Genomic DNA, 70,099 nt, shown 5'->3' with positions numbered 1-70,099 from the left:
ATTCTAGAAATTGAATTTGCCGTGGGACCTTGGAAACCTTGGATTCTAGAAATTGAATTTGCCGTTGGACCTTGGAAACCTTGGATTCTAAAAATTGAATTTGCCGTGGGACCTTGAGGATCCTGGATCTTGATTTTTGGTCCCGGCACAAGTCTGGTGGCAGCTTGCCCCCCCCCCCCCCCAACTCTGGGGCCGTGCGGGCGGTGCCCCCACAACTTTCAGACAGAATACCGCTCCTTTTTGCAAATGTTTTCTTTTTTTTGTTGAAAAAGCCAAGGGATGAAAAATAAGTGGCCTAAAACCGGCGAGAAAACTATATTTGGGGGATCCTAGGTTGATCTCTATCATGGTGTGACCTCCCCCCCCCCGTCTAAAAGTAGTTCCCGCGCCCCTGGGTTTCTCTACGCTATTGAATCACGCTGCTGATTCTAGTATCTACTACACAACCTTCTCACATTAATTTTTCTTCGAGCGTTCTGGGGGGCCAAAAGATATGTTGGCCCCCTCTTTCAGGCTTTTTGGGCCCATGGCCCCGGTGGCCCCCTTGAATCCGCCAGTGCCCCCACAACTTTCAAACGGAATACCGTCCTTTTTTGCAACTGTTTCTTTTTTTGTTGAAAAAGCCAAGGGATGAAAAATAAGTGGCCTAAAACCGGTGAGAAAACTAGATTTGGGGGGACCCTAGGTTGATCTCTATTATGGTGTGCTCCCCCAGTCTGAAAGTAGTTCCCGCGCCCCTGACTTTCTCTACGCTATTGAATCACGCTGCTGATTCTAGTAGGTATCTACTACGCAACCTTCTCACATTAATTTTTCTCCAAGCGTTTTGGGGGGGGGCCAAAAGATATGTTGGCCCCCCTTTCAGGCTTTTGGGGGGGCCATGGCCCCGGTGGCCCCCCCCCTGGATCCGCCAGTGTATATTCGTTCAGTACGTTAGAATGCGTAATGCCTGGATCCAATGAAGTAAAGTCTTAAGGATTTTGCTCATTTTCCATACTCGGTTAGACAAAAGAGCATGGTCACTGACCATTGGTCAGTTTTTTTACAGATAATAAATATGCCATTGACCTATCAGCGCTAAGAAATGGTATTGTTACGAGCGAGCGAGCGCAGCGAGCGAAGTGAGTCTTTTCAATATAACGGAAAAATCTCAGTATGAGCGGCCCGGCCCGGCCCGGCCTCTAACGCTTTTGAGAGGCTTATATCTCAGCAACCGCTGGACCGATTGGCCTGCGGTCTTTTTTGTTGGGTAGCCCCATTCCTTCTACCCCGTAATTGACTACTTTTGATACATCTCAGTGACCGTCGTGGCACGTGCCACGTGAAAAGTCAAGGGTGTTCAAGCCTGTTTGCAAAAGTAGTGATTTTGAGAGGCTCATATCTCAGCAGCCGCTTGGGCGATTGACTTGCGGTAATTTTTATAGGGTAGCAGCATCCCTTCTATCTAAAATAGGATACTCTCGATGCATGTGGGTCACCCCCAGTGCACGTGCAAAATACAACAATAAGAGGTGCCAAATTTGTTCCCATTTCAGTAACTCGGTAATTACAGGGGCGATTTCGCTGAAACTTGGCATACAGGTAGGCATCCACCAGGCAATGCATTCCCATGTGTTGCGGTTAGGGTGCTACTGCACGTGCGCACGTGCAGGGGGCGTTTCCAGATCTCGAGAACGGCTGGGCCGATTGCGCTCAAATTTGGTACACGGTTTGGGACCAGCAAGTAGGGTGCCGTGCACAAGTCATTTTGGACCCCGTTTGCACGTGCGCACGTGCAGAGGCGCTTCCAGATCTCAGGAACGGCTGGGCCGATTGCGTTCAAATTTGGCACACCGCTAGCGACCAGTTAGAAGGGTGATTTGCGCAAGCCCGTTGGAAGCACCCTCTCGCCCTTCCGCACGTGCAGGGCTCACTATCTCGCTCGCTCGTTCTTCGCCCAAAAGGCGTTTTACTGGTTTTAGGAAATACAGACGGTTAAAAGCAATATGTGGCTACAGCGAATCAACGCAGGTGCAATCAACGGATGCTGAGGAACTGGACAATTAATTTGCTCCACCGATACCTCACAGGTATTTACTGTACACCATTTTCATTGTTAAATATTCTCGATTCGAATAATATCCTGTCGATCTTTGCACATGGATACGGTTTTCCATTCGCAACAAATACATTTTAAAGAATGCCAGGATATCTGCCCTGAAAAAAAAATGCCGACACTGGAAACATCAGTGCATGCTAATTATTAGCTTAAACATCACCAATGTAAAATAGTTAAAGTATATCCGTGGGAATCACCTTCTTTTGAACAATTTGCCATACACCTTCAATTTGATCGGCTATTTCAAAATAATAGGCTAGAGGATGTTCTATTCTGCTGCAGGCTTCCATAATCCATACGTCATGCGCAGGTTATCGGAGTCATAAGCTTTGCATGCAAGGTAAGCTTATATAACTCCTGCAATACGTTGTCAGCTGCACCAACAGGCGAATTATGTAACTGTGAGTAATCTGTCATTGTCGTCTTCGCCGTCAGCCGTCTAGGTAGCGCGGGAACGGGCCTGGCACTGTTCAGCGGGCGACGTGCGAACTTACAGTAAACAACCATAGTGCCGCTCGGTTGATCGACATCCGGCTGCACCTCATCATCGCGTATTTACACGTGTCAGACGCATCGTTACGAATCACTTAGCTGTGGTGCAGATGACAAAGTCATAATTAACTGACGCTGGAGAGTCCCAAACCAATAAATGAACATCTTGTGAAAGTTACTTATGTAACGTAATGACGTCGCTCGGTTGCATTATAAGGGCGCAGAAAATCTAGAAATACGGGATGCGGAATGCAATTATTTATGTTCATCTCATGTCAATTAATGTTTATCATGTTAGCTGTTGGTGATCCCCGTGACCGGCCGCAAATACACAGTCTGGAACGGAGCCTCTGCGTTACAACGATGTTAATGTTTATAGTTATTGAGAATCTATTTTAGTTCAATAGTTTTTTATTGAGTGTTTAGGCTTTGCAATGTCAGGGGCTCACAGCCGAGCCGCTCCCTATGAACATGCACGAGGCCAGTTCTCCGGTCAGCCACTCTTCAATGTACACAACAGGCGTAGAATCAGCTCTGTGAGCTTGTTCATTTTCATAGGGCGGGCTCATTGTTCATCAACCCACCAAACATTTTCCCTGATGAGTGATCTATCTGTAACACATACGCCACTGAGAGATGTTTTTCCCACGAATGGCATTGCTCAGCACACAGCTGGCAATTGGCATATGGGGTTTCTGGCTGATGAACGGCATCTGCTATACTCGTAGTTCGGGAGTTCTGGGAACTGCCCAGTGCTCTCATGCCAGATCACCTGTAGAACAGCTGCCTGCGGCGAGCTCCTACGAGACGGATGCTACGGTTCGTCTCCTATCCAGCGATGAAGATCTTCAATGGTGCTGGAGGCCTTGATGTTACAACGCACAGGCACTTGCCAGCGCCATGCAGCGATAATACTTGTCTGTCTGACCTATGATTGACCATTGACATTAGCAACGAGTTCAGCCGCTGCTGAATGCTGAAACTTCGCTCTTTCGGATCTTCCGTGACGGTGCTGCGGGCAGCATGAGCAGCGGTCTCGAGGCTGTCACCTGAGATGACAGCATCTGCGAGTCTTCTGACATGATCTGGAATTCACCTGGTCCCCGAGAGGCAGCTTTGCAATGGATTATAAACGTATAAGCCTAATCTGTTTGTTTTTTTTTTTCATAAAAGGCTAAGCCACCGTCTAGTGTCTACAATTCATCGCTTTGAAGAGTTACGCTGATGCGCCGTGGTGAACATGGCCTACGTCATGCCCTTCAGCAATGATCACCCGGCCCGTGCTTCACGGGAGGCATGCCCGACTAGCTCTTGATGCGTATGGTTAACAGCTTCGGAAGCCTTACATTGCCGTGTTTACGGCGTATGCACTTTTGTGGGTTCTAACCACTCACTGGGCAATGGGCGAGCACACTGATATCAATTAATAGAATCATTTTTTTTTCAATAGGTAGCATAAGCTAGGGACAGTTCATTTTTGGATGGCTTTGTAGTAATATATTATAGGTATTTACGAGTATACTATACTATATTTACGAGTATACTACGAGTATACTCGTATACTAGGCTACCTCAACCTAAAAAAAGTAGCCCCACTGTCTTCTCATGGATTTCTCTTTCCTATATACGTTGCTGCGTACTGAAAAAAACATTGTTTTCAGAGATGTAAGCTGATTTGGATGCAAGAATGCGATTTTTAGGCACTCACGTTGCGGGCGAGTTTCACCCTGCTATTTTCCCTCATCACTGATGATAATTAATTGCTGACGAGCCGCGGATAAAATTCTGACTGATCATTAACAATCATATATAGAACATACAGTTAAAACAATGTGCGTAAACAGTAAACAGCTTCCTTTTTTGGAACCGTATAAGTCCACCTGTGTGATTCGTGTATTCCGAATCCATTCCACATCTGGTAATGCAGGCATAGTATGGTGCCATTGAATTAGAGGATAGTGATGCACATTTTCTTTCAGCACGAGGTTCGAATTCATGTGCAACAAGGACTGAAAAAGGTTGCAAAAAGTTGTTGGAAGCGGGTTATTGCTATTTGGGAACATCGTGTTTTAACCTGCGCTCCGTAGGGCTATTGCCGGATCCTGCCATCTGAAGGGGGCGGGGGGGGGGGCGTTTCTCCCCTCCTGAGATCTCGGGAAGTTTCCAACAAATTTTAAAACTCAAACGGCGTTCAATAGCCCCACCAGGGAATTACGCTATGACCAAATTTCATTGACCGAGGCGTAACCGATGACGTTATAGGTCAGCTCAAAGGCCGCATTTCAGACCGTTTACAGGCCCTCTAAGAAATATGTTATAACATCGAGTAAAAGGCATTGCAATCGAAAATCTTTGACAGAGTAATGTTTGGCTAGTACATATTTTACAAATGTGGTAGGTACTTAGATACCAGGTCAAGTCACAGCGGTCAGGTCACTAAGGGTCACAGCATGATTCCAACTATATTGGGGCTGTGTGATGCGTGTTTAATGGCCATCTTTTCATTTCAAATCAAATTATTTGGTTAAGGTGACCAATCGGGCCAGTGTAGGTTACGGTCTGGTGAAGGTGAGGTCAAGGTTAGTTCAAAAGAAGGTCAAGTTACAAATTGATATTTTTCATACAAAGGTATCGATTCGATACAGATTGTCACGGGGAATCCAATGGTGGTCTTAATTTTGCGCTACCTAGTCTCGAACAGCTATTAATCGAGCTAAAAGATGTGACGCAATCAATTTTGAATAGCTTTTCCCCCATAAGTTTGATGAAAAAAAATAGAGAAATATGATATGGATCTGAAAGATGGTATGTCGATGGTTGACCCCGCGTCCCGTAGGGGGGGGGGGGGCGAAACGGCCCCCCTGTCCTTTTCCGTCGATCTCCTAAACGGCTAAAAATATCGCCACCAAACTTTCAGGACTCCTCCGGGCATCAATTTTACACATTGTGACCAAAACGATTTCCAGAGGCTATGATAGGTTGGCCACAAATGACGTCAGAGTGCCGTCATGTTCTGCCATTTTCGACCAAAAAAAGACCTTCGTGAGAAGAGCTGTCAGGCCTACAGCTTTGAAGATACAGAAAAATGATCAAGACATAAAAGGTGTAAAATTAACAGGGCTACAAAATGGTTATCTCGGATTTTTGAAATGTTTGAGTTTTGACCCCCAAAAATAAAAAAAGCAATTTTTTTGGATATATTTGCCAAAAAATCCAAAAAGTTTTTGAGTTTCGAAAAAACCGGAATATATGAGTTAGTACCTACCGTCTTCTATCTACATACCAAATTTCAGATCAATAGGTATCTTGTTTTTTGACCAAGTTATAGCGAAAAAACTGTTCAAAAATGATGACGTCAAATTTTCAAACTCCATTTTTGGCAATTCTAGAGCACGTAGAGCAAAAAAAGACCACCATTAGACTCCCCGTGACGAGCTGCATCGAATCGATACCCATTTTATGCAAAAATATCAACTTTGAAATTTGACCTAATTTGACCTTACTTTGTACTGACCTTCACCAAAACGTGACCTAAGCTGGCCCCAAAGGCTGCCTGACCCACATAATCGCATTTGTCATGTGAAATGGACCATAAAGTGAAAGTGTCGTGTATCACACGACACTTTCATATTGTGACCCCCAGGTGACCCTCAGTGACCTGACCTCTGTGACCTGACCTGGTATCAGTGACCTCAGATAGCGAAGTATGTGTTTGACGAACAATGTACCATCGATGGTTTTCAATAACTTACCAATTTACTCGATTTCACAACACATTTCTTGAAATGCCTGTGAACGGTGAAAATCCGACCTTTGACCTGACCTGTGACGTCATCGGTTTGACCTAGGTCAATGAAATTTGGTCACAAGGTAGTTCCCTGGTGGGGCTATCGAACGCCGTTTGAATTTTGAAAATCGGCCGGTAAATTTCCGAGATCTTAGGGGGGGGGGGGGCCGAAACGCCCCCCCCCCCTACGGGTGGTAGGGTCCGCCGATAGCCCTACGGGACGCGGGTTAAGGTTATATAATTTATGCTCCGTATTTAATGTTATGAAAAAACTTGGTATTTTAGAGTATTATATCCAAAACATATTTTGCTTTTGTGGATCAATTTACAAATTCTTTGAAAATCCGAGATGACATTTTTTTGCGGTCCTGTTAATTCTACACCTTTTTGGCTTGATAAATTTTCTGTATCTTCAAAACTGTAGAAACGAATGTTTTTTTTTGTAAACATTTTAAATATCAAAAATCCAGAATATACCGTCATTTGTGGCTAGTCTATTCCGTGTTTATGAACATTTTACTACAAAGTGTAAACTTGATACTTAGAGGGGTCCTGAATGTTTATGGACGATATCTGCAATACTTTGGGAGATATCGACGGAAAGGAGAGGGTCGCCGTTTCGCCCCCCCCCCCCCACCTCCCTATGGGGCGCGGGTTAATATGATTGCACCGAAATAGGAATGCAACCTATCAACAAGTTTAAGGATGAAAAGGAACCTACTTTAAAACGTTTAAATTTAGATATTAAGTACGGACCGTCCATTGTCAATCTCATTTTACCTGAGCCCAGCTACACCAAAACGATCGGCAAAGGCAACATTTAAGACCGCTGACCGTAGGTATATAGTGTCAATGTAGAAATTGCACAACTCATTCACGCAACTCTTATCTGCTATTACGCCTTTTGCTATGCAGAAACCTGATTTATTCAATCAATTCCAGCTGTCAATACTTTCAAACATGAACGAGGACGCCAGCAAAAAGAAGATGGAAGAGGCGACGATAGAGGAAATCGGCGACAGGCGATGGTACCACATCAACCGAAACTTTCTACCTATCAAGCTGGTGTACTTTTGGAATTTCTGCGGTGAGTCTGCAAAGTTTCCTTGTTTCATACATGGTCTCAATTGGGAAATGTTCAAGAAAATGCCGTAGATGCTGTCCGCGCCTTATTCGACACTGCAACTCTTCTTCGGCATTGAGCGCCCCCGAGTCGTTAAATACCTACTGGCGTGTACGAAAAGTCAAAAACTTATCAAGCGCTTTTCCGGAAACTGTTTGGTATATATTCTCGTTTTTGTGTTATAAGCTGCTACCGTTGCACTGACTCCGGCTGTGATACTGATGCTACTGATGTTAAGCTGACTGTTGCACTTGATAGTCGACGGTCACTACTGGGTGCGACACTGCAATGCCCGGCAGCCACGTATAGTCGACTACAGAATGATGTTCCACTCCTCAGAAGCTATCAGTTGACCGGAGCGCTAAGTTGTGCCGTTTATCACGCAATTAAGCGTGTGGATCGTGAGCATTGGGACAAAGTTATAATTTGTGAACTCAGCCCGTGTGATGCGGCACAGCCTACCACTCCAGGCAAATACTTGCCTGTGAAAAGTGGAACATCATTCTGTAGTCGAATATACAGGATGCGGCCGCTGCCGCGCGGTCACTATTGACGCTACGATTGTACCAGCCTTGTATTTACCAACACGATCTTACCGCTGCTATGCTGACTGTCACTTTTGATTGCGGTTGTCGACAGCCTCATACACGATCCTGCCGCTGCTGACCCTGCAGATGACCTCACTTGGCCTGACGTTGGCTGATGTCGCTCAGGTCTACCTCTTCATGCCCATAGCCTCTCTGGTGGCACCCATCGTCATAGGTAAGATTGTGAACAAACCTGTTTGCAATGGGTGCATGATACATGATATATGACATACCATCGAGCTGGGTATGTACTTTGTAGTTTGTACTATGCATTATGCATACTGGTTTGTTTAAGTAGGGCAACAATGCCAATTGCCATGCACCTGGAAGCTGCTTTGTATGTACGTTGTCCCTGTTGATAAGTCAATAAAACATCCATAGTTAAATTACGACGGATGCGGTATACCAATTTATTTAGTCAGGTTTTAAACTCCGTGGAGCCATGGGCCTTTCTCATGCATACGGCTATTCCACCTGCCTAATAAATCTTTTCATCAATAGTTGCCCCAACCGCATGAACATTGAATTCAATTCTATCGAGTCGGCTGACGGTCCGCCCCGGTCGGTGGTCGGCGGCAGGCCTGCTGGCAGACCGCACCGGTAGGATCCGCGAGCTGTACATCGGCTGTCTGGTGGTGCACTGCCTGCTGCACCACATGCTCTTCTACATCCCGGCCAGCCCTCACACCACGCCGGAGGCGCTGGCCGCCTCGAGCAACGGCAGCCGGCTGGAGTGTGCCGACTGGCCGCCGCCGCCCTGCGGCAACCTGACGCGCACGCTGCACTGCACCCTGGTGTGCGACGCAGCCGACACGACGGGCGGCGCCGGCCTGCTGCTCTGCCCGGCCGACGGGCCGTGCCGCGAGGCCACGCCCACGGCCGTGCTGCAGCTGCCGCTGGGCTCGGACGGCTGCCAGCTGCCGGCGTCGCTGGTCGACGGCGACGTGCAGCTGCAGCTGCACCACGGCGAGTTCAGCTGCCCGTCGAGCTGCTGGCTGGACTGCGCGCCGGCCAGCGGGCTGCCAGTCTCGAACCGGACCACGTTCTGGATCTACTTCTGGCTGCGACTGGCGGCCACGTTCTTCCTGAAGCCGACGTTCACGCTGCTGGACGCCACCAACCTGGCGCTGGTCAAGAGGCACAAGGAGCCGGGCCAGAACTTTGGCCGGCAGCGGGTCACCGCCATCCTGGCCACCGTCATCATGCCGCCGCTGGCCGGACTGCTCATCGACGTCTTCAGTGGTGACGGTGAGAGACGATGTCCTGACTCGTGCTGAGAACATGCGTCGCATCCGTGTTTATACGAGGATGCTCTATCATTTGTCACCCTAGAGAATAGCTGCACGACTATACTTGCAGAAAACGTGACACTTTCTTAGGGTTGACGCTTGCTAAGTTACCACCTAAGGCGACATTTTTAGTTTAGATAACAGTACCGTTGAATTAAAATGTGTCTTACCTTGTCCTCCTGTGTATCCTCCTTATATTTCAGGTCCGACCAATTATAGCCCAGCCTTCTTTGTGACGGACGTGTGCGGATTGATTGCTCTGATCACTGTGTTCGCCTCCCGGTTACGCGTCGCACTGCCGGAGAAACCGCATTTCCAACATCTGGCGCAGGTCAGAGTCCGAAATGGGACAGGTCATTCAGGGGGCAAAGGTCAGAGTCTGAGGTGGGAGAGGCCAGAGATTCAGGGGGCACAGGTCGGGGTATTTCTTCTCTTCGACAGAGTGCACATATTAGTGTGCCTGTAAGGGTGAGAATTATAGCTCCCTTGTAAGTCTCATCCGGAGGATGGTAGCAGTCGGCCTGTCGAGACACGACTTTTTCCTATTTCAACCACAGTAAATGATAAATCGGTTAGTGTTCCGGGTCATTTTCATTTTTCTCGATAAAAATACGACAGATCCGATGGCAAGTACCTTCTAGTCTGATCGATAGCAAGCAATTAATAAAAGTAATGTGCTCGCGTGACTGAATGTATGTTTAAAAACTCGGCCTGTAAATTGTGATGAAGTTTTAGTTTCAATTTCAGCGTTTTTTTTTTCTGTTTTCAGATTTTCAAACGCCCTGAAACGGTGGTTTTTCTGTTTGTCGTCTTATTTCTGGGCGTCATGTGGGGATTTTTGGAAAGTTTTCTTTTCATCTTCCTCAAAGAGCTCAACGCACCAACCTATATGCTTGGTAAGCTATTTTCAGTGATATTTTTGTCCGTTCATGCTAGAATTTATGATATATTTTTTTTAACACAAGCACGATTTATTTTATTTTATCACCAGACAACAAACATCTTAATTTTTTTATACGAACATAAATTATATTTCTGTAAGGATATGAGATATATTCCTGTATGATTATATGAGTCAAAACATATGCCTGAACTGTTGTTCCCCTCGAGGGACAGTCGGTGCGATTAGCTGTTCACCTCACCAGTTAACCCTGGCGGGCCCGGGGGGGGGGCGTTTTTCGCCCCCCCCCCCCGGCGAATATTTGCGATAGCTCTCGAACGCTTAGGGATAGGAAAGCGAAACTTTCAATACCTTTTTTTCCCATCAATTTGACATCTTCTGAAGCAAAAAATTTGGACCTAGCCCCATTGATGACGTCACACGGTTGATTTTTCTAGACCCCTGCACGGCAAACTTCGGCGTCGCAGACGCGAACTTCAAATAGCTGCTAAAAATAGTTTCAGAGATAAAGACAAATTACGAGCACAGTTGTGTAGCGTTTGACCTAGAGAAAAATGGAAAAATAGTTTTGGTGTCCTGAGGTCAGAGGTCAGATCAACGACCCCAAGCTGTGGTTTTAGTTTTTCGCAAATAACTTCGACAAAAATGATCCTAGAGCTACGGCAGTGGTAGGGGAGAGTGGGGTAATTTGGCCGCTTTTTTTAGAAAACGATATAACTTAAAATTGACGACACATTTCTGCATTTTCTCAACGCTGGCAGGTGTCCCATTCATTTTACTTTACTGGACAGTGAACTTGAAATGACAGAGTAATTACTTACATTGAAATTGTGACGTATTACAAAGGTCTGCAAGGCGGCCAAATTGCCCCACTAGCAGGGTTATTTGGCCGGGGGTGTGGGGCAATTTGGCCGGTGTTAGTTTGCGGTCGGGATTTTCTTTTATATTGCGAGTCAGCTTCAGATTCAGCAATGATGTGTGTCCTATGACGCATTCGTTAGGCGGCACGGGCGGACATCGATAGCAGCGCCTCTATCGGTCACTAGGGAAAGCTGGGCTGTAGGCGACGAAATACCGGCTGAGTTGTCACACGTTGAATAGGTTTATAGCCATCCGTCTTGTGAAAAAGTTGAACTTTTGCCTTTAATATTTCTACAGGCAATTTTAGAAGTGTCTTCACATGGATTACAAAACCGTTTAGATTATTGTATTCACTTTAAGCATTCCCTATTGTTCTTGATGATGCGGGAACTATTTCTAATTAGTGTTTCTAGCTTAGTTAATTAAAGAACATACTGTGCAAACGATGAAAAAAGCATAAATGGAAGATTTTAAATGCAATTTTCTCTAACAATTAATGGTAAATTCTCTACATATCAAGGAAAAGGTGCATGCTAACTGATAATTTAAAGTTCTTGGGACCAGTTGTTTTCTTCTTTTCTTACTTCGCCCCAATGGCCGCGAATACACTTGTGATAACGCCTATCGTTGCCGCATTTTGGAGGTTGGCTCAGGGGTCACAGGGGTCAAAATAGCCAAATTAGCGGCTCTAGATGCGATCACAGTTTTTTTACGAATAACTTTTGAAGTAATCAAGCTAGGCCAAAACTTCGAGTACCATCGTAATTCTCTCGTCAGTCCGCATCGAAAGATATATGTGTTGACCTTGAGAAGTCAAGGTCAAAGGTTGACCTCAGGTCACGTTGCATCAGGTCGCTTGACCTCAAGGTCACGTGATTTCAAGGTCATCATGCATATCATTCGATGCGCCATGGCGAGCTGAACAGAATGAGACCATTTGTGCGGCTGTACCATTTTTATGTAAGGATTTATTAGCAAAAAAACGTTTGGTAACCTTTGATGACGTCACATGCTCTTACAGTTGGCCAATCGGATGTAAGGCATCAAAGTAGTCAAAGTTGGTCATGAATCATGTCAATTATGGTACAATTGACCATGAAAACTCGGCGCTCCAGCATAGTGACCATGAGCGCACCGGCCAAGTTGCCCCGCTAGTCCCGGCCAAATTACCCCATATTGCCATTCTGAAAATTTTTGTCGATAAAGTCATCACGGCTTTATGGAATTAGATAAAATTGCTCTTGGAACCGCTGAACACCCCCAAGAATGGTGCTATAAGGTCTGAATTCGTTTTTAGCCCAAATGCTACATGTTATACAACTTTGTAAACAGAAGTAAAAGTTACCATTTTCTAATGAAATTAACGTTTTATTAATTTTGAATAAAACTACGAGGGGCAAAGTTTTGACATTTGTCCTCCAGTTATTTCTACCCATGACAAATGAATACAGACTAGAGTTATTTCACTCACTTTTATTAGACATCGTACAGGTGGGGGCGGCCAATTTACACCACCGGCCAAATTACCCCACTCTCCCCTACCATCGCATTCGCCTTGTCAAGCCACGTCGAATGATATATATTTGGCTAGGAAAAGGTCAAGTTTTATGTTGACCTCATGTGACCTCGAATGACCTTTGGTTGACCTTGACACATGAAAGGTCGTTTGTAAAGGATTCGTACCCGCTGATCACGAATCTGGAATCTAATTTCCTCTAAGCCTTCATTTAGAGCCGCCGGATGGCAAAATTGTTTTATTTATTATTACTAACTTAAATCAGTGAAATAGCCTCTAGCAAGGACACTCTTCTGTGACCTTGACCTTAGAGCAGCCTTGTATTGTAAGATAAAACCACAAATAGGGACCTGATAAGCCTCAAAACATTTCAAAACATCTTAGAAGTTAGCACGCAAGATGTACGAAAAAGTGCAAAGTTTGAGGTCAATTTTGAGCATGACCTTGACCTTGACCTTTAATATTGAGCACATTTTTGGAATCCTCAGGTTCTTTTCTTTCGTTTGACACCCAATTTTGCCGGTTCTACGCATCCTGCCGTCCTCTAGAACGCTTATTTTGAGATCACTACACATTTGCCGGTTTTTGCCTTTGACCTTGACCTCTGACCTGAGGTCAAAAATTTTGGGTGCTTTAGAATCGTCTCGTAAGGACCTTTCGGTTCGCATCACTTTTGTTTGCGTAGCTCCCTTATTTACGGAGTTAGACAGGAGGGGGGGGGGGCGAAAAACGCCCCCCCCCCCGGGCTGCGGTGGTTGGGATTACCCCCCGGGCCCGGCCGGGTTAACAGTCGAGTGGCAAAAGCGGTGTGGCGTTGCCCGTCGTTCAGACCCCAGCCTGCCCGCAGGCCTGACGATGACTGTGGCCGGCCTGGCCTCGATGCCGTTCAACTGGTGGTCTGACGCCATCACCAGGAAGATCGGCCACGTCAACGTGCTCATCATGGCCTTCTTCGGCTACGCGGTCCGCTACGTCGGCTACTCGCTCATCAAGTGAGGACGAAGACGTATTTAAGACTGCATGAAGTTCTATAGCCTTGACTGCATTGTAAAAATGTGCACCTATATTATACCAAACATGCTGGATTAGTTAGCCCATATTTACCGCTTTCAAGGAACAATCCATTGTTTAATCACAGACGTCACTTCAAATGCATTCGTGACCTGTGATTTATGATTACCGTAACGATTAACGGTCAACCTGTTCAGACAGTTTGGCCCCTGTAGCCATCGTCATTCGATTCCCTACCGGGTTGTGTCGTTTTTTATACAGGGTGCCCTGGCTGTGTTTTCCGTTCGAGCTGCTGGAGGTGGTCACTGTGCACCTGATGTGGAACAGCGCTGCCACCTACACGGCGCAGCTAGCGCCTCCCGGCCTGCTCGCCACGATGACCGGACTCTCGGGGATGCTACACTACAATGCCGGTGAGAGTCACATATGAGGGCCATGGCTAGTAAAGGAGTGTCGGTAATGGTAACATTCTATCGAAAATGGCGCTAATGCTGTTTTCTGATGCTTAAAAGTTAAAAGGATCCTTTCAGCTCAGCCGTGAGCCACGGTAATTTGTCTAAACGACGGTGGCGATAGGCAGTTCAAAGCACTGCTTACTCTATAAAAACAGCGGCAGCGTTCTTGAGTTGCCATGGAACGTTCTAACCAGGGGTAGCCAGTAAAAGTTGGTAGCAGTAGACCAAATCGGTGCTAAAAAATACTATCTTTCTAGTTGATGTTTATTTGCCATTGGGTCTACAGTGCAGGGATATTTCTATCTCGCACTCCTCTGAGATGCAAGGATAAGAATTTGTTATCTCTGCATCCCTCTGAGATGCGAAGATAAGGTCTCGCGGGTTCAAAGCTAAAAATCAAGAGTTCAAGTGATGATGGGTCAATAACCGAGCCATTTTTAACGGTTGTTTGTGTATGAAACTTATGAAATAAATACAAAATACTCTAAATCTATTTTTACATAGATGAATACATTTGAATTTGATATTTAAATAATTATGAATAAACCTCAACATAGAAAGATATAGGATTCCTCATGGCTCACTCGTGGAAGATCGGATATCTTTTCCTCGCGTGTAACAGAAAAACCTCGCTCCTTCGTCGCTCGGTTTTTCAGTAACCCGCTTGGAAAAGATATCCTTATCTTCCACTCGGAGCCATGAAGAATCCTCTATATCTTTCTAGTTGATGTTTATTTGCCATTGGGTCTACGTCTACAGTGCAGGGATCTTTCTATCTCGCACTCCTCTGAGATGCAAAGATAAGAATTTGTTATCTCTGCATCCCTCTGAGATGCAAAGATAAGGTCTCGAGGGTTCATAGCCAAAAATCAAGAGTTCAAGTGATGATGGGTCAATAACCAAACGACATTTTTAATGGTTGTTTATGGATGAAACTTATGAAATAAGAACAAACTACTCTGAATCTATTTTCACATAGATGAATACAATTAAATACATTTTATGTAATTAATTAAGAATAAACCTCAAGATAGAAAGATATAGGATTCCTCATGGCTCACTCGTGGAAGATCGGATATCTTTTCCTCGCGTGTTACAAAAAACCTCGCTCCTTCGTCGCTCGGTTTTTCAGTAACCCGCTTGGAAAAGATATCCTTATCTTCCACTCGGAGCCATGAAGAATCCTCTATATCCCATTGGATTCCCATGCGAAATTCATTTTTTCGAACGAGCCTCACACGTATTCCATAAGAGAAAATGCTAAGCCGATCATGGGAAAAGGTAGTCTCAAGGTTTCTCTATAACCTCTAGCGTTTTTCGGAGGCTTAAACACTCAGGTCCAAAAAGCTTTGGGCGTTGCCCAATGTTTCAAATCCCCTCCGTGTGAACACAAGATTCAGCGCGGCTACGGGGCATGCAAGATTGTCTAGAAGGCGTTTCTTCATTCTTGTACGCTGGAGGCTTAGTATTTGGTACTGAGACTTCTCATCAAAGTATTCTATCTGTGAGGCGCTTCGATGTTGCCATATGTATACATAGGTTTCCGCTCCCGGAAAGAATTAGCAACGTCGTTGCTTCCATGAGCTAGCTCTGTTTGCATAATTTCTCCACCATTTTGCAACTGTATTTCATTGGCTCGAACTGGCGCGACCTGACACTGGTCACCGGTCTCATCCTGGTCCGGCACGGCGGAACGCCGGTCGCCGGAACAACCTAACACTGCCCCAAGGCCCTTACGGCCCACGTAACATACATCCTATATGGTCATAAGCCGTCTATGTGCTGTGATTTTCAAGTGGTAATTTCAAGTGATTTCAATACTGACAACGTAGCTTTCGAGATATTCTTGGTTTTGTCGAAGAGAGTAGGTATCTATCACTCATTGATGCGTGGTCTGTCCGTGCGGCAGGCCATGGTTTGGGCAGCTTCGTGGGCGGCTATCTGATGGCTTCCTACGGCATGGAGTTCACCTACCGCGTCATCGGGGTTGCCAGCGGCGTTGCCGGCATCCTCTACGCGGTCGTCTACTACTGCTGCCTGCACGGACACATCAAACGCCGCGAGAAGGCCGAGGGTCAGTCGGGAGTCCCAATCGGAACAGTTAATGGGTGCTTTCACTAGCCATGTAAAGCGCCGAATCCACAGTGGGTATTGAATATGCATTTTAGTATTATTCAGTCAGGATTCCAACAAAATGAGTGCAACTTTTCGACGAGCTAACAGTGTTGAAGTAATTTACCTGGGGTGTAATGCCATTGACATTGCTGACAAAGACTTTAATTATTGTTTTACTTGTCTGATTATTTCTCATTCGTTTACTATTTAGCCGTATGTATATTGTACTTACATGTGTATTTTTTATCTGCCGATTTGAGATTATTCCTTCGACAGGAGCAGCGGTAGAGGAGACGCTTCCCACGGGCACTAGCACTGCCACACTCACTACAATCGTTCAAAGTGAGGACGGAGCCCGTGTCGAATCCACCAAACTCTAGGTGGATCTGGGTGGATCTGTGAATTGCGTGTGGGGGCGATGAACCGCGCTGAGAATGGTTCAGTTGATGTTAAGATATCAATGGAATTACTAACCGAAGGGGCTCTATTTATCAATAGGTAGTTGATTTAGATGTTCAATTTATTGTTTTGGGCAGTGTTATGTATATGTTTGAGTTTTATCCTTAGATGTCTCGAATAGAAATGCTGACCATTATGTAGAATTGTATAGGTACTGTATTAGCCCGCGCACCGACGGGGGTCTGCGCCAACTTAGTACCGACGGGGGGGGGGGGGCGGATGACCGCCCCCCCCTGAGATCTCGAGAACGAAGCAAGATAGCGACAAGCGGTAAACGGCATCGGATACGCACGGTCAAGATCTACAATTTTTACTAAGGTCATTTTCAGGTCAGGTCAAAGATGACGTCACAGGGGTCGAAAAAGTCAAAATGGCGGCGCTAAATATGGAGAGAGTTTTTCTCGAATAACTTTCGAATTAGTCAAGATAGGAACAAACTAAGGGCATCATCGTGATCCTCTTGTCAATCCGCATCGAATGATATATATGTTGACCTCGAAAGGTCAAGGTCAAAGGTTGACCTCAGGTCACGTGACCTCGAGGTCATCATGTATATCATTCGATGCGTCTTGACGAGCTGAACACAATGAGACCATCCACGCGTCTGTATCTTGTTCCTGTACGGAGTTATTGGCCAAAAACCTTTGGTGACCTTTGATGACGTCACATGACCTCACAGCTGCCCAACAGCAAAACAGACCTCAAGGTAGTGAAGGTTGATCGTGTATGAAGTCATGTATGGTATATGGGGCCATTCCGACCCGTTTTAGTGGTAAAAACAGGGAGTTGATTTTTCCCCCATTGACTTATAATGGGGAGGTCGCGAAATTGACCTGACCTTAGGTCACCGATATCAAAATTCCGAGATATACAAATTGTAGCTACTAACGACCTAATAACATCCTGCGACTTTCAAAGGCCTCCGACATCTACTGTAGCTCTGGCACGGTGACAAAGTTGCAAAAAAGTGACTTGAGGTTGGGTCATTCAAAGTGACCTGGTGACCTGACCTTGAAAGGTAGGAGGTTCAAACTTGCACACCATGTGTAAAATTGATAAGGGAATAGTCATACCAAATTTCGCGGCGCTACGCGCCGCGGTTTTCCCGCTATTCGCGAAAAACCTCAGGGGGGGCGGATATCCGCCCCCCCCCCGTCGGTGCGCGGGTTAGTGATGACCTATTACAAAAATGAGGATACCAATACCAAACCAAATATTAAAACCAAAACCACGGGAATACCTATACCGAAACCGAACCAACTTGGGAATACCAAGGAAATACCAACTTTTTACAAAATTTATAGCCTCTTATACGTTAGCGAAGCTTCATGATATCTACCAACAAAATATTAAAAACAGAAGTACCAATTACCAAGTTGGTATCGGATTGATTGGCATGCATCGGTATACCGAAAAGTTGGTATCCAATTGACCTCTTTGTACTGTATGCTGTATAAGGAAATTTATGAATAGTTTATCATGAATAAGCGGGACCAATATGGGCGTCAATAACGAATGTCGTCTTCACGACGTGAAATATAGAATTGAATAACCTAGTAGGATAATGTTCGTCACTTTTTCAAGTTTTTTTTGTCTCATGGCAGCATCAAAATGCAGACGTTTTACTTGAATTGTGTTCGAATTATTTAATGGCTCACATGGCCCAGAATGATGTTCACTGTTTTTGCCTCCGCAATGGAACGGCCTACCAGTTTACGGTTTTTATGTGATTATTTTGATGCGATATGTGTACCTACTTCCCAAACGCGGGACCTTGCCTAGTGAACATTCAACGGCTTAGCTTGTACACGGCAGAAATCGTGAACAAGTGGGGTGACTAGTTGTAGATGATGGTATACAAAATGCGTATGTTTTATGAACGGCACCATGTTTATCTAATTAGTGGTGTTACTAGTGAAGCTTCATTATAAATGCGTGGATGAAATGTGAATAAGTTCAATGACATTGTATGAATGCCACTCATGCCATGGGCTGCTCTTGAGATTAACGTGTCTCGATGAATATCTGCGAAAGTCATAAATGCAATTATCGTCACTGGGTATTTGGAGACTTGTTTGATGAGAGCTGTGCAGTGTGCACTGTTTAGTAATTGATACGTACATACCTGTGAACACTGCTCCCGGTGATCATGGCGCTACATTAGTGCCTTTGGCCATCTGCTTAGTTTTTTAACCATTTGTTAAGATGGGTTATAAAAACTATTGAACTTCCTGTTGATGTTCTATTCATCCATCCAAGACTCAAGAGCGTGACTACAACAAAAAACAAGCATGGTATAGTTCGAGTTATAGCTCGTTTCATTTTGAAAGAAAATGTTTGATTTTTCAAATTATATAAAAATAACACGATTTGTGCTAGATGGCCGTAGTTCCAAATTTAATTTATAGCGTGCCCGTAATCCGTATACCCGTGCTGTACGCTGCTTCATGCTGTACCTATGCCCTCAGTAATCGCAACAAATAGCAGCTTCTGTAGAGGATAGAAAACGAGCCAGGAAATGGAAGTCGCAAGGGGTCACTTAGAATCTAATCTCTGGTGTTACTGGGATATGATCAGCGTTACCGCTGGCGTCTCGCCGGTTTCCCCAGATTCTCACGAAAATTTCCCTATTTTAAAAATCATTTCCCTAGATACGGTTATTTTCATGGAATTTGACGTACTGTACTTGATCCTCATTCTAACCATTCGTGTTATAGTCGCTGCTTCCCAAAACAGCAATTTACTACATTCTGTGACGTTAACGTAAGAGATTCTAATGAAATTGCTGGCATACGAGGTGTGACCAAAAAGAAACGAGACTGTGTCCGCTGAGGACACGGTTCAGCACACACCGATTACCTATACCATAGTGATGCGGAGCATTTCAGCACCATATGAGCGAAGTTTCAATTTTTCTGGCCCATTGTCCTTCTTTCCACGGTCGTTTCTCTAAACCCCTGCAATACCCCATGTCACAATATGGGTTCTGAACAGACGGGACAAACATCAAGTTCTCAGTGAAACTGGGGAAAACTGCTACAGAAACACTTCCGATGTCAAATTATGTGTATGGAGACGAAGCAATGTCTCCTGCACGAGTGTTCGAGTGGCACAAAAGGTTTGAGAGTGAACGAGATGATGTGGAGGATGACCCGGGTCCCGGAGCCATGACGCCCCACAACATCCAGAAATGAAGAAAACATCCACGAGCCTGACGCACAGCGATCGCAGATGGACAGTAAGGATGCTGGCTGAGGGGCTATGAATGGGAACAGAGTCGGTGAGTACCATCCTGACGGTGGATTTGGGCACGAGGAAGGATTCGCGTGAAGGGGGTGCCCAGTGTTCTCCAATGATCAAAAGGCTCGCTGTGTGGAAGTGACACGGTAGTCTTTGAGCAGCCGGAGGGCAGCCCACAGTGGAACCCAGAGTGAAACATCACCCGTCCTCGCCAGATTGAACACTATGTGACTTCTGGCTATCCCCGAACACCAAGGGCGTCCTCAAGGGATCACTTTTTGAAGAGATTGAGGACATGCAAGAGCACATGACACGGGGCACTGCAGGAGTTTAGAGAAACGACCGTGGAAGGAAGGACAATGGGCCAGAAAAATTGAAACTTCGCTCATATGGTGCTGAAATGCTCCGCATCACTATGGTATAGGTAATCGGTGTGTAGATATTGAACCGTGTCCCTAGCGGACACAGACTCGTTTCTTTTTGGTCACACGCAAATTATTGTACGTGGTATAATATAATTGAGTGGTATATCGCAAATTGTGGTGTGTTGCGACTCGATACGCGGGAAAGGAAGTGATATGCGCTAGACATTGTAAAAATCACGCCAAAACAAAAACTTTGATGTAAAAAATTAGCCGCACCCGAAATGGTACAAAGCAGCAGTTCGTTTTGAAATAATAGCAAGAATTATATATAACTACATGCATGCATATGTAATTCACTTTATATCTTTAAAACTAGAGCATCAAACGTTAATTTTGTGAAAAATGTTCTCATATTTTTTTATATGGCATGCGGAAGAATAATTTATGACAATAATGATTTCGATTGTTGAAAAAACAACAATTTTTCGGGTTTGTGGCATTTCCCTAGATTTCGTGTGAAATCCATATATCCCTAGATCTTCGCTGACTTCCATAGAAAAGGGAAATTTCCCTTGCAGCGGTAACCCTGGATATGATGTAGTCGGAGCCGGAGTGCAGACATGGCCTGCAGTCTTCCAGCGCTTTGACGAGTATAATTGCGTGTCTTGAAAGCCTGGACAAATTCGATAAAGCTATTGAACTATTGACTAGCTAATAGTACCTACAATGTGAAGTGATACCATGCGATGGAAGTCTAAAAATACGTTAACTGTTGCCAAAATAAAACGCATATTTTGTACGGTAAAAGCAGCGCTGTATTGTCAGAAAGAACTATACTAGTTAGCAAGCGACGAGATTGCGACAAAGATGTTTATGTACCTAAGCAGCAACATAATGGAAAGTTCAGCAAACAAACTGCATTTAACAACAAAGTGTCGTAGCTCGACGCCACATAGCATCACACGAATAGACGGACACGGTAAGACACTTACAAATCCATGAAGAGATAAGGCACAAGTCCGTGTTTCCCAACTTCTACAAAATGACCGTCACGATGGACCAAGTCGATTATCTTTGCATGTATTTTGGTCTACATAATCATTCATTTGAGCCACACATGCCAATCTTTTCATTCACAGTCAGCTATCTCTTCTAGCTCCAGTTCGTTAGTAACTTCCGTTTCTTTTTATCCCTGCCAGTTGTCACTCTGGTCTTCATCTCCCTGTTCAGTTGTTAAATACTGAGTGTCCCTAACACTGTGGGTCCAAGTACAGTCACGGCACACCAGTCGTCACAAGCCGTCTGTCACCGCTCCTCGCCTCACCACTGGTGCCCCTGTTCACCATCTGTGGCTGTGGCCGCGCCCGGCCTCAATCCTCCTCCTCCAGTTTGGCCATCACGCCCTCGGGCACCCTGTACCTGGTGACCGGGTTACGGTAGAGCTCATTTTCCATGCCCGAGTCAGCCTCGTTCATCGCCTTGACCTCGAGCTCGAACTTGGCGTACTCGCGCCGGTCGGCCAGGTAGGTGTAGAGCCGCCACAGCAGCAGTGTGATGACGCCGATGGTTACCACCGATCCGACCGTGCTGAGCACGATGGCCAGCACATCCACCTCGTAGCACTCCTGGGGAGGAGGGTCGGAAAGTTATACGGGCAGAACATGGAGTGGACCGGGTTGGCCGAGTTACGGCCCACTGGACACATGGAGCGAACCAGCCACAGGCACCGAGCCACTCATCCGGATTACAGGCTGAATTAGAGAGGCTATGGAGCGTCCTAAGCGCAAAAATCTTACGGAAGTATGGATGGTTATGATGTTTTGTTGCTAAACCCTTTCTAGTTTCTAATTTTATTCTCTGTTAAATCATGTAAAATATCAGCTTCAATTCGTACTTACAGTCATTGCAATAATAAATGAGGTGCATTTGAGAAATTGAGATCGCACCCAACTGTTATTGACTACACTGAAAACAGTTTAACCCAGGGCCGGCGAGTAAACCGGTGTTTCGCGGGTACCCCTATCCGCAACCATTTTTAACCACCCTCCCAGGAGTACAGTAAGGTCCCATTGCAGTGTAGCCGTATCTGCCTCAGCGGTTATATCCGCTCAGAGCAGGTATGACTAAAAGGGGTTACCCTCCACGCCTACCCTTCGCCGACCAAGTCACGGTGCCAAAAAAACTCCCACGCTTGACCAAATTTGAGGGAAATTATCTATACTATGACAATCTCACACCTAGAAAACATCGGTGAGAAAGTTTCACGTCGGTGGGAACGGTCAAATCGAATTCCCATGGAATATTCGACATGAGCCAGTCACCTGTAGTCGTACAGACCGCCCGAGATCAAGAACATGTGTCGCAACTGCTTTAGTGACCTATATAAGAATTAAAATGGTCTCACGTGGTAGTTTCGGAAGAAAAGGCGTTGCCAATCGTCCCGTGATGAATATTGCAGAGATTTTAAAGATGCACCCTAACAATTGTACTTTCTCCCCCACTTGAAACCGCCAAACAATGTGCCAATATATCATTGGTGCAAAAAAAAAGTTAGAAAATTGCTGTAATTCAAAACTGTATGAGACAACGCCATCTAGTTGTGCCAGTAGTTCCAACTCCTTCAGGGCAGGTTATGTAAAGGTTCGCCATCCACGGATACGCGTTTACGATATCTCGAGTAGTTCCAACTCTTTCAGTGAGGGCTATGCCAATGACTCGACACCCGCGGGGACAATATCCGGTGCTGAGTAGCTACCTTACTGCAGACTGTGGGTACGGTGCATATTTACGAGTAATAAGGCAGGCAAGTCTGCTTACCCTTTAGCAAGAATCTGGACATGGCGAGTTAATACACAATACACATATACCACCCGCAGAGCAACGCTTAATTCGCCAGCTTCGGGTAAAATTGTTTTCAGTGTAACGCCTGTTCTAAAGGCGGTTGCATAAAAAATAATCATGTTTGTATGTACCTTTGATTTAATAACGTTGATAACGGTGATACCACGTTCGTCCGAGTAGTATTGGAACTGGTAGAAGCATCCGTCCAGCGCATCTTGGAATCGGCACATGGTGCCATCTTCGGGCGAAGCTGAAAGAAGATAAACATGACGTCACCTGATCAAATTTAGTACATATCTGGTAGAATAGCCATAAAGTCCCCGTTCCCGTTTATTGAACTGAATTCGCCCTCAAAATTCGCCATCGTTCCCCTTCGATCGCTTCTAAAAAAAAAAACAAAAAAAAAAACAAATAGCGTTGTCACCTTCAGTCGGTGAGCCTAAGCATCTCTCTGCAGGTGAAAGAGGCGTAAAATTTACTTACCCGCAGGCCCTTATGCCTATCTTAGGCTGGCGAACGCAGCTTTAAAATCAATGTGTGGTAACCAATCTCTTTAGTGCCCTGCGTCTGACCTATGGTGCCCAGGCCAGAGATAAGTGGCGAAAAGTTGAAGCCACTTTGCAACTTGGATAATGCGGTACGATTGCACTTCCATGAACCGGCGAGAGGCTTTTGCCGCTCCCGCTGTCGAGCTGAGGCGATGCGTCGGTGATCGATCCACGACGGGGCAAGCGTGGGTTCGACGGGGCAGGCGTGGATTCGACGGGGTACGTGCCCGGTGTGCCACAGCGCTACTATGGGGCGGCTTTGATTGAGCTAGCGCGTCACACACGCGCTCATGGACGACCACGAGCGGATGACATATGGAGGCGATTATGTTATAGTGGTTTGAGATCCGCAATAGCTAGCACAAAACGAGGGATGTGTCGCCAAATGTTCCAGATCCAGCGTCTTGCCTGTGCTCGACGGACCACGTATTGAGTCGTTGACAGAACTGCAGCCCGCCCTTAGACAGGTATTGGACAAGCAAAAGTTAATTTTCAGTTATTGTGCTCGGCAGAGGCTTGATGGAAGCTAATATCATCATGTAGTTTTATTACCAAAGTTTCTAAAAGCACTTATGACGGCCAATAACGTCCAATCACGATTCTCCTCAAAAGATTGAAAAATAGATTACATCCACCACCGTCCACGAAGGAGGTAACTGATAGGAGGAGAGAGAGAGAGAGAGAGAGAGAGAGAGAGAGAGAGAGAGAGAGAGAGAGAGAGAGAGAGAGAGAAGAGAGAGAGAGAGAGAGAGAAACAGAGAGGAGAGAGAGTCAGACAGACAAACAGACATACAGACAGACAGACAGGCAGGACAGAGAAAAGAAAAAAACAGTAAGTTTGAAAAGAAGAAGTTTGTCTTGTTTTTTTTAACTATGTTTGCATAACATTTGTATAAGTTTTATGTTTGTGACTACATCCATTATTGGTTGCCCATGCCCGGGGATATTTTTTCAATAAATAAATAAAAATAAATAAACATACAGCCAACTCCTTACAGATCAGCTTCGGCCTGGTTCTCTTACCCAGCCGGTCTGTCAGGGTGATCTCGTGCGTATCGGTCTCGGGGCAGCTGGAGCAGTTGTGGCCAGTACCGGCCTTGGTACGCAGCCGACATTCGACACACGGCTGGTAGGTGCGGCACAAACCGCGGCACGTCGGGCAGTCCTCGCAGAACAGGCCGGCGTACCTGAGCGGTGAGGACAGGGCCGGACGCTGAGAGAACACTGATACGATTGTGAGGGAGTGGGACGCTGCACACAGAAAAATATTGACACCGTTAGCGGTGTAATTGCACAGTACATATCTGAGCACTTGAGGAAAGTTAATTTAGTCCCTTCCCCGCTTAAATTACTCGCGCTTCTAAATGAACACCAGGAAGAAGGTAATAGAACACTGTTAGGAGGGTTGGGTGTTTTACTACATGTAGCAAAACACCCAACCCTCCTAACAGTGTTCTATTACCTTCTTCCTGGTGTTCATTTAGAAGCGCGAGTAATTTAAGCGGGGAAGGGACTAAATTAACTTTCCTCAAGTGCTCAGATATGTACTGTGCAATTACACCGCTAACGGTGTTAATATTTTTCTGTGTGTGGACGGATCTACAGAACGATCCGAAACGCAACAGTTGGCCGTGTCCGGTCTGAATACGAAGGGCTAGATAGACCGATCTGACGGCAGCATACTGCAGCTGATGGCGCTGCTTTGGAACATGTGACCAACATACGCTGTTCAGAACCCACCCTCGTCTCTCGTTGCCTGTCCCCATCCCCCGTTGCCTGCCCTCGTCCCCCGTTACCTGCCCTCGTCGGTGCTGACACAGTGACAGCGGCCGCACACGCAGTCGCCCTTGCCGTTGCACACGAGGTCGGTGCTGGAGCCGGGCGGTATGCAGTTGCGCGTGTCGTTGCTGCAGTAGCAGTCGGCTCCCGTCCAGCCGGGGCGGCAGACGCACTGGTTGCACTCACATCGACCGTGCTGCTCGCCGCCGCAGATCAGGCCGTTCGGAGCCCTGAGGTCAAAGATCAGATTGACCGGGTTTATAGGACTTCGCAATCACATTACCTTAACGCTCCCATATTCGGACGCGTTATTTTTTTTCTCGTAAACTCGGCTAGACGAGAGCATAAGTATCTGTTGACTTTGAAATTTGAGAGGCTGATTCAGTTATTTGTTGCAATTTATAAAAACGAAGTAAGGCGGGCCCCTGAACTAACTAGTTATCTGTCTTCCGGCACTGACCCTCTGATACCAACCTGTCGCATAGTCTGCTGTCGCACTGGCAGAACTGGCCCGTGATGTTGAACGTGCTGCCCGCGTGGCACTCGCACTTGCCGCAGACGCACTCGCCGCGTCCGGAACACTCGGGCCCACTGGTCGAGTTGTCCGGCAGGCACGACTGTCCGCCCAGAGTCTCAGAGCACTCGCAGCTCCAGCCGGCTCTGCGGGGTCGCAGACATTCAGGGCGTATTGAGAGACCCCACACTGGTCGTCAGCGGCGACCCACAGCCAGTAACCGAACCTTACGGCCTAGCTGAAGGGCCACGAACCAATCAACAACTTGTTTTGAGAGACTTTTTTTTTAGACTTTTGGGCAACGGACAACACACAAGTAGGCAGTTTGAAATTTAGAGTTAAGTGTATTTTTTAAAGGGACCCTCCCACCTTCAAAAAAGTTAATGAATTGGCATGAAAGTGATGTCGCTCGGTGCAGAAAGAGCGAAATCGAATATCTACCAAATTTCATAGAAAAATATTCACCGGTTTTCAAGATATTAGACTTTTACTTTTGTTTACTTTTTGGGATCTCCGCTGTTCCTAGCGACTTTTTTTTGAAAGTGCGGCATTTGTTGCACGCAAAGCAGCATATACCACCGCGTGCTACCAAACGTTTTAGTAAAAGAATTAAAAATTGTTAGATCTCCGCTGACGTCACAAATTCTAAGGGGGCATTCTAATGCATTAGCCCCTTAGAATCCGAAAACTGCAAGTTTGAAATTCCATATCTCCGAATTTAAGCATTTTTCAATGTTGTGAGTGCCCAAACCGGTATTTTCAGGACATGGCCACCAATTTGGCTATCTCAACTCAAAACTAATGTTAAGGTGGGATGGTCACTTTAAGTACAAGAAGCTCGAGTTGGAGCAGCAGGAATGAACTGCCCCCGACAGAACGTCGCATTGCCCATCACCTCACCTTCCATCGGGGCAGTCGCAGACGCCGCACTGCAGTGCGCCCACGCCGCTGCACTTGGGGCTGTTGGTCTGCACGAGCTCGGGTCGCTCGCAGTCGCACTCGCAGACGATCTCTACGTCCAGTCGTACCGTTTCGGAGGTCAGTACGTCCTTCAGGTGGATAGTGTGGTTCTGAGGACAGCAGAGGCGATCGGGACAGGCGTGAATCACAGGCTGATTATAATACGAAATCGTTCAACACTGCAGAAGACAGGGGCGAATGGTGTAAGTCACCTAACCCCGCGGGGCACTTTTTACTGTTGACGTTGCAAATTTACAGTGCGTGAGTGCTATTGCGCTTATCATTACACATGTGTACTACTATGCTTTTCAGACCCCATGAGACCCTAATTCTCGGCGATAATTTATTTACTATTTGTCCAATTTGCTTCAAATTTTCACAATGCACATTTCAGCTCAAGCGCCAATTTTCGCCAATATGGTCTCTTAACAAAATATCAAATTTTAGGGTACTTGTCGTTGCCTCGTAATGTTAAAATCGGCTCCGTAAATCCGTCAGTGGAGTAGAGGCTATCCGTGCGTAGGTGTGACGTCACAAACACGTGACCATTAAGCTCCGCCCTCCCGGCGGACGGGATAGTGACCTTGGCCGGTCAGTCGGCTGCGTGGAGCGGGCGGGGCAGTAGCTGTCGCACCAGGGCGGCTCGCATGGACCGTAGCTGCCGTGCAGTTGTCGTTGCAGCAGTAATTTCATCGAATGAGCTAAATAGCGCGCATAAGTAACGCACCAGCTGAAGCCCTCGACTAATTGTATCTATCACAAATGTACGTACACCTTGTTCAGTCACAAAAAAATATATATTTCTACACAAGATTTGGGGCTTGTGAAAAAACGCGCATAAAAGACGCTGTTGATTTCAAATGATTGCGTAAGATTATGTATCGCGTCAGACTACGTCAAAATTGCAAAACAGAATCACCATAAACATGATACAATTTATGTGTTTGATATATGAAATTTGATTAGGAATGTATGCCGGCGTGATCTACTTATATCATCCCGGTGCAACTAAGCATTGAACACCTTCAGGACTAATCCATTTGATCATCGACTTAGGTTGAGGAGGTCGCCAGACTAACTTTGCCCCCAGAGCTTGTGTGTTGAAATGCAAACATGAAAAGTAAAAGCCTAGAGATAGTTTCCTCGCCATTGAGGACATACCTACTGTTACTTAAGTTTTACAAAAAAGATACGAGTTTATTGATGATCGTTCTCGTGTAGTGCCCAACGTCCGCCTGCCACATTGCTATTTCTTTTTGTGCACGTCTTAATAATATAGCACACACATGACACCGCGATAAAGGCCATTTCTACCATACGACACATTACGCTTCTGCCCCACCCGGCGCCCCGCACCGCTCCACGAATCACGAATACGGTCGTTTCGCTGGAGCGATGCCCCAGGCAATCGGCCGTGCCCGAGACTCTTCATCCTACTTTGTTGCTTTCTGCGCCTTCCTCAGAAACATTTATTGGCACTGCCAAATATATCAATATTTTTGGGTCAAGCAGAGCCTTACACATGATCTTATAGGTAATCGGGTAGTGACCTGACCGAACCTGACGATGAGATAGGTGCAACTCCGGCTTAACCCGCGCCCCACTGGGGGGGGGGGCTATTTATAGCCCCCCTCCCGTTTTTCTGCAATAACTTCCAAACCGCTTGACGTATCGACGCCAAACTTTCAGTACCTTCGGCTGCATCAATTTGACACCTTGTGTCATAATTTGAACTTCGTACCTACCATAGGTCGGCCGGAAATGACGTCAGAGTGACGTCATGTTCGGCCGATTTCGACGCAAAACATTGAACCACGGCAATCGCTCCCAAGAGCTCAGTTTTTAAGCTAGATCCAATTTGTTTGTATGAGAAGACTCAGAATAGACTGCGCTATCAAACTGCCATCTCGGATTTTCGAAATTGTGAAAATTTCGAAAAATTTTTATAATAAAATCTAAAATTTATATTTTTACATTTTTTTCCCTTTTTTTGAGTTTTCGAAAAAAACGGAATATATGTGATGGAACGCATTATTATGACTAACTCTAGCAAGGTTTAGCTAAATATCTTAGAAAATGGCCAAGTTATACGCATTATTGCAAAAAATTAACAATTATTAATTTTTCAAATCAATTTTTTCAGCACGAATTTGACATCGTACGCCAATATGAATAGCACCATCGTGTTCCTGAGCTCAAACTGCATCCAATAGACACCTTTTTTGTTGAAAAATTTTAACTTCAAAATTTGACCTTTTTTGACCTGAAAGTGACCTGACCTAAGCTAAGTTTGACTCAAAATGACCTCGAATGACACAGAAGACATCAAATTCGAAATGTTTGGCCTAAATGGATCATAAAACATGTGTCACGTGACCGACGGATGATATAATATTTTCGTGACCTGTGATGACCTGACCTTGACCTGAAAATCAAAGTACAAGTTTGGTACCCTCAGAGTATCTAGAACATCTGTTCACGAGTGTGGTGTGTGAACCAAAAATTAACCTGATCTGACTTGTAAGACGGCGGCCAGAGCCCAAAACGTGAAGAAGCCAAAATGCTAATAGTTTTTACTTTGACCTGACCTGTGACGTCATCGGTGACCTCGAGGTCACTGAAATTAGGTTTCGCTCGACAGTTCTTCCGGGGCTATCAGACGCCGTTTGAATTTTGACGATCGGCCCAGTACTTTCGGAGTTAGGAGGGGGGCTATGAATAGCCCCCCCCCCCCCCCAGTAGGGCGTGTTATACGCAGACCCCAGTGGGGCGCGGGTTAAATAAATGTTCAGAGTCCAAGAGTCTATCCATCTTTCCTTCTACGGCCGGTTCCGTTCCAATAGATCCTACCTTGATTCTGATCATTCTGAATATTCTGATTTGTTTTGTTTTGTTGGGTTAGGCCCTTTCGGTCTGACAAGACCATTGCAGAGCCGGAAGGATGATGGGAATTAGGGGGAGACATTGGTCTGGGCAGGCACCCTAGTGAGTCGCCGGGGCTGAGCCCGTCCAGAGGACAGGCCACCCAGCCCCAAGGCACTCACTGCACCCGGCTACGGGGTGCGCTCCCTCGGGAGCAGCGGTGCCGCTCCAAGGGAGCAGCCCGCATGAGATAAAGTTGCCTGCCCAGCCCGGAAGGGGGTTGTGGCGTGGAGGAGAAGGATTTCAGTATCCTGAGGATAGAAGCACGGACAGGTGAATATTCTGAGCTGGCTCGACGTTTAAATACCAAAATAAGGTGAAGAGGATACCAAATGCCCTCAAACGGATAATTTTTTGGCTTTCGTCCCGAAACAACTTTGCCAGCTTCACTTGTCTCCAGTATGTGGTCCCGCTCCGACCTCTCCGCGGTGCTGACACCGACTGAAGCGGCACAGACCCATCGCGGTCACGGCCAGTGGGCGGAGTTTAGTTGGGCCCGGCGCAACGTGATTGGCCAGCGCTCCTATCCAATCCGGTGCGGTAGCGAGCGAGCCTCTATCCGGGTGCAAAAACTGATTAACATTACGAGCCAACAAGTGCTCTAAATTTGGATATTTTGTTAAGAGACCATATTGCCAAAAATTGGCGCTTGAGCTGAAATATCGTCTGCCAAAATTTCAAGCTAATTGGACAAAAATTGAAGAAATTATCGCCGAAAAGCAGGGTCTCATGGGGTCTGAAATGCATAGTAAATACTACTGAAGTGCGTTGAGGTTCAATCAATGGGCAGCCTAAAACTTGCCTTTTGTTTTGGACATCCGAGGACCTCCACCTCGATGGAGAAGGTGACCAGGTCGCCGGTCTTGATGCCGGTGCAGTTGTTGCGCAGCTTGAGCTCATTGTCCAGACAGCTGGAGCGATAGCGGATGGCTATCTCCTCGCCGGAGTCGTCCACCAGTTCGATCCTGGACGTGATGCTCTGAGGACGTTGTGGTGAGAGAGTGAAACTGCCACTGAAGTAATGCTCGACATCAGGGCGAGCCTGTGATGCAACGAGTGCACGTTATCCATTTGCACCCCCTTCCCCGACCGATGTAGGAGACCAATAGGTCCCGCGAGGTTTATTGTTCATCTTGGAGGACATCCAAACTTTCCCCTTGCACTAACTTCAGTGCTGTAGGAATAAATTCATTTATAAAATACAGAGAAGCTGGGCTCCAGTCCTCACATGCATGCCTATTCAGATGCATACCCTTGAAGAGGCGTACTGGCTAGAGATGAAGGTGGATTACCAAATTGTATCGGTCTCATTACCTCGTACTGGCGTTTTATCACCGACAGGATGTTGGAGGAGTCATCCAAGAGCGACTCCACCTGCACGCTCGCCTTCATCAACTCCGTCAGCTTGTCGTACTCCTTCCTAACGTCACTGAACACGGCGAACACAACGTTCATCTGAAAAGGAATGGTGATGAAAGTGTCGTTTAGACTAGAAGAAATTAAGAATCGAAGTCGAGGCTAAGGCTGCGTCTTTCCCACATAGCCTTACATGATCGTACCCAACCACTGACTTCAAGTGGCCGTGGCTGATTCCACTAACCGCAAACGAACACACCATCCTTTTCAGGAGTCTCGTTTCGTGAATCAAGCACCGAAGCGACTCTAACCCGAAGACTGTCGCCTCTCGCCACAGGAAATCAGACGCTCTACCAAATAAGCTATAAGACGGGGGGACATATAACTCATTCATATGGATAATGTTTATACGTCCGATGAAGTGTGATGAACTGACAATTACGTAAGATAAACGGCTTGCCTTGTCGCCAGTCGTCGCCTGGCCGTGCAGGTACTCACGTTTTCCCTGCGGAGCACCCGGTCCAGCTCGGCCACAGACGGATAGTCGTGTGTTCTGGTCCGCTCGTAGTAACCGTCGTTGGACAGCTTGCAGGTGAGCTCGTTCCTCATGGCAGCTCCGCCCAGCTGAAAAAAACAAGACGTCGCAGTGTGAACAAAGGGAAGTGAACGTTCTTAGCTGGCACACTTCAGGCAGTTCAGACGCCAGGAGATTGTGATTCTGTTTGTACAGATACTAGTCTCGCAATATTACGGCAATGAAAACAAGTGGAACCGTAGCAACGTGAGCCATGCCGTCGTAATACGGGAACATGATCTTAAAAGATATGTAGAAGATGTGCAACGTACCAATCCTTCCCCTGCCAGATGGAATAAGCCGTCACTGGTGTAGATGATGAGTTTGCGGGACTTCTTGTTCCAGCCGATGACGTCAGAGCACGTGGCGACCTGGACCAGAGCATCCAGGCCGCCCTCCAGGTCGTCCAGGTTTGCTGAGACCTCTGCCTGCCGCACCTGTCATTACGCTGTGTGTCAGAGAACAGGGAGATCGACTGGGAGAGCAGGGGAACCTCAGACCACGTCGCTTTACTTAGAAATCGACGCATGCTACGGTAGACAAGTTTGACTTTGGACGGTTACGATTATATCAAAGATCATGTAAAATTAGTATTAAGGGAAAGTAATGAGTTTCGAAGCCTTACCGAGTGAATTACAAATCAGCAAGAGCTACAGCACGCTCAATTTACACCTAACCGAAAGATGGTCAATCAAAACGTCTGCTTTCATTCTGAAATAAGGCTTTCATCCATACAAGAACGCGCCCTTCGCACGTGACGCGTAGGTCACGCTCCTCTGGGATGACAAAGCCAGCGTCTGCCGCAGTCACGTCAAAGGCGACGCGGCAGTGACGTATTCGACGCAAAGGCTAACGCTTATATGGCTGCTTGAGAGAGGGACAGGAGACCTAAGGATGCCCAGTCAGACATTACGAATGGCTAATGCAGAGTCAGGAATAGACAAAAACCGAAGCACCAATCCGAAACAGGCAATGAAAGAGCGTCATTGCGGTATGGTACTGTCGATTTTTATACGATTTCGAGGGATGAAAATCAAGCTAATCGAGAATTCTAGCATCGTGATTTAGTTATTTGTTCACGATTCGAAGACTGATGCAAGTTGGAACTCGATTTAGCTACAATACGATAACAACAACAAAAACAATACTTCCTCTTCCTGTCTTAAATTCGTTTTGCTCTTAGTTGATAAGGCTCCTCTTTCAAAAAGAATACTCGCATCAGAGCTCTGATTAAAAAGCACAATGCCACGTAAGCATAACATTCGTTGTATTCCCTTGGTCAGCATACATCCTGCAAATATTGCAAATAACAACACATACCTACTTTCTGAGCTACGCGCACTAGGGGAAGTTGGGGCAATGCCGGAGTTGGGGCAAAGCCGAAATTCGAGATATTTCGAAAACCGTAAGACATGGATGCCACCTGTCAGTGATGCTCTGAAGCTTAAGTGACTACAATTATCGCATGTTTGTTACGAGTCGTCATTCGGAATAGTTCGACTGTGAGGGCGCCAAGAGCGTTTTCAAGGTACGTTTCCCTTGTACTACATGCGCCTTTGAAGCTGCATTTCTTACTCATTATGCTACCGTTTGTCTGGCCAATTCGGTCAAGTAATCTTTAGCATGTCTTTGCATAAGTGTGCTGCCTATTTGAAATCTATACAGCACGTTGAAAAGTTATGGGCCTGCAAATGAAAGTATGGCAGGCTGGGGTAATGCCGAAAACGTGCGATTACGCACGTGTTAAAAGCACGCTACGTGGACTTTACTGCTGTAGAATAGAAACGCGTATTTTTAGTCACACAAATTACACTTTCAACCGACACAACGGCCTGTTACCTATAAGGAATGATTTACCTGGCATGTTCTTATTATATCACACAATTATAACTTCCAGTGTGCACCGCGTCCTCAAGCTCTTAAAACGCGTGCCAGCTTTGATCAATTCTGGATAAAGTTTGAGATAAAATGGCTAAACATCAATGTCGGCATTCCCCGTAGATCATTTCTCCCATTCAGGGGCGGCGCCACGGGTTTTCGATAGGGGGGGACGGGGACCGAAAATCGAAAATCCCAAAAGTAGATACTGATCGTGTATGCAAAAAAAAAAAAAACGCGGCACGTAACGCCGCGAAACTTGGCAAGGCCCAAAACACATCGAATGGTGCATCCCGTTTCCAAACTTATCCTAGGACACCTAATATCGATCACCTTTTCAAGCATCCTTGCCTCTAAATCAAAATTTGCAGTCTTGCCAACTCAAAGCTGGTTTCCTTCAAGCTGCGAATTGCTTAGGTATGAGTAGCAGTGCCAGCTATTCTTACGTTTCGTACTTTCAAATTTTCGATCTTATGTCTGGTCAGCTTCAGGGCTTCACCATCATATAGTCATGGAGGAAAAGTTGGAATGTCTTCTGCTCTGACAAGTGCGCCAAAACTGCAATATAATTTCAGAATCATGACATCACCACCTGATCCATATGCAACGGGCAGGGTGCAGCTAATGGCTAGCCGTCAGTGGTCATGTCATCGGTGGTCACTCAAAAGGCCATGCTAGGTCATGGAAGGTCACCAGCCGTTATTTGATCACACTTTCTGATGGATTTTACTTGCCAAGAGCTTCGCGGGAAAAACGAGCGCATGCACCGTTGAAAAAATTGAGTGAAAGGGTCTCAGGTCCGGCGACCTCTGCGGTGAAATGCCCCAGGGTAGGATTCCGGTCCTTGTTGATTAACTTCGTCAAAAATGGCAGTAGAGCTGTGATGTCGGCACCATTGTGTTCGTCATGATCGAGCTGGCACGACCTGCATCGTTCTCATATTCACCCTCCAATCGTAACAACTACAGCAGGGATTGGCAAATGGCGGGGCACCCCCTTTGGGAGGTAATGGTCTCTGGAAACCTCATCCCACATCTCTTTAGCATTAGTGGCTCTCCTTATGGAACAGGTTTCTTGACTGGTCTGTTTCACCCCAGAATTCAAAGACTAGTCAAGGTAAAACCGAGCGCACCACAGTGAGCACAATTTGATAAGCTGGTGTACCTATCTCAATTTTCATGTAGAACCTTTCACGTATCACGGACCTTAAACCCTTTCGTGCACTCATGCAAAAGCAACTGCCATGTTTCAACAGCTGGTAATGGCATTTTCACAGCCGCTGACGTAAGAAGGGGAGGGATGGGGGCTCGATTAGACCCCCAGCCGTTCGGCCGCCGACCGAACTTAGTTTTGCAGAAAAAAAAACGAGTGCTATCGAACCCCTTGACGAGAGGGAGCCGATGCTATATCCAATTATAAGGTCTTGGGCTACTGCGTGCTTTTTTGGTCCTGCCTGTGATCTATCCGAACACTTCTCCCCACAAGTGCTGGGGTTAAATGGCATATATTTCAAATGGTTCCTGTGGTAGAACTGCCATGCTTGAATTTGACTAATTAGGAATGGAAAATTTTCATATAGTAACGGAAATCTATGGAATTTCAGTGAACTTGGTTTTATCGGCAATGGGGTCTGGCAGTGGGGTGGGGAGGTAATAAGTAATAACCCTGCCTGGCGCCCCAAAAAGGGGGCACGATCCCCGAGGCCCTGCCGATCACCTTATAACTACAGGCATCACAGCTCCACACCTTTTGCAGATGGCCAGGACCCCCTGCGATGCATCCCAACAGCAATCTTTATTCAGAACCTGCCTTGATTAACCAACGATGCATTAAATGCCCCGGATAGCTCTATAATGCATTATTATCAACTATTGAACGGGCCTCGCCGATAGGGGGGTACTGTACCCCCCTAACTTTCGATAGCGGGGGACCTGTCCCCCCCGTCCCCCCCGGTGGCGCCGCCCATGCTCCCATTTTCGGCTTTCCCCGCAGTCCGGGGCAACGCCGAAAAAGTCACTTCTTTGATATTTTTAGTTTGTGCGCTTAACGGTATGCGAATTCATCAAATGCGCCTGGTATGTTTGAAAGGCAAAAGACTGGCCTCTCGAATGACGCCAACAAGAATAGCTTATGTTGTCTACCTTGCGTGCTACGGGCGTCAGAAAAAAGTCTTCGGCGTTCCCCCAACTTCCCCTACACCTTTTTAGCCGCGATTTAAAACAGTTGAACTCCATTTTAAAAAAGCTGATCTGTGATTTAAAACTGTTGAACTTGGGTTTAAAACACATGACTTCCGTTTTAAAAGAACTGAATACGATTTTAAAACAACTGACGACGATTTTAAAACAGTTGAATTTATTTTTAAAAGAACTGAACTGCATTTTAAAGTGTGCTAAATGTAGCATTATCTCATTCATTATTATTGCATTTTGTTGTCATGCAACCTTATCTATGTAATACCTTGCCTTTTCTGTTGAAAGTGTAACTAATTTTTGTTTGCCGATGTGTTATGATTATTGCTTTTTGCAATGTTTTTAAAGAAAAAATCCCACTGCATTTATTGCAAGGCTATTCAGATAACATTGACAGTGGTTTCACTGCTTAACAGTCGTTAGCTGACATCGAAATTATTCGAAACTATGTAGGGTAGCCTGGGGCAAGACGCCCCAGATAATTTATTTTGCTACATAACTTTTATTCCACATAACCTGGAAGGCCAAATTTGAGCTCAATGCGTTCTTTGGACATTTTACTTTAAATTCCACCCCTCAAATTCATTCACTTATGATCGGACTCCCAGCTAGGAAGTGGTTTGTGAAGCAACTGCAAATAGGGCGTTTTGCCCCAACCCCAGGGCAAAACGCCCCACGGCCTGGGGCAAGAAGCCCCATACTCTAGATTAAAGATTAAACATGCTAGTTGACTAAATCTTATAAGAAAGGTCCGTTGGACCTTGGGAGGCATGGCACTGAAGTTAGCACCTTCCATCCTATCAGGTGTTCAGCTACGACACTATTGTATGAGCAGGTTTTTCACCTGCCTCATAAGGCCAAATAATAAATTATTGCAATGCAAATGTTAACAAAATACTTCCTTTGCCATCCAGTTGCTGAGAAAAGTACATATAAATGCATAGAAACATACCGTTCGCCAGCTACCGAACGTTAGGAAGTGGGTAGTCCGAACAACACATGAGGTAAAACGCCCCATGGGGCTTTTTGCCCCGCGACCTACTGGGGCGTTTTACCCCATCACGTAGTTCAGTCAGAGAACAACGCCTTGCACTCCAGGAAGACATAATTTAACACGAACCAACCCGGCATTGTAAGCGTTAGACAATAGTTGTTCAAAATACATAAAAGTCGTTAACCTGATGTGGACGATAAAAGAACGCCATGATGCATAATCTGACAACAAAACATAAAAATCACTCCAAAAACACATTTTTGGCTATAGCTCCCTAAAGAGTCATCACAATTTATTTCCAGTCTGCTCATATAATGATCGTATAGTGCACGTTTTATAGAAGAGATGATGTTTCCCCAGAACCTTGCCAGTTCCGAGAAACATCGGTGAGGCGTTTTACCTCGGCGGGGCGACTTGCCCCGGTCTACCCTACACATGTAACTTTGCATAGAAAATCGTCATGCTTTTGTGACGCATCTATCTTTGCACATCTTCGGGCATTCTACATGCAGCCGGTCCGGTACACAGCATACCTTATACACCCAGCATAGCTTATGCAGCCGCCTGAGCTATTTCTTCTCTTACAGCAGTGACAGTTTTTTCATCATCGGTGACTATCAAGTCACCGATACTGGGTGATGACATTGTCTAAAGTAGATACTTTCCTTGAAGTAAATGCGAATATAATATGCCTTTTATAAAGTGAATGCAATACCTACTATGTAGAATCTATGTATATGTACAGTCGCTCGAATGTTGAGCCCAGTGACAAGTGACCCAAGTGATCTATATGTTACGGGCCATATGCTAACTTGGGCAGTATGCAAACTACCCGGGCAGTATGCATACTACCCACCGGCCCGGGCAGTATGCATACCGCCCGGGTAGTATGCATACTACCCGACCCCTTGGGCAGTATGCATACCGCCCAAAAGCTTGGGCAGTTTGCATACTGCCCGCTTTCCGACTTTAAGTTGTGTAATCCATGTCCACATTAAGAATATAAATGGCTCTCTAGATAACAATAGATCAACCGAGAAGAATGTTTGCCCTCAAACGTGATTGATCGATCGTAGGATGGAATGAGGATTGGAATAAAGTGTTGAAATTACTTTTCTCCCAAATCCATTGTTGAATAACCAGTGGCCAACAAGTCATTGACATTGTGAAGCGTGAACTGAGTGAAATGAAACGACGACATAGTGTCAGCATTTGATGGCTTAGGTCTGGCACCTTGACCGTAGAGGGCGTTATTACCAGGGTTGCGGAATCGATGGATTTTCGGATGATTCCGATTCAGACTCCGACTCCAGCTTCAAAAATCGACTCCGACTCCCTCTCCGACTCCAGCTCCGACTCCGGATGTTTCTCTCTCAAAATCCATGTCATGATAAATGCAGTTCCAAGCGGATATGTTTTATTTTGCCTGAAACGATCTTTTTGAGTTTTAAGGCCTTGCATTGCAAATATAATCTATAAATAGCATGCATAATTAAAAGTAGGTTTTGGCGAATCCGCCGTTTTCTGTATCTCTCGCCGAAAACGCTTGTCCAAAACAATAATTTGACTTTTTTAACAAAATTTGATTTTGAAAGGTCAACGAGCGTAGTGTTGTCAGGCAAACAGGTGCAGGGTATGACATTGAGCCATGCAGTGATAGCTCCGATTACGGAGTCGGAGTCAATAATATTTTAGCAACTCCATTTCAACTCTATTAATCTAAATAAATCTAAATTTAACACGCGCAGTGGAAAGGGGGCGGATTCCGCACACCCCTCCCGTTTTTCGCCAATAACTCGCGCCGCCAACATAATATTAATGTGAAATTTTGGCTACCTGTCCAAAATTGAACTGCGGATCTTCTCGTGTAAGAAATAAGAAAATCGGGTCACAACGTTTCTACTTTCTAGTAATAGCGGTGTAGAGTCAAACATCCTGTCGCCGCAGCGGCGCGGCGGCGCGGCGGCCGGCGCTAGCCGTTACGCGCCGCCTGCATTGTAGACTGTGCCGGGGCGGGACGGTTCCGTCTTTACATCGCGCTCCTTACCGCTGATTATATTTGATTCACGTCAAATTTTGTGAGAAGACTAAGAAATGTACAGGCAATCTCATGGTCAAAGAATTTTGAAAATCGGCCGGTAACAACTTGAGTGATGAGTGTGTAAACATAAAATTGTGATTGCCGCGTTTCCCGTGTCGGCCGATCCCGCTTCAGCCGGCGACATCTTACTCTTAGCAGGCTTCTGCCTTCTAGCTGCCATATTTATTGTTGGATTAACTAAAAATTCTCCATACATACTCACAAATGTATTCTTTCGTATAGCGAAAGAAAAAAGAAAATCGGCCGGTAACTTTTTGAGTTATTGGCGTCTAAACGCAAAAAAAGTCGCTCATATGGCAAATTTGACCACATTTGACCTCATTTGACCTTGAAGATATTGACCTAGGATCATGAAATTCACACCCAACAGAGTTCCCCAGGGCCTTCACCTACCATCCAAATTTCGTTTTTCTAGCTCCAGTGGGAGCTGAGATCTTAGGGGGAGGGCGACATCCGCCCCCCCTTCCACTGGGCGTAGTACTCGCAACCCTTCCACTGCGCGTGTTAACGTGGTCTAGAAATTCTAAAAATTGAGTTTGAAAATTTGACGTCATCAATTTTCAACAGTTCTTTTTTTCGCTATAACTTGGCCAAAAAAGAGGTATCGATCTCAAATTTGGTATGTGGATAGAAGGCGGTAGGGATTAACACATATATTCCGTTTTTTCGAAATTAAAAAAAAACTTTTTGGATTTTTTGCCTATTATATTCCAAAAATTACTTTTTTGTTTTTTTCGGGTCAAAATCCTAAAATTTCAAAAATCCGAATTAGCAGTTTTGTAGCCCTCTAAATCGACACCTTTTATGTCTTAAACATTTTTCTGCACCTCTAAAGCTGTAGGCCGGACAGCTCTTCCCGCGAAACCTTTTTTGGGTCGATAATGGCAGAAATGACGTCACTCCGACGTCATTAGCAGCCAACCTATCATAGCCTTTGGAGAAAGAAATGGTCACAATGTGTAATAGCTACGATCCCGGGAGGGTACTGAAAGTTTGGTGGCGATCGGCGCAGCGGTTCTGGAGATATATAAAAAAAAACTTAAGGGGGGGGGCAAAAAATGCCCCACCCCACCACCTGGAAGTTTGAAACGTTTGTTATTCACATATATCAGTCCCACGCACAAGGGGGAAAAGCTCAAATTATTGAGCGCTCAAAATATTGAGCGTGTGACGTCAGAGGCTCCCATAGGCGTAATGCTGAGGGCTAAAAAAATTGAGCCGTTTCAGGAACACGTTTTGCAAAAGCAACTCGCAACACCTAGGGAGAAATGGCAACACCCTAGGAGAATCACTAATGGTGCAAAACAGATTACGCTTTCATATTTTTCACTGCTCAAGCTTCAATGATTGGGGGAACACCAATTTATAGGTCGAAATCTTACGGCATACCAGGATGACCTAAAAACAGGCCAATATTTATGTCGAAATAAAAGTTATTTTTTGTCCATTCACGTTTTTTACTAGGGTTCTGTTGGAAAGAGCATTTTTCATACTACCCAAAATGATTGCGATTCAATTTCACATTACCCATATCGGAGAATATTTTTGATTTGGCGGCGCCGTTTGTTTATTTCGTCGCGACGTCTCCGGTCGCGTGGTTGTCGTCGTCATTGTGTTGAAGGTAAGTTTTTATCGTTTTAGTTGTACTTAGATGTTAAAAGGTACACTGAAAAGTTTGAATATGCTGTGATTTTAAATTTGGAAACACGTAAACGTCAATCAATTCACGTTTTGCGTATTTACAAATTGCAACCGAGCTCCGCCGTGGGGTAAGGTGGGCAGGGGTTTTCGCACTACGGCTGCGGTTGAACTACCGTCTGTGGTAGAAACTTCAGGACGATGGCGCGTTTCATACGAAATCTGGCGCAATGTTTGTTTGCTTTGAACCTGTACTGTTATTGCTGTGAATTCTTGAAGTGGGAGTGTTTCAATAACAATTTGTGGATTATTTGAGTTTCTTTATACAAACATAGAATATTATTATGAAACATTGTGTGGAAACTGCAAATACTGATATTGATATGATCAATTACTTAGTTTGGGAATTGATACACATTTTGTAGAGATTTGTCTGGCAAATGGTGTAACAAACCTCAAGCCTATCATGATCTGAAGCTGTTGTAACAAATCAAAATTGCTTTGATGTTACATAGTACCTTGTTGGAAAGATTGGAGCATGGTTCAAGATGATGTGTAAAAATTCAAGATTTGTGCGAAAGCTTGTGACTGAAGAACGAAAACAGTTCGATATGATGGGCGATGGCTCAATCAAACGTGGAAATGGACAACAAAAGTAGAGTTTCAACGTTCCAGCATGTGAGAATAACTTCAGAAATTCATAGTTCTTGTAGTATTGCATTCTTTTTATGTACAGTTATAGGTTTTGTTAGGGTATTTCAAATTCATTGCGTCAGTTGAGATATAGATGGATTGCGGAAAGTTTTAGAATCATTGCATGGTAGCTAGGTAAAAAGGTATGTGATAAATGCCATGAGAAGGTTTTTATGATTCAATATATGGTCGTTGTTGTACCTACAAAAATGCAAGCTTACTAGCAACTAGTTTCTGAATCAAATCGAAAGTATATTTTGACACGAATGTAAATATGTACCTGCAAAGTATGTCAATAAATTTGTGTGATGTTGACCAGAGAGTTTTATCATCTGGGCATTTATGTCGCTTCTTAAATTAGGTGTTAAGCGTAGTAATTACGGATGAACTTTGTGCCAATATCTTCAATGCACAATGTATGAAGCATGTCTAAAACCCTCACTGATCCTGCTATAGCTATAGGCATTTGGCACCAGCTTGACCAAGGGCATGAACTTCACAGTTGCACAACCTTTTGTCATGTACCACCAGTCACTTTTTTACTTAAGGTGCACATAGCATTGCAGTACACACAACAATGTGCAGAGGGCCTACACAAAAACAACATGATTAGTGTGCACTATGCACAGCATTGTACCCTGATTATTTGAATATTTTGATCACTCAACAGTCAGCAGTCAGGAGATAATTATTGAATATCACATTTATTATACATCACTTGTCAAACAAGAGCATAATGACACACATTTTGACAAGCAATCATGGTAGTATTCCAATAAGTTGGACAGTCACCTCCCTGGGCGTCATTTTTCCAGGAAGGTACCTCTGCAGGTGTTGTGGTAGGCTAGGTTGAATTGGGTTAAGTTAGGCGAAGTAAGGTGGTTAGGACCAGGTCAGACCGTAAGGCCTGGTCAGGTTGATTTTAATCTTTCATTCTTATTTGACATAGGTACCTATTACCTATGTTTTTGCTCAAGCCTGAATTTCATTAGGTAATGAGTTAATTTTGCTTTGTTTTTATCTGTCTTGTTTTGTGTTTTTGTCCCTTATATTTTGCCCCATAGGCAAGGGTGGAGCTTTTCCAGGGAAGGTGGTGGAGCATGATTGGAGGCGCTCAACCAGACGGCATAGGAGGGCACGGTTTCTGAACGCGCACTGATGCCTGATTCAAGCCACGCTGTCTTCATGCGGGGCGGCGCGCAACTTAAAAGTCCCTAAAAGAACGGGAAGTGATGCCGATAGAACCTTCAATCATTCTGGGCTAACGCTTATGACTTGGAAAAAGTCGCGATCCCAATTCAATCGAAAACCTGTGGGCTCTTGTTCAGCAGGAGGCGTATGAAGAGCCACCCGACCCGCCATAAGCACTGCTCAACCGCAGGCACAGGTTTAGACGGCGTTGGTCCGCATCAAAGCCAGTGTGCTGGAGAATCCATTGGCTGAAATGCTCCAGAACATTCATCACTGTGTTTTTATGAAAGGTGGCTACAAGCTCCAGAAAAAGTACCAGATTGTTTTGCTTTTTAATTACAGCGGGAAGAAAGGTGTCCGGATAACTTCGTTACACCCCCTGTAGTGTTCAAATGGTTGCTAAATTCGAAATCAGCTCCAAAAACTAGCCTAGAAACATGTAAAACTCGGAAAAGAAAACCGAGGTCATCAAAGGTCATTGAGCTGACCTGACCTTCAGGTGACCTTGACACCCACCCTAATGCATGGGACCAGCATCATATCACATGTTTCAACGCTTGAAACCACGTGAAAACTGCAACCGCGCGGCTAATGCGAGCCGACATACGCCGAATCGCGATTCGGGCCAAACATGGTCTCGAGAAATAGGTCACAGGTCAAAGGTCATTTGGGTCAGGGTCATGAAATTTTCAGGGTAGGTGTAAAATTGATAAAATCGGGGGCATTGAAAGTTTCGTCGCGATCGGACGGTTTTTACGCGAGATACTCACGAAAAAAAAAAAAAACGATAAAGCGCACCCGAAAAGGCAGAAATATGCACATGCGATATCCTATACTGCGAAAAAAGGTGCATCATTTTTTAACGTCGCCGACAAAATGTAATTACCCTAAGCTCAGGTACATGTATGGTAGAAAATCCCCCAAGTGAAATACACTACGGCGGAAATAAAATACCCTACGGCGGAGCTCGGTTGCAATTTGTAAATACGCCGTTTTCCTCGATTTGCGTGCAGATAAGTAACTGTCGACGAAAGTGGCGCCATCCGATATGATGTTTTGAAGGAAGGAGACACAACATATTTACGTGAAAATTTTTGTTTTTTAGTGGTCTAAGTGCTTCAAAGAGGCTGTGAATGTTTTCTTCACACAATTTTTCATTAGTTATGACGAGGTAAAAGGTAGTTTCAGTCTTAACTTTCATATAATTGACATTAAAACATATGATAGTCCACTGCTATCAGTGATTGAGTACCTTGATATTTGGCATTTCTTATCAATTTGAATGTATTCTCTATCCATATGTCCTGATAGTAAGTGACAATACTTTGCCAATATGTTTCCATAGTTTTCACATTCATTTTCCAGTCCTTTACATAACATCACAATTTATAATCAACAAAACTCAACTCCTTCATTACTTCACAACACTGACAGCATGACAGACTGACAGTCAACTATTGTGTGGGTGAATGCTGAAACAGGATAGCCACTTTGCTGACTGGCTCGCTCATATGAAATAAGATAAAAATGATCCTTTATATCATTTCCATCTGAAGGATCGGAGTCAACGGAAAGGAAGGCCACTTTCAAGCCTCAAGGTCTAGGCCGCCAGACGCCAGTCGGCAGTCACCACCAAATTTATAATAGACTAGAGGTACAGGTTTACGCGATAACTGTATGTTTTGATTTATGTTATGTTACGGGTGCATTAGTTTGGGTGATTGACTTGTATTTTTAGCTGTATTATTTGTGTAGATTTGGGTAGCTGTTTTTAATTGAACTGTAAGGGATGGTGACAGTTGCGGGGTGTTCAAGTGTTTTGTATGTTGGGCCCTTTTTGAACTCAACCCTACCCCTACCCTACCCTACCCCTACCCTACCCTACCCTACCCTACCCTACCCCTACACTACCCTATCCTACCCTCCTACCCTACCCCTACACTACCCTACCCTACCCCTACACTACCCTACCCTATCTTACCACTACCCTACCCTACCCTTCCCTACCCTACCCTACACTACCCTACCCCTACCCTACCCGACCCTAACCTACCCTACCCTACCCGACCCTAACCTACCCTACCCTACCCTACCCCTACACTCTCCTACCCTACCCTACCCTACCCTACCCTACCCTACCCTACTCATACACTACCCTACCTTACCCTACCCTACCCTACCCTACTCCTACACTAACCTACCCTACCCTATCCTACCCTACCCCTACCCTACCCTACCCCTACACTACCCTAACCTACTTACCCTACCCTACACTATCCTACCCTACCCTACCCTACCCTACTCATACACTACCCTACCTTACCCTACCCTACCCTACCCTTCCCTACCCTACCCTACCCTACTCCTACACTAACCTACCCTACCCTACCCTACCCTACCCTACCCTACCCTACCCCTACACTATCCTACTCTACCCTACCCTACCCCACCCTACCCTACCCTACCCCACCCTACTCATACACTACCCTACCTTACCCTACCCTTCCCTACCCTACCCTACTCCTACACTAACCTACCCTACCCTATCCTACCCTACCCTACCCCTACCCTACCCAACCCCTACACTACCCTAACCTACCCTACCCTACCCTACCCCTACACTATCCTACCCTACCCTACCCTACCCTACCCTACTCATACACTACCCTACCTTACCCTACCCTACCCTTCCCTACCCTACCCTACCCTACTCCTACACTAACCTACCCTACCCTATCCTACCCTACTCTATCCTACCCTACCCTAACCTACCCCTACCCTACCCTAACCTACCCCTTCACTACCCTACCCTACCCTACCCTACCCTACCCTACCCTACCCTACCCTACCCTACCCTACCCTACCCTAACCTACCCTACACTGCCACCGACATTCCAAGTTTCAGCTAAATCAGCCCAGAAACGGCTGAGATATTGCAAAAACAAATTAATTGTATTTACTGGCGAATCCCCTTGGCGAGCGGTGCCCTGTGTCGGCCTTCGTTGTCAAAGGTCAACGACCTCCCGGCTCTAATTTCGCTCAGTTCTGCAAGCGAACAACTGAGCCTAAAGCACGTGCCCTCTGCTCGGCGCCGGTCGCGGCCCCACCACGTGCACACCGCTGAACCCACACCGTCGAAAATTTAATACGACAAATGAGTGCACGCGCTCGACTTGGCATGAAAATTTCACCCCCGTAGCCCTTACCGTTTCCGAGCAATAGCCTGTTTTTGCCGATTCTAATGCTAACCCTATGGCGCACATGAGCACGCGCCACGGGCGCACCCTCGGCCGCATCGTGCCCAAAATTTGATACGACCTGTTCAATTACGTGACCCACGACTGGTAAAAATTTCACCCTCCTGCGTCCATCGACAGCGCCGCAATAAGCCTTTTTGGGAGTAACCCCGACGGCGGCGGCGTGGGCGGCGGCGGACTTTTTAAGATTTATAATAGTAGACTAGAGGTACAGGTTTACGCGATAACTGTATGTTTTGATTTATGTTATGATACGGGTGCATTAGTTTGGGTGATTGACTTGTATTTTTAGATGTATTATTTGGATAGATTTGGGTAGCTGTTTTTAATTAAACTGTAAGGGTTGGTGATAGGTGCGGGGTGTTCAAGTGTTTTGTATGTTAGGCACTTTTTGAACTTAACCCTACCCCTACCCTACCCTACCCTACCCTACCCTACCCTACCCTACCCTACCCTACCCTACCCTACCCTACCCCTACCCTACCCCTACCCTACCCTACCCTACCCTACCCTACTCCTACACTAACCTACCCTACCCTACCCTAACCTACCCTACACTACCCTACCCTACCCTTCCCTACCCCTACACTATCCTACCATACCCTACCCTACCCTACCTCTACACTACCCTACCCTACCCTACCCTACTCTAACCTAAACTACCCTACCCCTACCCCTACACTACCCTACCCTAACCTACCCTACCCTACCCTACCCTACCCTACCCTAACCTACCCTACCCTACCCTACCCTACACTACCCTACCCCTACACTACCCTACCCTACCCCTACACTACCCTACCCTACCCCTACACTACCCTACCCTACCCCTACCCTACCCTACTCTACCCTACCCTACGCTACCCTACAATCCCCTACCCTACCCTACCCCTACCCTACCCTACCCTACCCCTACCCTACCCCTACCCAACCCTACCCTATCCTACCCTACCCTACCCTACCCTACCCTACCCTACCCCTACACTACCTTACCCTACCCTACCCTACCCTACCCTACCCTACAATCCCCTACCCTACCCTACCCTACCCTACCCTACCCTACCCTACCCTACCCTACCCTACACTACACTACCACCGACAGTCCAAGTTTCAGCTAAATCGGCCTAGAAACGGCTGAGATATTGCAAGAACAAATTAATTGTATTTACTGGCGAATCATCTTGGCGAGCGGTGCCCGGCGTCGGTATTCATTGCCAAAGGTCAACGACCTCCCGGCTCTGATTTCGCTCAGTTTTGCAAGCGAAGAAACTGAGCCTTTGCTGAGCCTAAAGCACGTGCCCTCTGCTCGGCGCCGGTCGCGGCCCCATCACGTGCACACCGCTGAACCCACCCCCTCAAGAATTTAATACGACAAATGAGTGCACGCGATCGACTTACAGCGAAAATTTCACCCCCGTAGCCCTTACCGTTCCCGAGCCATAGCCTGTTTTTACCGATTCTAATGCTAACCCTATGGCGCACATGAGCACGCGCCACGGGCGCACCCCCGGCCGCATCGTGCCCAAAATTTAATACGACCTGTTTTATTACGTGACCCACGATTGGCAAAATTTTCACCCTCCTGCGTCCATCGACAGCGCCGCAATAAGCCTTTTTGGGAGTAACCCCGACGGCGGCGGCGTGGGCGGCGGCGGACTTTTTAAGATTTATAATAGTAGACTAGAGGTACAGGTTCACGCGATAACTGTATGTTTTGATATGTATGATTAACGGATGCATTAGTTTGGGTGAAGAAAGTTGCATTTTTATTGGTATTATTTGTGTAGAACTTGGTAACTGCTTTTAATTGAACTGTAAAGTATGATGGTGATGCATGCGAGTTGTTCGAGCCCTTTGTAAGTTAGGATGTTACTCAATGCAACCCTACCCTACCCTACCCTACCCCTACACTACCCTACCCTACTCTACCCTACCCTACCCTACTCCTACACTACCCTACCCTACCCTGCCCCTACCCTACCCTACCCTACTCTACCCTACTCCTACACTACCCTACCCTACCCTACCCTACTCCTACACTAACCTACCCTACCCCTACCCCTACCCTACCCTACCCTTACACTACCCAACCCTACCCTACCCTACCCTACCCTACCCTACTCTACCCTACCCTACCCTACCCTACCCTACCCTACCCTACCCCTATCCTACCCTACCCTACCCCTACCATACCCTACCCACCCCTACCCTACCCTACCCTACCCCTACACTACCCTACCCTACCCCTACCCTACTCTTGCCTACCCTACCCTACTCCTACACTAACCTACCCTACCCTACCCTACCCCTACCCTACCCAACCCCTACACTACCCTGACCTACCCTACCCTACCCTACCCTACCCCTACACTATCCTACCCTACCCTACCCTACCCTACCCTACCCTACTCATACACTACCCTACCTTACCCTACCCTACCCTACCCTTCCCTACCCTACCCTTCCCTACCCTACCCTACCCTTCCCTACCCTACCCTACCCTACTCCTACACTAACCTACCCTACCCTATCCTACCCTACTCTATCCTACCCTACCCTAACCTACCCCTACCCTAACCTACCCCTTCACTACCCTACCCTACCCTACCCTAACCTACCCTACCATATCCTACCCTACCCTACCCTACCCTACCCTACCCTACCCTACCCTACCCTACCCTACCCTACACTGCCACCGACAATCCAAGTTTCAGCTAAATTGGCCCAGAAACGGCTGAGATATTGCAAAAACAAATTAATTGTATTTACTGGCGAATCCCCTTGGCGAGCGGTGCCCTGTGTCGGCCTTCGTTGTCAAAGGTCAACGACCTGCCGGCTCTGATGCTTTTCACTCAGTTTTTAAGCGAACAACTGAGCCTAAAGCACGTGCCCTCTGCTCGGTGCCGGTCGCGATTCTAATGCTAACCCGATGGCGCACATGAGCACGCGCCACGGGTGCACCCCTGGCCGCATCGTGCCCAAAATTTAACACGACCTGTTGAATTACGTGACCCACGAGTCGTGAAAATTTCACCCTCGTGCGTCAATCGACGGCGCCGCAATAGGCGTTTTTGGGAGTAACACCGACTGCGTAACCCCGACGGCGGCGGCGGCGGACTTTTTAAGATTTATAATAGTAGACTAGAGGTACAGGTTCACGCGATAACTGTATGTTTTGATATGTATGATTAACGGATGCATTAGTTTGGGTGAAGAAAGTTGCATTTTTATTGGTATTATTTGTGTAGAACTTGGTAACTGCTTTTAATTGGACTGTAAAGTATGATGGTGATGCATGCGAGTTGTTCGAGCCCTTTGTAAGTTAGGAGGTTACTCAATGCAACCCTACCCTACCCTACCCTACCCCTACACTACCCTACCCTACTCTACCCTACCCTACCCCTACACTACCCTACCCTACCCTACCCTACCACACTACCCTACCCTATCCTACCCCTACCCTACCCTACCCTACCCTACCCTACCCTACACTACCATACCCTACCCTACCTTACCCTAACCCTACCCCTACACTGCCCTTCCCTACCCTACCCCTACCCTACCCTACCCCACCCTACCCTACCCCTTCACTACCCTACCCTACCCTACCCTACCTTACCCCTACCCTACCCTACCCCTACACTACCCTACCCTATCCTACCCCTACCCCACCCTACCCTACCCTACCCTACCCTACCCCTATCCTACCCTACCCTACCCTACCCCTACCATACCCTACCCCTACCCTACCCTACCCCTACACTACCCTACCCCTACACTGCCCTTCCCTACCCTACCCCTACCCTACCCTACCCCACCCTACCCTACCCCTTCACTACCCTACCCTACCCTACCCTACCTTACCCCTACCCTACCCTACCCCTACACTACCCTACCCTATTCTACCCCTACCCCTACCCTACCCTACCCTACCCCACCCTACCCTACCCTACCCTACCCTACCCTACCCTACCCTACCCTACCCTACACTACCACCGACAGTCCAAGTTTCAGCTAAATCGGCCCAGAAACGGCCGAGATATTGCAAACACGAATTAATTGTATTTACTGGCGAATCCCCTTGGCGAGCGGTGCCCTGTGTCGGCCTTTGTTGTCAAAGTTCAATGACCTGCCGGCTCTGATGCTTTTCACTCAGTTTTTAAGCGAACAACTGAGCCTAAAGCACGTGCCCTCTGCTCGGTGCCGGTCGCGATTCTAATGCTAACCCGATGGCGCACATGAGCACGCGCCACGGGTGCACCCCTGGCCGCATCGTGCCCAAAATTTAACACGACCTGTTGAATTACGTGACCCACGAGTCGTGAAAATTTCACCCTCGTGCGTCAATCGACGGCGCCGCAATAGGCGTTTTTGGGAGTAACACCGACTGCGTAACCCCGACGGCGGCGGCGGCGGACTTTTTAAGATTTATAATAGTAGACTAGAGGTACAGGTTCACGCGATAACTGTATGTTTTGATATGTATGATTAACGGATGCATTAGTTTGGGTGAAGAAAGTTGCATTTTTATTGGTATTATTTGTGTAGAACTTGGTAACTGCTTTTAATTGGACTGTAAAGTATGATGGTGATGCATGCGAGTTGTTCGAGCCCTTTGTAAGTTAGGAGGTTACTCAATGCAACCCTACCCTACCCTACCCTACCCCTACACTACCCTACCCTACTCTACCCTACCCTACCCCTACACTACCCTACCCTACCCTACCCTACCACACTACCCTACCCTATCCTACCCCTACCCTACCCTACCCTACCCTACCCTACCCTACACTACCATACCCTACCCTACCTTACCCTAACCCTACCCCTACACTGCCCTTCCCTACCCTACCCCTACCCTACCCTACCCCACCCTACCCTACCCCTTCACTACCCTACCCTACCCTACCCTACCTTACCCCTACCCTACCCTACCCCTACACTACCCTACCCTATCCTACCCCTACCCCACCCTACCCTACCCTACCCTACCCTACCCCTATCCTACCCTACCCTACCCTACCCCTACCATACCCTACCCCTACCCTACCCTACCCCTACACTACCCTACCCCTACACTGCCCTTCCCTACCCTACCCCTACCCTACCCTACCCCACCCTACCCTACCCCTTCACTACCCTACCCTACCCTACCCTACCTTACCCCTACCCTACCCTACCCCTACACTACCCTACCCTATTCTACCCCTACCCCTACCCTACCCTACCCTACCCCACCCTACCCTACCCTACCCTACCCTACCCTACCCTACCCTACCCTACCCTACACTACCACCGACAGTCCAAGTTTCAGCTAAATCGGCCCAGAAACGGCCGAGATATTGCAAACACGAATTAATTGTATTTACTGGCGAATCCCCTTGGCGAGCGGTGCCCTGTGTCGGCCTTTGTTGTCAAAGTTCAATGACCTGCCGGCTCTGATGCTTTTCACTCAGTTTTTTAAGCGAACAACTGAGCCTAAAGCACGTGCCCTCTGCTCGGCGCCGGTCGCGATTCTAATGCTATCCCTATGGCGCACATGAGCACGCGCCACAGGTGCACCCCCGGCCGAATCGTGCCCAAAATTTAATACGACCTGTTGAATTACGTGACCCACGAGTCGTGAAAATTTCACCCTCGTGCGTCAATCGACGGCGCCGCAATAGGCGTTTTTGGGAGTAACGCCGGCTGCGTAACCCCGACGGCGGCGGACTTTTTAAGATTTATAATAGTAGATTAATTAATTATTATACTTTGAGACCCTTAGGTCACTGGATCAGCATCACATTTTCAGTTCCAATATAGTAAAGGTTTTTATTTGTATGATGTGAAATATTTTCCTAAATCAGAATTTAATTATCCCTAGGTACCTGGTAGAGGTTTTGGATTTAATGCTCATTGTTGGTGTGCAGTCAGGATTTTTTGACAGGTCCAGATAGGGAATCCTGAGCAATTTTATAGTAAAGTGGTCTCCTTATAATCACCACACATTTTATCAAAAGCATTTGCAGAATTCATTCAATGAAGAATTTTATCAATGTTGCACCCATTCCTTAGACGACCTAGGCTGCATCTTTTTTTAGTTCCTGTTGTATGACATATTTTCCGTTTTGTTCCACTGCATAAAGAAAAAAATCGTTTGAGATCACCAAACAGCTTTTCTTTTTCTGGCAGGTCTGCACAACCAAGCGGTCGCTGGCGAGGACGTCGGCCGTCCCTGTGGGTAAGGTCATCTGCTCAGCCTTTGTGGAGATCAGCAAGACGTCACCAAGATGAAGACTTCGCTGAAGCAGAAGCCGCTGACCCGTGTCCGATCGGGCAGGTCATGCTCGACGGCACGAGCCACAACTCGAACGACTCGGTGACATCAACAACATGGTGGAGCAGGTGAATGAGTTTGGCGACGTGTTGTGCGACTGCAAGAAGGGTTGTCTGCGTGTTCTGGCCGGCGGAGCGGCGACGCTGCGCAGTCTGTGCTGGCGGTGAGCAGCTGGCCGTGGTGACCGCGCGCGCCCACATGCGCCGACAACCTGTGCGGCTTCGACGGCCCGGGACAGCCCGATGCCGCCCACTATGCGACGCCGACCGCGCACTGTCTGCACGGCCACATGGAGGTGTGCCCGCGCCTTTTGCCCGCACGCGGCTACCTCGCAGCTGGTCTGCAACCACGCCGTCGCCGCCTGTAGCCCGATAACAAAACGGCTGTCTGATAAAGCCGCGTGTTCTTTGTGATGTTGCTACTGTGATCGTTGCTACTGCTGGTCTGAGACTCGATGTTTCCATTCGTCCTTTACATGTTAAGGATTTGATAATGATAAGCTTAGTCCGAGCTTAGGTTGTTTATATCATTTGTTATATGGCATATTTTGGATCAAAGCAGTACGACACTGCCTCCTGCTTTTGTGATGTATGCTGGCAAGACGCAGGTTCCGGTCGCAGGTCACCCGGACCCGGTTCCAATGTGGTCGGGCTGGCATGCGATAATGTGATGTTGTTTTGCTCGTCTCTGTGTTCCACACTTGATGATGTTTGTGAATCTAACCCACATTGTATAGTATTTTTGTTTGTTTGCGGCCGATGGCCTTGTAAGTTGTAACCGTGGCAATACAGTTTTTCCTGCTATAACTCCAATATTCAAGCGTGGGTGGATATCTTTCTGTATTCACGTATTCCCTTCTCCCAGTACAGTCAGAGAATATCAATTACAGTATTCATACGGATTATTCAAGCCTTGTATAAATATTTGAGGTGTGCCGAATCCGAAAGACCGATAAAACTACTAGCGGAAATGTGACATGATGCCATGGGTTTGTGAAAAGTTTAGGTACCACGTAGCATTCAACTTCCTGCATTTCTGTTTCAACTCAGTTTAACGTATTTCAACGAACATAACATCAAAAATGGCAGCCAGTACCGGCTTCACCTGTCACAGAGAACGCTCAAAAAATTGAGTGTAGATGCTGGCCGGCACTCAATTTTTTGAGCGCCAGCTGACTGCCGTCTGTCGTGGCGCTCAATTTATTGAGTATCGCGGTCCCGAACGACAAGTGGCGCTCAAAAAGTTGAGCGTCTTTAGGGCATTTTCTTTCCAAAAACACCGATATAAATTATCACGGCGAGTGTTCGAGAAGAAACCTTGTTGCTCTCTCTTGCCATTGATACCTTATTTGGATACGATATTTGCCGTAGTGTGACGCTAAAGGCATTGTAAAATACCATCGTTTCGCCTATTCCTTCATAATGGGGCCCGCTCAATTTTTTGAGCGCTCAATTTTTTGAGCTTTTCCCCCTTGTGCGTGGGACTGATATACGCGAGTTATTGCATTAAAAAGCCTCACGAACTGTAGTCAACATACTGCCCGAGTAAACATCTTGCCCGTGAGAAGAAAGGTGGGTAGTATGCATACTGCCCGGGCTGTTGGGTAGTATGCATACTGCCCGGGTAGTTTGCATACTGCCCAAGTTAGCATATGACCCGTAACATATATATGGCCTGGTGCGCTGGGAGTGGCAGTCTTGCATATATACTGAACAGAAAAAGTGGGAAAATGGAAAGTCATGAGAACAACATTTTACATTTTGTATTTATGTACTCGAACTCTTCCGGTTTGAAGAAGCAGCGCTTCATTCAATTCTAGCAGACGACGCAAAACGGGGGAGCATATAGCTATTATCATTATTAGTGTAGCTGAAGTGTTACTGGCCCTATCATGCTTTTTAAGGTGCAGTTCAGTTGTTTTAAAAATAAATTCAACTGTTTTAAAAACGTCGTCAGTTGTTTTAAAATCGTATTCAATTCTTTTAAAACGGAAGTCATGTGTTTTAAAACCCCGTTCAACAGTTTTAAATCACAGATCAGCTTTTTAAAATGGAGTTCAACTGTTTTAAATCGCGGCTAAAAAGGTGTAGTTCAATAAACCATGCTACCTGTTCAAACCAGCCCCCAGTTTACCTTTTCAGTGAACCGGTTCACTTGATTGGAAAGGTTCAGGTGATTCCGGAAGCCGTAAGCCGGCACGCAAGTGATGTCCTTGTACAGGGCGCACGGGTTCTCCTTGGTGCCCGCCGCCTGCGAGACGTACGGCATCACGGGCTTGTCGACGAAGCTGCCGAAGCCCAGGCGGAAGTTCTTCGTCAGCCGCCGCAGCAGGATGGTCATGTCCTCACCTAATCGGAAAGCATAATTGGGATTCAGATAGGCATTGCAAGCGAAATGTGAACGTTAGTTTCCTAGGGGAAGATGCCAGAGGGGATCATGCATTCAGTTGTTAAAGGTTGACATAAAATGAAATTGTTGACGTCAGAAGTTCTCCACGACATCAGAGGTATTTTCAATCCATCCTTTTTAAAAGAAGTCCGCTTGCTGGGCGATGCAGGTTTCAGAGAAAAGGATTTGTTGATGAACAGTTCGCAGCTTGATACGGTGGCACCGAAAGGAGTGACTCAATAGTCAATTCTTATATCTCAGTTTATCTTAAAACGATCCACGCAATGCGAGGCCTTTCACTTTTCACATCAATCAATAAGACAGCTGACCTAAAAATGCAGACCTCTGTTCCCCATTTCATGTCATCGGCTCACCGAGGGCCACAAGTGTTTCCTTATCCTCGCGCATGGAGACGGTGAGGTCCATCAGGTAGTACAGGTCCAGCGGGTAGTCAGCCACCTGACGAAACTTCACCTCGAACTCCTTCCGCTCGTCTGAAAACACGGCCGTCAGTTCTCAACGTGACAGCTTGCAAAAAACGCACACATATAGACACACATACCTACCTACGCATGCAGCAACACAAACATTAAGGGTTGAAGTGCTCAATGGGAATACAGCAACGTCCACTTCATATGCACCATTCAGGTATATTCATTTGCGACATAGCAATAAGCAAACCTTCCTCAGTGAAAACAAAAATACCTATTGGCAAACGATAATCCTCCAGCAAAGTATAGACCGCACAGACCAAATACATAGTTACGGCAATCGACCATGGCCTATGGTGCGGTACATGAATACAGCTCCGTTGCTGGTGATTGCCGACTCATACACCTACAATGCATGTATGTACATTGTACAGTTGAGTACAGAATGATGTTCCATTTTTCACAGACACGTTGCTTGAAGTGGTAGGCTGTGCCGCATCACACGAGCTGAGTGACGCAGTTTGAGGCATCATTTAGTCAACTGTTCGTCATCGTTCATGAGAGCTGAGAGAGCAGACGTGAACTCACGCGGTTTCAGGCATGAACTCACGCGGCCTCAGACACGAACTCACGCGGTCTGAGTTTGAGCCGCAGGTGCTGCGGCGCCACCTGTACCGGCTGGCTGGGCGACTGCTGTTCCGATAGCGAAGTGTTCTTCACAGCCTCCACACTGGACCGGGGGAACACGATGTCGGCAGGCGGGCACAGGCGCGCGATCACCGGGCTCAGGTCGCAGTGGTCGTACGGAAAGCCCTGCGGCGACGACAGGGGGTCACAGCCACCCACAGGTCACGGAACCGGAGTCTATTACCGTGCTACGCCGTACTGCACCTGGGCCAGACCTTACATTAGGAGGATGTGCACTGTGCTCTCTTTATATTTCTTGTGACGGGCCATCGCAAGAAAAACGTCAAGGGGTGTGTAGTGTGTACCACCCTACCCTTCACGGCCGGATTGCGCCGTGGTACTGGTGCCTCATTTTGGTGGATGCACAATGCACGTACTACATACATAGTAGATATTAGCCGTTTTCACGGCGGCCATCTGGTACACATTTGGTGCACATCTGGTACAGATTAGGTGCAGATTTGGTCAAATCAGGTTCAGTGTGTCTCTGGCAGCTATCAGCTTGGGTTGCACTAATTGCTCATATGCCTGCTTTGTCATGTTACCAGAGAGCATCATCGATTAAAACACTGAAATAGATTCATAAAATGAAGATATTTGCTGTAAAAGAAATCAGGTGCAGATTTGGTCAAATAAGGTGCATTCGCCGGATAGCCCGTCGTGAAAACGGCTATTATCTCTTTAGAAGCTATCAGCTAGGGTTGCACTAATTGCTGATATGCCTCCTTTGTCATATTATTAGAGAGTATCATCGATTAAAATACGGAAATAAAGTCATAAATTGAAGATATTTGCTGTATAAGAGATTAGGTGCAGATTTGGTAAAATTAGGTGCATTCGCCGAATAGAGCGTCGTGAAAACGGCTACCACCTGTTTATATGTTATGGCCCGTTTGAAACCCTGGCCTGTATTAAAACTGCTCGACCCGTATTAGTGCTGAACTGCTGACCGGAGAATTAATACTTTGTGAGTTTTATAGTATACCTACTTTCCAGTCGGTATTAATACGGGCCGAGTAGATTTAATACAGGCTGAGTTTTCTAACGCATTAATTATCAAGATATGCATTAATTATCAAATTATGATATTTTATTTTCGATCAAAACATCAAACTAAGTTCGTTTGCTCTGGACATAGGCGGCGGAACGGGGAGGGCACCGGGGCACCGTGCTCCCCTTTGATTTTGAAATTTTAACATTAGCCCTAGGGCGTTGCATGGAAAGAATGGGACCAAAAGTCGGCAGTGCCCCCCTTAATTGAAGGTGTTCCACCGCTACTGGCTCTGGAATACATTTTTAAATAGTAAGTTTTAAGTAAGCTGCATGTTTGGCTTTTCATTTTGACTTCTCGCCAAAATAAGTGTTGCTTTCCTCTGTAATCTCTTTTGCCTCTTTGGCATTTCCGTGGCAAAGCAGCTCTCTCCCACAGTAATCCGTTTTCGGCCAGACAAACCAATTTTCGCTGTTTTGTCTCAATAGGAGGGTCGGCTAATTCGTCTGGCCTAGAAAACAGTGTCTATGCAAGTGGATTTGTCCCGAAGCATATTCCGATTCCGTTTTTTTTTTTTTAATAATCGCGTACAGCAAATGTGCAGTCTCCTCACCGTTTTCGATCCATAGTAGCAGGGTCAAACATTATGAATGTGATAAAAGGCCAAAGCTTGATGAATGTATGCTTAGCAATGTTTGTTGCAAACGATTAATTATAATGTAATTTGTGTAAGCCCTGCTCGGAAACAATTAATCTCTGTGTAACACAGAGTGTTGAAATACGTGTATGTAGTAGGTATGTTAAATAAATTGATTTTCTTACAATATCCGTATGATATAAACACTCAGAAGATATGAGCGCCGAAATTTATCAGTTTTCACTTGGTTGGCGTAAAATTTAATGAAAATGATATATTTCTAAAAATGCTTATCTCTTACAAAGAACAGGCAGATTGACTGCTTGAAGACTGCTTTAGCACGACCTCACTCATGTGTTGATAATAAGACTCATTAATGGATCCCTTGAAGACAAAGCACCGCTTATACCAGTAACACAATGGACATAATTGCTGCGTTGTCCTCTATAAGCGAGAGTCCCTGTCAATTGGTGCCCTTCGTGAAGCTTTCGACCGCCGTACGGAAATAAAACGCATCTTGAGATGCTTAGAGCTGAGCTAAGAGCTTCCTATCGAATCGACGCTAAGTTCTTTATCGCGGATCAACCAAGAACATACTTCATAAATAGCAGCAAACGGCATATATAAAGCAACATAAAAAACATATATAAAACAGCAAACACGGCGGGGTACCCGCCCCCCTTTTTAGATATCAGTGAAAAACTACAGGGAGCTTCACCCCCCCCCCCTGGCTAACGGGCTAACAACTTGGGTTGGGTTAACCCCCCGGTTTAAGGGTTAACATCCATGGGCTAAAAGTTAACACTCACGGGCTAAAGGCAAAACATAGTCATCGAGTCCGACGCCGTGAACCACCGTCTCCCATGGAGTGCCCCTTGCTGTACTGACCTCCGATCGTTCCGTCTTGCACCATGCACAGTCTGAATGGGCCGTCAGGCAGGCAGTGCAGCTCTGCTGACCCTTGCAGCTGGCGGTGGTCTCGGCGCCGCCTGGGGGTCAGAGGTCAGCATGGCGACGTCACAGGTCACATGAAATTATGCGGATCGACTCTTCACTTTGCGTTGCACTCACCTGTTTCAGGGCATTCCGCTTGCATGGAAAGATGAAGAGGGAATGAACTCTTAAAACCATACCTATCACTTACTTTCCTCTTCTTTCTCATGACTAGAGAGATAGAGAGAGAGAGAGAGAGAGAGAGAGAGAGAGAGAGAGAGAGAGAGAGAGAGAGAGAGAGAGAGAGAGAGAGAGAGAGAGAGAGAGAGAGAGAGAGAGAGAGAGAGAGAGAGAGAGAGAGAGAGAGAGAGAGAGAGAGAGAGAGAGAGAGAGAGAGAGGAGAGAGAGAGAGAGAGAGAGAGAGAGAGAGAGAGAGAGAGAGAGAGAGAGAGAGAGAGAAAGAGAGAGAGAGGAGATAATAATTTGCCGAGAATTGAGTATTATTGATTATTATTAGGATATATACTATACATATGTATATAGCATCGAGCATAGTCATTTCGTACACAGGTTCTGCGCCGTGGTATGTACCAGAGTCCAGGACCAGGCGGAACTCCAGCCAGATACCGATATCGCACCTTCTTGCACGCGTGCAGCGGCTAGCAATCTCTTATCGGTCTGACTCAGCTGGTACGTCGACCTGGCGCGGCTCCGAGACCTTCTGGAAAGGTGCACGTAGATTTCCACTGACTTACCTGGCTGAAAGAGAGACGACAGAGCCAGTAACCCGGCCGCTAGGATGATAGGGCGCCTCATTATTGCCGAAGCTGCTACAGAACGGCAATTGGTAATATAAAACCCGAAATCGGGACCTCAAATTGATCCGGTAAGATCAGCTTTGGGGGAGCAGGAGCATTAGCAGTGAAGCTAGCCTAGTACGCTTCTTAGAGTCAGCTGCACTGTGCCAGTGTGCACTGATCACTGTGCTCACATCGATTGCACTGTGCACTGTTCACAGTGTTCAGGCAGGTCACCTCGTCTCGTCCTTAGCCGTCACTCATACGCCTTCAGACACGTTCACTGAGGCCACGCTTCACTTCCACTTCCTAGCCCAGCACGTTCAGCACGCCACGCCCTGTGTCCGCCGGCCGACACCGGTCGGGAGGAGCCCGATCCTCCTCCGTCGACTGAACAGCACGTGTTACCCGGCGTCGGTGCCACTCGGCCGGTGCAGCGTTATCGGCCCCTGATAGCAGACCAGAGCACCGATTTGAACTGAACGCCGCCCAGCAAACAACGCGCCAGTGAGACACGTCGCACCAGATAGGCCAGATATAGGAGTGACTGGAATGTGGCCGCTTCAATGAACTCTATTTAAGATATATTTGGCAATGCAGGACAAATATGTTTGAATTTTGTCGGCAATTTATTGATCACACGCGCACATCTGTACAACTTAGATGTCTGTGCCGTAGTCTATGCCATGTATTTGTCGACGTCGCCATGCCCCTTGCAGGCTGCAGCCCAAATGCATGCCGCTGCTCTAATTCCTGCGCGATTCATTGCACTCAACATGCAATCGAATCAATATCCGGGCACATGTAAGATGATCCTGATTCCTGATGTCGCCTCAGATGTGAGAGCTAGCTCAAGCTACGTCACTTATGTCCTACGGGGGAGAACACGGCTTGGCACGCGGAGGCGAGCTGCCACCCCCCCCCCTCCCCCCACACACTGAAAGCCCCCGTCCCATTTATACCCGATTGCATGCGCAGAAAACACAGAAACAGAATGATTTGTTTACGTTTTGGGGAATGGGGAATCAGTGAGTTTGAATAGATGGGCTATCAGGGGTGTAGGATCGCAAAATAGGTTGGGGGGGCTGAACCCTGGACGCCAGTGGGAGCGGCGACGAAACGTGCTGACCGGGGGGGGGGGAGGGAAAAACCAGCAGTGGAAAAGGTGTTGACCGGGGGGGGGGGGGGGGGGAGCGTGGACCGTGGTGGTGAAAAGCGGGTCTGTGACTTGAGTGATATGACTTGATCTTTCCCCCTGGATCCAACTTGAGGCTTATAAAATAAGGCGTTGGTATTTATATTCCGGCTCAACGTTTTGCAACCACATTTATGCAGTGTATGTTCCCGCTAGTCTTCCCTTTTGGCTGTTTGAGGGACCACCTCGACTACTTCTAGGGCCACGATATGAATCGACAAAGTAGACGATCGTGATCGGTAAAGCAGGACCTTCATAGAACAATTTCTGTTGTAGTATTTCGCAAAACCTCCGCATTCTGCATATCAATGGAAGCATATTTTTAATTTATTTTTAAAGTTGTAGGTCGTGTAGCCACACGAATACTCCCAAATGCACGAAACAATTGCAGGCACGTACCTAGGATTTGGCCAAGGGGGGGGGGGCGGAGGATCCCGGGGGCCTCCTCTCTACAGAGGGCAAGGGAGGATCCAGGCGAACGTTTGTGTGTGTGTGTGGGGGGGGGGGGGAGGGTACAGTTACAGGTCGGCCGACATGCCGGGTCTGATGGATGAATTCTGACGACCGGGGGAGGGGAAGCGAGTACGTCGAGATCAAAAGGCATTTTGTCTTTGTCGTTTCTCAGATGAAGCTTTATCGTTATAAGTCACTCGGCTCAGTAGTTTTAGTTAAATCCACCTATACAAGTGCGTCGCCACGGATTTCCTACTGGGGAGGGGGGGGGGGGCGTATCGACCGACTTAAAAACCCAGAAGTTGATATTGTTACCGCACTTTTAGCCTAATGCATTAGTAGCATACAGTAGTGATCTCTCTTATTGACCTGTTTATGAATCAGCAGCGCAAGGCGCGATGAAAATTTGCAAAAAAAAATGTCAAAACACAGCTCCAAAACACAAATTTTACGACCCTTTTAGCATGCTAGTACAAGCCGGAGTTCCCAGTACACATATGAATTTTGATTCAATTTGACACGGTTGGTGTTATTACAGTCACGGTCTTTCTTATTGACTGGTGTATGAATCGGAGGCGCGGAGCGCCGAGAAAATTTGCAAAAGCATTTGTCAAAACACAGCTCCAAATCACAAATTTTACAACTCTTTTGGCATGGTAGTACAAGCCAGAGTTCCTTAACACTCCACAGTACCTACACATATGAATTCCGATTCATATTAACACAGTTGGTTGGTGTAATTACAGTCACGATCTCGTATTGACCTGTACGTACAAAAATTTGCAAAAAAAAAAAAAATCAAAACACAGAGGGGCCTCCTCTCTACAGAGGACCACCTCTCCACTGTGGGCCTCCTCTTTTCACAGGGCCTCTCAACTACAGAAGGCCTCCTCGCTACAGAGGACTTCCGCTCTACTGAGGGTCTATCCCTTTCAGAGGGCATCCTTTCTTCAGAGGGCCTCCTCTTTAATCTTTACAGGGGACCTCCTCTCTACAGAGGACCTCATCTCTGCAAAGGACCTCCGGTCTCCTCTCTACTGAGGGAGTCCTCTCTACATACAGCATCCTCTCTTCAGTGAGCCTCCTCTCTTCAGTGAGCCTCCTCTCTACAGCGGGCCTCCTCTCTTCAGAGGGCCTTCTGCTTTCAGGCGGTCTCCTTTCTACAGAGGGCCTCCTCTCTACACAGGGCCTTCTTTCTACAGATGGTCTCCTCCCTCTCTACAGAGGGCCTCCTCGGGGCCTCCTCTCTCTACAGAGGACCTGCTCTCTACTGAGGAGTCAGAGGGACCCTAGCGGTCAAAGCCACTAGCGGTTATTCACAGGAGGCCCCAGGAAGTACTCGTAAGAAGGACCCTAGCTAGGTCAGGCTGGTCAGAGGCCCTGAATGTCCTGACGCGATTTTTGGGATTCCCTTGAATTTCTTTCGCCTCCGACGTGATTTTGGCCCCGTGGTCTTCGGCCCACGGGGCAGGCGCGGATACAAGGGGGGGGCCATGGGGGCCATGGCCCCCCCCCCCTTGGCCGATTTTTTTCAAAAATAAAATAAAAAGTTAAAAAGTTAAAAAGCTGAAAAGGGGGCCTCCTGAAAATAAAGTGGCCGAAATCCGACGAGTTTTTTTTTAACCTACCCACTTAGTTATTTCTTAGAAGACTAGCTGAGAAGACTTCTTTGTTAGAAGATTGGTAAAGCTTTTCATAACTTGGAGGTCTCTTATACTCACAGAGATGACCACTTTTACAGGGCCTCCTAACCTGCACAGAGGGCCTCCAAGCCTGCACAGATGTTGAGATGTTGCCTGAACAGCTAGATAAGCTCAATAGACGCAGTTTTTTTTGGGGGGGGGCCAACAAGTGGGAAGATGGGGCCTCCAACAGGTGGGATTATGGGGGGGGGGGGCCTCCTGGTTTCTAATGGCCCCTCCCTTGGAGATTTTCTGGATCCGCCCCTGCCACGGGGGCTCCTGAAAACCCCAAGGGAGGGGGCGCCCCGTCCGCCCCCCCCCCTTGGGTACGTCCCTGAACAATTGTCCTCATCGTCTGTCCTACTGTCTGAGTTCCACCCACATGGCCTTGGACCCACCCATAAATAAACGAAACGAAGCTGTCGAGTGTCGCGCCTTTGTTTTGTTGTGTTTTTTCTACTTTCTGCACCGCTTTAGCGTGCGTTCGGCATCCGGAAAATATTATCGTTTGGATATTCTCGGCCGGAAAATTATTGGTGAGCGCCTATCTTCAGCATTTCTTGTTATCGCGATACCGAACGTAATCCCCGATAATTATCGCTGATCCCGGATAATTTTCCCCGATTTTCCGTATGCCGAACGCACGCGTAGTAACATCCAAAGGTTTTGTGCTGTATCGTCAGCTGATTATGCCTACGATGGCGTCAAATTCCGTAAAAAGGATTTGGCCTTCTGCTGAAGGCGGGACATAAAAGATATCTTAGAATAAAGATGAAGAAACAGTTAAAAGTTAGTGAACATGAACATTTCTTTCACCAAAAAGTTTTAAGATAACGCCTGTTTATTTTTATTCATTATGACGCTATCATTTTTTAAAGATTTGACATAATCATAAACATAATCAGATGACGATATTTCACCGGCCTTGATTTCACCTCTATTTTACCTTTTTTACTATTTATTTTTTGTTTTTAGGGCTTTGTATTTTACTATAAAAAAGTATTATAGTCTTGTTGCAAAAAACGGTGTGACAACGTTCGGGAGGTGAGATAAACCGATGCATTATTTTCGCGAAGGTTGTGTGTGCTCGTTTGTGTGCACGATCTGGAACTATTAAGAGTAAAATTAGTTTTCGAGTGATATGCAGAATGCTTGGTTCTTGTAAAATACCGCAACCGAAATTGATTGCTGAAGCCTGCTGTACGGTGTTTTAACATGCTGACCAATTGATTATTTCAGGCTTGTCAAAACCACAGTTGACTAGATGGCATGTTTTGCGCTATAACTGTGCGTTTTGATAGATTCGTTTGAGGGGGCATTAGTTTGGGTGTGGGAACTTATGATTTTTATTTGTCTTATTTTGTCGGAGTTGGATATTTGTTTGAACGGCATGGTATGCTGGTGCTGGTTGCGGGTTGTTAGAGCCTTTCTCGTGGTTTGCCTTTATCGAACTCAAAGCTACCCTACCCTAACCTACCCATACCCTACCTTACTATTAACTTACACATAGTTACCCTTCTCATACTCGATTAAAGTAACGTACCAAATTTGGGCGCGATCGGCCCAGCCGTTCTTGAGATATCAAACTGGCCCACTGCACGTGCGCACGCGCTGAGACTCCAGATGACGTGTGCCAGCCACCTTTCTAAATTGTCCCCAACAGTGAACAAAATTTGAGCGAAATCGGCCCAGCCGTTCTTGAGATGTAGAAGTGGACCCCTCACGTGCGCACGTGCAATCGAACCACCCTACCTGTCACAAATGACCATACATCGCCAGGTTAATGCCCCCTCCACCCACAGTCCAAGTTTCAGCGCAATCGGCCAAGTAGTAGCCAAGTTATTCCTAGTACAATAATGTGCTGTTTACTGGTAGGCGCTTATTTTCAGTGTTTGGAATTCCCCTTTGCGGGCGGTGCATTGAAGCCCATGCTTTGATAGCTATTGTCAAAATTTGAATGGCCTGCCGGCCATAAGCCATCGATCGGATTTTGACGAAAAATACCTGTAACGTTAACGAAACACGGCCGTATGCTTGAGTCATTTTCACAAAAGTTTATTGACTTTTCGATAATATTTTGGGTGGATATTGGTCAAAAAAGAATGCTCTTTCCGAATATGTAGGTTTCATTGCGATTTATCAGCGTTTTCAATACGTTTTGATGTTGTACACATTTCCAAATTAATTTTTCATTATTAAGGAAATGGTACGGATCATCACTTTTTATTTGCTTTCCTATCATTACACGTACATTTGTCTGCAAAATGGTACCACATCGATTTCATTCCGTCAAGCCGTTTTCCAGCGGCATCGCTTTTCTTCCCACAATGCACGAAATCGGTCATTTTTTCACAACCGGGGGTGCTGTCTTGCACGTGGCACGTGCTATACTATGAAACCATATCAATACGCTAGGCCCATCTCTCCTCTATCCATTGGTGGCAACCGCTTTTCGCTGCGTCCACCCGTTGCCGATATATCAAGCCGGAAAGCGAGCCGTGTCGGCCCGATTTTCGGCCGACCGCCGCTCTCGCCGACACCATGCTATCCCTATGAAAGCGCCCTTTTGCACGTGCTGACGGCGCACCCCTGGTCCGATCACGCCCAAATTTTAATACAAAGGCCGCCCACGCCCACAAATTCGGCATGCCAAATTTCACGTCGATACGCGGCGCCGTTCCGGCGCAATAAGACACATAAGTCATGACACACGGATGGATGGAGAACGCACGCACGGACGACTTATAAATCATAATATAGATTTTTATGTGTACTTTCCTGGTTAGTTTAACCCGCGCGGGGCTGGGGGGGGTAAATTTTACCCCCCCTCGCGAATTTTTGCGATATCTCAAAAACGGCGGCGCGCAGCGCCGCCAAACTTTCAGTACCTTTTCTTACATCAATTTGACACGTTCCCTGAAAATTTGAGCGAAATCCGTCGGAAAATTTTTGAGAAATTGACGTTTTAGTGACGTCATGTTCGTCATTTTCGCCTCAAAAACGGCAAAAGTTCAAACGCCGCTAACATCTTCATTTTTAAAGGAATCAAGACGTAACAAAAAAGGTTATACGTAATTTTACTTTGTCTATCAAATGGCTATCTCGGTTTTTTGAAAATTTTGGATTTTGACCTAAATTTTTTAAAAAAACTGACTTTTTTGGGAAAATCATTATAAAATCCAAAATTTTGAGTCTATCGAAAAAAACCGGAATATATGTCAGAGAAGTGGTCTATGTGCACCTACATACCAAATTTTAGAAGAATCGGATCAAAAATGTGGGAGTTATTCAAAATTTTATGACGTCACGACACACAAATTTTTTGAAAAATGACTTTTTTGGAAGTTCTAGACCTCGTACGGAAACAAATATAGCACCATTCGATTCGCCGTGAAAAACTGCATCAGATAGACACCTTTTTAGGCCTTAACAACCAACTTCAAAATTTGACCTCACTTGACCTGACCTTGACCTGACCTGGACCTGAAATTCATCCAGAGGTGGTCCATATCACTTATTGAGTGTGCCTATTGAATTCTATGAGTAAAATGACCCATAAAACATGTGTCGCACATGCCCTTTTCTATATTTTGTTTTTTGGTGACCTGACCTGACCTGACCTTGACCTTGACCTTGACCTCTGAATGATATTGTATGCAACGAATATTGTCTTGGTAGCCTAAGAACACGTTTTGGGCGATCAGTCTCAGTCCATGACTCCATTCTTCGGCAACTACGGTGCAAGGCCGATACTGTAGAAACTTGCAATTTGTACCCTTGACCTGACCTTGACCTTGACCTCAAACTTTAAATTAAGTACATGTTTTTAGTAGTTCGTGATGAGAGCTTTCGATTGGCGTTTGAATTTTCCAAATCGGACCGTTAGTTCGGGAGATAACAGGGGGGGTAAAATTTACCCCCCCCCCCCCAGCCCCGCGCGTTCGGCTGGAGACCCCAGCCCCGCGCGGGTTAAAGCCCAAAATTGGGTAGTCGTAAAGCAGAGGCCCTAATCCCAGACTCCAGAGATGCTTCCTAATCGGACCAAACCAAACCAAACCTAACCAAACCTGAATTACCTCACCTACAACCTACAACCAAAAACCTGCAACCTAAAACCTAAAACCTACCACCTAAAACCTAAAACCTACAGCCTAACCTACAGCGCCTCTCCTTGGTTGAAAAAGAATTGTGATGCCTGCTTTACTACTACCCGAAATTGTACCATTTAACCTTGCCGAGTTTAGCTTTCTTTGATTTGTCCACATTTTATAATGTTGGGGGGGCTGCCAGGCAAGTTGAGGGGGCTGGCCAGCAAGTTGGGGGGGCTGAAGCCCCCCCAACTGTATAGGATCCTACGCCCCTGTGGGCTATACATCTACTCAAATGTATTTATCTGTTTATGCTTATTGCATTTATCTGTTTATACTTATTGTTTTCGACGATTGTTGCAAATGTTTTTTAATCAAAATGCTTTTTTAACCCTCGCCGGCCGAGGGGGGGGGGGGCGGGTGCCGCCCCCCCATAGGGTTTTTTCGCGATAGCTCCGAACACGCTGGCGATAGAGAGCTGAAACTTGGCATACCTGACCTTTGATCCAAGCCGCATCTTTTGACACCAACCGCATTTTTGGGTCAGGTCAGGTCACTGACCTATGACGTCATAAGTGAACCTCTGCACGGTCTTCAGATGTCGCTACTTCGCAACGCCCTCACTGCCAGAGGAGATGTCACAGGGAAATGAAACTTGCAGGATCTAGTATCCATTATGAGTCTCACAACTTGTATATCTCGGATTTTTCCTAAAGGTCATATGAGGTCAGGTCATTTTCGTGACCTCACCATTATAAGTCAATGGGGAAAAATGAAAACTGCTATTCTGGCGCCGGGAACGATCTCCAACTATCTCAAGCACACAGAATCGTGATTTGATGCACTCCTTGCAAGGTTAGATGCGTCACTTTTGCAATGTTGACCTTCCGTGACGTCATTTATGACGTCATCAAGGTCATATTAGTTTTTCGTTAATAACTCCCGATCAAATTGAGCTAGCGAGTCGGGAAAGCCACTAATGGACTCAGGAAGACCTGCCGAATCGAATGATATGCGACATGACCTCTTTCGACCAACTTCGTGACCTGGGGGTGCTGACCTGACCTTGACCTGAGGTCAACACCCTAAGTTGACCTGACCCGAACAAAAAGTATATCATTCGACGCGCCTGAGCAAGGCGAACACGATGCTGCCAAAATCGCGGCTCTGCGGCCGTTTTTTGCGAAGTTATTCGCCAAAAACTAAACCGTACCCTGGGGCACTTGACCTGACCTCAGAGGTCACCGGTTGACCTAGGACCTTAAAATCGGGTACCAATCTCTGCGTCTCGTAACGGCGCACACGCTCGTTTTTTCCGCGACGCGCTAGCTCCACCAGGGGCGAAACGGCGAGGGGGGGGTCGTACCCGCCCCCCCCCCTCGGCCGGCGCGTATGTAGAAAACCAATAGGTCCGGCGAGGGTTAAGGATACTACACACTACCTATACGCAGCTTCAATCGTGTTGTTCAGCATATTGTTCTACCATATAGTCGGCAGCACGCAAAGAATCTAGAAATAGTGTAGGACAACTAGCGATCTGAAAAGCTCGCACTGAAATGATTTTTTTTCATTACATTAGTGAAAAAGTCCCTGCGATTAACCAAAGCTCATCCGCTCTCAGCATTGTTAGCAATACAATGGCTAGGACGGCTGTAAGGCTGACGTCCCTCAGGGACTGCAGCCAGACCGGGTCCCGCATCCACCCCCTCCCCTCTCAGCTCGCCCGCGCCCCCCTCGTCGGCCCGTCGGCGTCGGTGCGTCGGTGCCGACGCCAAGGCCGTCGGCACCGTCAGCCGACGGGCGGCACTGCTGCGGGTTCCATGCCCCGGCTAACAGGATCGGCCGGCCGGCGCGGCCCACTATAAGATGGCCGGGGACGAGGAGAAGGGTCCAGTGCCACCAGCCGGCGGCCCGTCCCCTGCTGCCGACAACGCGCCCGCCGCCGCCCTCACCGCCGCCGTCACCGCTGCTGAAGAAGACATGGTTTCCTCGTTCAAGGTGTTCAAGAAGTCGTCTCCCAATGGAAAGGTCACAGTCTACCTGGGGAAGCGAGACTTCGTGGATCACATTTCTTCCGTGGACCCGATCGGTAAGTTTAAATATGCATTCTATCTATTTGTTAATTTATGCTTGTATTTCGCAAAGGGTATAACTTTCAGGTGATATAAAATTATTGAAGGATTTGATAGAATATTGAAGCAAAAAATCAAGATGAACTTAATGTCATATAACAACAAATGCTGTGATTAATTCGGAATTGCTTCTGATTACTTGTTACTGAAAAAAAAAAATAACGAGAACTAAAATAAAGCATATGCCAAACATAATTGTAGCTTTACGTACCTATTGGCTATTGCAACATTTTTGATAAAAATTGGCAAACTCGTCCACGTTAGTGGTCAGCAACGGGCCTTCATCATTTCACTCAAATAGGATCGCCGCAGTCGATTCGCCACCGGCATTGTTCGGCTGTGGTATTTGTCTGAATCGGCTCTACCGGGAAATATTCGCTTGGTTAGGTGCTGCTTACAGTAAACGGATTTCGGCGTTAAAGTAATCAAGCCTCCACTGTGACACAATCAACAAAATCAATGCTGAATCGGAGGCTGTTGTGAGTAACTGCTGGCTTCCAACCAATGGTATACGGGTATCGCTTTCACCTGCCGTCTATGTGTCGATATTTTTATCTATTTCTAACGTTTTTATCACACACACACAGAAATATTGAGCGATGTCAAGTTCAATATACTCGTAAATAGTTCAAATAGCTTCAAAGTTCTGCTTCACTCAGTAAAATATCTTTAATTTAAGTATTTTCGTGATAAATGAGCAAGGTATCCGTTGCACAACGCCATAATAAGTAAAGGCATCAAGAATAAGTTTGTTTTTATACGACGTTTATTGGTTAACTAACAAACATCGGCAGTTTTATTACACCACACAAGCATCTTTACGCAAAACAGGATAATGTAACAGCTTAACAGATGTTCAAATACCTAACTGATATGTTTCTATGCAAAGCAAGTGTATCCATACGCGAATGAGTGTTGTGTCACACTGGTAATTGCGGTACACATCCAGAGCACCGTTCGTTTACGTCGACCCGTGTAAATTTAGCGAAATTTTGAGCTAAATGCTGACGGCGGCGGCGCCATTTTCGCAATCTGTCAGTTGTGCGCCGGGGACCGCGGGGGCCGGCGGGGGAGTGTTGTGGCTGCAGTGCGCAGAGTGGGTTTGCCCATTCTTGTGCGATCAGTGAGATAAAACAGTGCTGTGGTGCTTATCTAGTTGGATAATAAGCTGAGTAATGAGTGAATAAGTGGATAATAAGTGAACTACTGCATTGTGGTCATCGTCTGATAACTGCAATCAAGACCGAGTCTGAAATCTGAAGCGGAGCGACATTAGAGGAGCTGCTGGAAATTATCCAGCTTTGTCGGAGTGCTCAGGTGGGCTTGTAATTTTTCAACTGAGCTGCTGTCGTGTTATGATTTGAAAATAATGGATGCACTTTCATGCTTTTCTTGGGTTGATTAGGTATAGTTATAGGTACAGTCACCAGCAGTTGCTACCCATCACCCCCGGACGGCGGGGGAGCAAGCTACCACCGCCCCTGCGAGACTAGCGCCGCCATGCGCCAAGAAGTGGAAACACCACGTGACTGAGGCCACGTGAGGGCAGGGTCACGTGACGGAGGGGCGGAGCATAGTAGCTTTTGCGCCCGACACTAACTGAAATGCGGCGCTGTGATTGGGCGCCTT

At 46.5% G+C, this 70,099-nt stretch overlaps 2 protein-coding genes across 2 annotated transcripts; one reads left to right on the top strand and one right to left on the bottom strand.

The window, feature by feature from the left end:
* Window positions 1-8,277: 8,277 nt before the first annotated feature.
* On the top strand, window positions 8,278-16,876 carry LOC122368460 (major facilitator superfamily domain-containing protein 6-A-like). Its single transcript, XM_043342401.1, has 7 exons — window positions 8,278-9,335; window positions 9,580-9,707; window positions 10,146-10,272; window positions 13,502-13,646; window positions 13,927-14,078; window positions 16,030-16,194; window positions 16,512-16,876. Exons 1-7 carry the CDS (start codon window positions 8,744-8,746, stop codon window positions 16,613-16,615), a joined length of 1,413 nt encoding a protein of 470 aa, XP_043198336.1. The 5' UTR covers window positions 8,278-8,743; the 3' UTR covers window positions 16,616-16,876.
* Window positions 16,877-21,363: 4,487 nt separating this feature from the next.
* Window positions 21,364-59,350, bottom strand: LOC122368473 (integrin beta pat-3-like). The gene is made up of 15 exons (XM_043342422.1): window positions 58,879-59,350; window positions 58,079-58,179; window positions 55,508-55,688; window positions 54,819-54,938; window positions 54,190-54,404; window positions 32,066-32,230; window positions 31,718-31,843; window positions 31,178-31,318; window positions 30,666-30,842; window positions 26,882-27,051; window positions 25,942-26,127; window positions 25,485-25,697; window positions 24,712-24,875; window positions 23,272-23,390; window positions 21,364-21,924 (listed from the first exon to the last, which is right to left on the bottom strand). The coding sequence occupies exons 1-15, from the start codon at window positions 58,937-58,939 to the stop codon at window positions 21,670-21,672; spliced, it is 2,394 nt and encodes a 797-aa protein (XP_043198357.1). The 5' UTR covers window positions 58,940-59,350; the 3' UTR covers window positions 21,364-21,669.
* Between the last annotated feature and the right edge of the window lie 10,749 nt (window positions 59,351-70,099).

Source organism: Amphibalanus amphitrite, unplaced genomic scaffold (genome assembly GCF_019059575.1).
Source record: "Amphibalanus amphitrite isolate SeventyFive unplaced genomic scaffold, NRLGWU_Aamphi_draft 000949F_arrow, whole genome shotgun sequence".
In the NCBI taxonomy this organism is placed as follows: domain Eukaryota; kingdom Metazoa; phylum Arthropoda; class Thecostraca; order Balanomorpha; family Balanidae; genus Amphibalanus; species Amphibalanus amphitrite.
This window is presented reverse-complemented; position numbering and strand designations above follow the sequence as displayed.

Coding starts and splice junctions, on each gene's coding strand:
- LOC122368473 (XM_043342422.1), bottom strand. CDS start 58,939: ATGAGGCGCCCTATCATCCTAGCGGCCGGGTTACTGGCTCTGTCGTCT. Junction 31,844..32,065: donor ATCTGGCAGGGGAAGGATTG/GTACGTTGCACA, acceptor TGTTTTTTTCAG/CTGGGCGGAGCTGCCATGAG. Junction 25,698..25,941: donor GACAGCAGACTATGCGACAG/GTTGGTATCAGA, acceptor CTTTGACCTCAG/GGCTCCGAACGGCCTGATCT.
- LOC122368460 (XM_043342401.1), top strand. CDS start 8,744: ATGCTCTTCTACATCCCGGCCAGCCCTCACACCACGCCGGAGGCGCTG. Junction 10,273..13,501: donor CGCACCAACCTATATGCTTG/GTAAGCTATTTT, acceptor GCCTGCCCGCAG/GCCTGACGATGACTGTGGCC. Junction 13,647..13,926: donor GTCGGCTACTCGCTCATCAA/GTGAGGACGAAG, acceptor TTTTTTATACAG/GGTGCCCTGGCTGTGTTTTC.